This window comes from Talpa occidentalis, unplaced genomic scaffold, assembly GCF_014898055.3.
Source record: "Talpa occidentalis isolate TD23 unplaced genomic scaffold, MPIMG_talOcc4v2.1 talOcc4.10, whole genome shotgun sequence".
NCBI classification, from domain to species: Eukaryota; Metazoa; Chordata; class Mammalia; order Eulipotyphla; family Talpidae; genus Talpa; species Talpa occidentalis.
In genome coordinates this window covers 63095449-63167537 of record NW_023600993.1, presented here as the reverse complement: position 1 = coordinate 63167537, position 72089 = coordinate 63095449, and the positions used below count along the sequence as shown (strand labels likewise).

The 72089-nt window shown below is 37.0% G+C and overlaps 1 protein-coding gene across 4 annotated transcripts; it reads left to right on the top strand.

The window, feature by feature from the left end:
• Window positions 1–54421: 54421 nt before the first annotated feature.
• LOC119253243 (uncharacterized) lies at window positions 54422–57480 on the top strand. 4 transcript variants are annotated; one of them, XM_037520847.2, is made up of 2 exons: window positions 54422–54903; window positions 55506–57480. In XM_037520847.2, exons 1-2 carry the CDS (start codon window positions 54846–54848, stop codon window positions 56048–56050), a joined length of 603 nt encoding a protein of 200 aa, XP_037376744.1. In that variant the 5' UTR covers window positions 54422–54845; the 3' UTR covers window positions 56051–57480. The 4 variants fall into 4 exon arrangements, with proteins under 4 accessions (XP_037376744.1, XP_054551861.1, XP_054551864.1 ...); XM_054695886.1 differs by having other exon boundaries at window positions 55135–57480; XM_054695889.1 differs by having other exon boundaries at window positions 54422–54907.
• The last annotated feature ends 14609 nt before the right edge of the window (window positions 57481–72089 follow it).

The window sequence follows — 72089 nt, the reverse complement described above, 5'->3', positions numbered from 1 at the left end:
GGGGTACAGCCCAGAGGTGCGGGAGGGTGAGAGAATTCACCAGAGACAGAACAGGTAGCAGAATAGGCAGACCGACCAAAAACACAGCTGAGGAGATCAGCGGGTGAGACAAGAGGTCTGCTGTGCCATATGGTATCTCCCTGGCTGATTGGGAATTGAATCCGCACTGCAGAGGCTGTGGACAGCTTCACAGTGCTGCGCTCAACCTGCTGCTCCACTGGGGAGGCCTTCTATGTATTTTATTGTTTCATACCTTATTTTCAAGTGTTTAAATTTATTTTTGTATCTGGAGTTAGGGAGTGATCTATTTTTTTCTCTTACATGTGGCTATCCAACTTTGTCAATAGCATTTGTGAAAAGAATTTTTTTCGTTATATTATTGTGACTCCTTTGTCATAAATAAGTATCTGCATATATGTGCATTTGTTTCTGGACTTTTGATTTTATTCCAGTAACCCACGTACCTGTTTTTATTTCAATACCATGTTGTTTTAATTACTATTAGTTTATGATATAGTTTAAAATTAAAAAAATTTGAGTTTTAAAATATTGAAGTAACAAAATACCTCAATATTTTCTTAATATTGCTTTTGCTGTTTGGGATCTGTTCTATTCCCATTTAATTTGTACACTGTTGGTAGGGAGGTACAGTGGTGCAGCCATTTTGAAGAGTGGCATGGACCTTCCTCAAAAGAATTACCATTTCATTCAGCAGTCCCAATTCTGGACACTTACCTGAAGGATATGAAATAATCAAATCAAAAAGTTAGATGTACCACAATGTTTACTGCAGCATTATTCACCATAGCTAATTATGGAAATACCTAAGAGCACACTGGTAGAAATGGGATGGATTTTCTAGAAAAGTGCCCACTGATAGAAAAGTGGATGAATTTTCTATTGGTAGTATATATAGACAATGAACTACTATTCATCTACGAGGAAATAAAAAATGTTGGCATTTACAGCAAAATGGAAGGAACCTGTGGGGGTGATGTGAAGCAAAATTAGTCATAAAGATAAATTAAATTTAAAAAATATACCTATAAGTACTAATTAAGTAAACTATGCAGATGAACGGTCTAAACAAAGTAAGCATATATTAATGGACACTAAAAGCCTAAATAAGGTTACCAGAGTTGAAGAAGGTTGGAAATGGAAGAGTGAAGGGGGGTAAAATGGATTGTGGTGGGTGTTTTGTTTAGTTTTTAAGGTCACTGTAAATTTTCCTATAAAATTCAATTCAACCTTAAAATATTTTGTTAAAATGCATACATTAAAGGTAAAAGAAATCTTGGGGGCCTCCCCTGGTGGTGCAGGCGGTTGAACAAAGCACTGTGAATCTGTCTGCAGCCTCTGCAGTGCTGGTTCAATCCCTGCCAGTCGGAGAGAGTCCCACATGGCAAGGCACAACTCTCCTGTCTCGCCTGCTGCTCCCCTTAGCAGTGTATTTCATCAGTCTGCCTGTTCTGTTCCCCGCTCTGGCTCTGGTGAATTCTCTCACCCTCCTGCACTTCTGACTGTACCCAGTGCTTGTGTGAATAAATATATCTTTAAAAAAAAAATAAAAATGACTTTATGAAGAAAGTTTCATATGAAATCATGGAAGTTAAGATTTGCATATGCAGATTGAAGGAAGAATGAATTTCATTAGGATAGGTCATAAACAGAAAGAAATGGGAAAAGTAGAGGTGAGTGTGAAGGTAATGGGTTAGCAAAAACAATGAGGCACCAGTAGGCAAAAACAATGAGGCACCAGTAGGCAAATAAATTTATATAATAATATTACTATTATTACTTCTGTAATTAGTAACATCTTGAAGCTCATCAATGGAGACAGCAGGCATGGCAGAAGTCTGTTGCGCCATGTGGGACCCTCACTGGCGACCGGTGATTGAACTGGCACTGCAGAGGCTGCCGGCAGTCCCACAGCCCAGCGCCCAACCACTGCACCACCAGGGGAGGCCCATAAAGTCATTTTTATTTATTTTTTTATATTTAATATTATTTTATTTAATTTTTTTTGAAAATATTTTATTTTATATAATTCTTACATCTTTTTCATCTTTGCACAATGTATGCATTTTCATTTTGGTTATATTCCCCATACAATTGCACCCCCTTTATTTTGACTCTAGTCCTTCCTTTCCCTGCCCCTCCCTCCCCCGCCCCCCATAGTGTGTCTCTGGTTTATAGTTGCTTGTTGATTTTGATTTTTACTTTGTACTGATTAGTCTTTTTCCTGGTCTCTTATTTAGGTTTTCATAAAGTCATTTTTAAAAATTTTTTTCTATAATGAAGTAACCTCTATTTACAACATTATATAGGTTAAAAAAGGAGTCAAGTTTAAGGTGGTGGATGAAAACTAGACTTTTGGTGGTAAACAGATACATACAGATGATTTCTAAGGCTGAGGGGGTTCACTTTTGGATAATGAAATGCTTGTGTATCTTGTTTGTATTTATGGTTTCATGAACTGTATATCTTTGATAACACTCAACTTCAGTAAAATCTGTGAATTTTACCCTGTGTACATTTTATTTCAATAAAACTGACTGAAAATCTCTTGTTTGAAAGTTAAAAAGGCAGTCTTAATAATGAATTGAATAAAGAATTAATATTGCAAAATATTTATAATTGCGCATAAAAGTAACACATATGCCAACTTGTGGGATGATTCTAAAATACTGATTATCAGTATATTTATTTTTTAACACACAATATTGAAGAAAATTATGAGAAGGCATCAAATTAGAAGTCATAAATTTTGTTGGATATCAAGTTGCTGTTTCAAGATGAACAGATATACCAGCAATAACTAATTTTAAGAAGGAAGATAATCAAGGGAAAAGGACAGCTAATATGAATAAAAACTAAATAAGATGGCAGAATTTGCCTTTTCATGTTTCAAAAATTGTGAAGATTAAAATGCTGTTCATTGGGGCAGCATGAACTAATAAATCAGAGGAATGCACTAAGGAGTCCAGAAGTAGCCTCGCACCTATAAGACACTTGGTGTATGTGCAAGACTGATCACAAATCAGTATGAATTTAAGGATTATTCAACAAGAGTTATCAATTTTCAATATGATCTCCCCAAATAAATATAAACTATAAAATTAGTTTGGATATATTTAGTAAGATAAAATTTAGATAAATTAGAAATTAAAAAATGAAAAAGAGAATAATATGTCTTACAGAATTATAAAGAAAATGATAAAGTGACTCATACAAATGTAAATCATTATATAAAAATATATACAAATTAATTTTATATAAAGGGCACAACCTGTAAGAAAAATTTCATTAAATACACATCAAAGATGTAAAATAGATAACAAAATATGAAAATGAACCTTAAACAAAGGCTTAAAACCTAACATGTGGCTAAGTATGTGAAAAATTCATGGAAGAGGAAATTAAAATCTCCAGTATATGAAAATGTGTCAATGTAATAATAATCTCATAAATGCAAATGCAATTTTTAAATAACTTTTTCTGCTATTTCAATACATATGTTATCTAGTGTACATTTATATAGAATGTTTTGTCTTTTAGCAAAATTGGTCAGGATTTCTAGATTAATCACTCCTCTCACATTTATTAGCAAATATTTCAAATGTCTGATTATAATATATGTTGTTAGTCTGTTGGAAGAAAGTGAATGCATACTCAGATACTAGAAATGCATTCACTTTTTTCCAGCAGAAGGTGTCTCTGACAACTCTTCCTGGTAAACGGTGCTGACTAACACTACTGGTCAGTAACCAGCACTCTGTCTGACCACATCTGAGATTTTTCCACTGCATCTGGCTCTCTGGTAACTTTTCCCAGTGCTGTTGAGTAGTTGTTGTCTGGACCGACATCCAAAAATGTCCAGCCCAATCTTCAGACTGTGGTTATGGGTTGTGTCACTCTATGGGCTCTACCTATGAGTGCTTCCATCTGCCACCTTGAGTTAGACTCTAGAAAACTGCTGAGAAGTGTACCACCAATTCCAGGCCTTCATTGATGAGACAATACCCTCTGGCTTGAGTGGTGCTTGTTTGAAACTACTGGACTATGCAGACATTACATGGGGTAAGACAGCCAGCAACTTCTGGCCTTAGAAACTTTCCATTTCCCAATCTTTTGTTTGTTAAATAAACTCTGTTGTTGGACCCTGAGGCTAAATGGTGTTGATTTGAGTGTGCAGGTAAGAACCAGTGAATAGTGACCTGTCTGCCGCCTTGGCACTGTACTTTGTTTTAGCTTTCTACTGACTCATGAAGAAGCTACTGGCAAAATACATTAGGTTTAGGAGGCTAGGGATTATTGTATATTAAATAACTTTTAAAGAATAAGCTATACAGGGCCTCCCTGGTGGTGCAGGTGGTTGAGTGCCACACTGTGAAGCTATCTGCAGCCCCTGCAGTGCGGGTTCTATTCCAGCTGACCAGGGAGAAACCCACATGGCTCAGCAGGCCTCTTCTGTCTCACCCACTGATTCCCTCAGCAGTGTATTTTGTCAAACTGCCTGTTCTGTTCCCCGATCCATCTCTGGTGAATCCTCTCACCCTCTTGCACATCTGGCCTTTATCCAGATTCTTGTATAAATAAATAAATCTTAAAAAAAAAGAAAAAGGATAAGCTATACAAGTAAAATATTTTCTTTCTTTTTTTTAAAGATCTATTTATTTATGCATACAAGAATGGGGGTACAGGCCAGAGGTGCAGGGGGTGAGAGGATTCACCAGAGACAGAGTGGGGAGCAGAACAGACAGACTGATGAAATACACTGCTGAGGGGAGCAGCGGGCGGCAGGAGAGGTCTACACGCTATGTGGGACCCTCGCCGGCAGCCGGGGATCGAACTGGCCCTGCAGAGGCTGCGGGCAGCTTCACAGCCCAGCGCTCAAATGCTGTGCCACGGGGGAGGTACGACAATTCAATAAATTTTAAAGCAAGTAGTAAATGAACATCTTCTTAAAGCTGACAGCCAAATGTAAAGACAACAACAAGGCTTACTCCTCATCCTCCATAACATATAATCTCAGTTCACACCATTGTTTCACTTGTTCCCATTCATGTATGAATCATATCCATGGCAAAAGTAAATCACCAGGACCAGAGCAGACATCCATTTATATCTGTGGCAAAACAAATATTTGCCAGCAGCTACCATACTGAGTTTGCAAACTAAAGGGATTTTATTTGAAAGATTGATTTATTTATGCATACAAGAACTGTGGTAGAGGCCAGAGGTGGGGGTGGGGTGGGGCAGGAGTAGAGTATTCACCAGATACAGAGTGGGGAACATCACAGGTGGATTAACTGAAATGCACTGCTGAGGGGAGCATCAGGCAAGGCAGGAGAGGTCCGTGTGCCATGTGGGTTAGCTCCCTGGCCAGGGATTGAACTCATGCTGCAGTAGTTGGGGATAGCTTCATAGTGCTGAGACTTAATCCCTTGTGCTAGTAGGGTGTCCCACTGAAGGGATTTTTTTTTTTGCATGGAAGAACTGGGGTGCAGGCCAGAGGTGCAGGGGGTTGGTGAGAGGATTAAGAGTGACAGAGTGAGAGCAGAACAGGCAGAGTACTGACATACTCTGCTGAGGGGAGCTGCAGGGGAAACAGGAAAGGTCTGCTGTGCCATGTGGGTTAGCTCCCTGGCTGGGGAATCAAACTCAGGTCTTCACCATGAGCCTTCATGGTGTTAATGCTGAGACTTAACACTTTGGCTACTAGGAATGCCTAATTTTTTTTTTTTCTTTTAAAGGGGACTTTGTTTCTTTTAAAAAGTTATAAATGCAAACTAATAAATAAAAGCCCTTATTCAGTTTTTTTAAGGACAGTGTATAAACCATATAAAATAACAACTGCTGAGATAATGGAAGTTTTAATGACCCATTAGAAGAATAAAAAAAAAAAAATCACGTTCTACCACCAGATAATCAAATCTCTTTTTATCTTTCATTTTACAATAATTTCACAAAATTACTTTTCCATATCTTTCCCCATCATTCTCTAATGCTATTATACTTAATGGCTATGGTGCAATGACCAGAGTGAGGACACTTAACCTAACCTCCCCTGTTGAATTAATGTTTTAAAAGATACCCTTCATTTTTTTCTGTTTTTAGGGGACTCTGTCTGAAGATGCTTATTTAGAAAATAAACCTATTACTCCCTTCAGTTTAAATTATATTTTGATAAATATTTTTTGTAAATATTTGATATGAATATTGTGGTGCATCATTATTTTCTTAATTTAAGTAATTATGTTTAGAGATTTTTAAATAATATAGTATGTTGAATAATAAACTTCCACGAATTCCATACCCTAATCCCAGAAACCTATTAAGATGTTAATGACGGTTTACATAGTAACAGATAATTTGCAAATATGATTAAGTTAAAGATTTTGAGATGCAAAATAATTCAAAATTTTCTAGATTGTTTCAATACAATCACAAAGCTCTTGATGAAAGGAAAGAAGGGATACCAGAGGATTGAAGCAAAATTCAGAGAGAAGATGCTATTTTGTTGACCTTGAAGGAGAAAAGTGCAACAAGTCAAGAAGTTCAAGTGGCTTCTGGAATCTGGATAAGATGAGGAAACAGATAATTCAAGATAATTTAAAAGAGAAACTCAATCCTTCAGAACCATTTTAGATTTATAATTTTAATAAATGTGAAGTAACAAATTTGGTATTATTATTCTGAGTTTATATAATAATATATGTTTTAGCAACAATAGGAAGTGATACAAATAATACAGTTACCCTTTCCAGTGATCTCCATCATTTTGTGATTCAAACATATTACTGGCATATTGAAAGTATACTGCTAATGAATTATGTCAGCCATGTTTTATGCCTGAGTATTTCTCTGTGTCACCTTCACTTTTTTTTTTTTAAAGATTTATTTATTTATACAAGCACTGGGTACAATCAGACGCACAGGAGGGTGAGAGAATTCACCAGAGCCACAGCAGGGAACAGAACAGGCAGACTGAGGAAGTACACTGCTGAGGGGAGCAGTGGGCGCGGCAGAAAAGGCCTGCATGCCATGTGGGACCCTCGCCAGCAGCCAGGGATCGAGCTGGCGCTGCAGAGGCTGTGGGCAGCTTTGCAGCCCAGCGTTCAACCGCTGCATCACCAGGGTAGGCCCTGTGTCACCTTCACTTTTGAAGATATAATGGGTATGGAATTGTAGGTTGATGGTTTAGTTTTTCATCTCAATATCTTAATGACATTACTGTCTTTTTATATAATTTGTAATGAAAAAGTACCATTTTTGCTAATAATTTTAATATTTTACCTTTATCGATGTTTTCAAGCTGTTTGAATATGATGTGGTTGGTGTAAATTTCATCTCCCATAATTAGCATTCACTGAGCATCTGTGGTTTATAGTCTTTGATAAGTTTGGAAATTTTTAGTCCATTATGTTTTCAAATATATTTTGTATTTCCCTTCTTCAGAGACTATAGCCATATAATATTAGGATAACTGAAGTTTTTCCACAGCTCACTGATAGACATTTAATATTTTTCTTCTTTCTGATTTCATGTAAGTTCTATTTCCTATTTCCATAAATTTGAGCTTTCCAATCTTTTTACTTTGATGTCTAATCTGCCATTAGTTTCATCCAGTGGATTTTTCATTTCAGACATCATAATTCAATCTCTAGAAGTTCAAATCAGGTCTTTATTTAATACCTCCATGTCTCTACTTACAATTTTTAACATAAATATATTGTAATATTTTTAAGCCCTACTTTCTATTTCTATCATCAACATCAGTTTGGGTTAATTTTGATTGATCTTATTTTACTTGATTTAATCTTCTTGTTATGTGAAGCCTTTTCTATTCCCTACCTGCCTGCTAATAATGACCCAGAGGTTATGAATCTAATCAATCTGTTTGACAGAATCTAAGAGTTTCCTGAGCCCAGACGGTATTCCTATAATCCATTTCTGGTGATAATTTCTTTGGTCTCAGATAGCTTATTGACATGCATATGCTCATGCTGAGTCGCTTAGAATTTTTATTGTCTCCTGCACTGATTACAATAACATCCTTAAACTGTCGCTATCATCTTGGAATTAATATTGCACCAATTTATGTGGAACCTAACTTGAAATTATTGAGTTACATTTATTCAGAACTTTTGATTTTTTTTTTTAATTTGCTTGGTTCTTCTAGCATTTTCCATGTGTCATTCAGTTTTCTTCTGTTCTCTACTTTTTATTCTGTAATGTGAATACTTATTTATCACTAATCCTTTATTGTTTAATATGGGCTTCTAACAGTGGTACCTTGATGCATGTAAGTGTGGTTTTCTTTTCACCCATCACCCTTGGACATTGTTGAGTTATTTATGGTTGTAATTTGAGATTTTCAGCATAATTTTGAATTTTTTATCAATTACTATTTTTTTTTCTGATTAATGGTATCTCTTCTTTTCTACTAGGACTTTAATTGTTATTACATGCATTTTAGACCATTTGACCATCATACATACTCACACAAACCACTCTTTCTGTTTTCTCTTTTATTCTGTCTTTCAAATTAGTTTCCATCCATAATATGATAGCTAAGAAATTTATCATTCTAGTAATTTACATTTAAAATCTAATTTTCCTTTGGTTGTTTTATAGCATTTATATCTCTTCACTGATTTCCCAGTAATTTGTTCTTCATGGAATGCTTAAAAAATCTCAAGTATACTTTTAATGATAGTTTTTTAAAAATATTTATTTATTTGTTAATTTATTTAAAGATTGATTTATTTATTTATACAAGCACTGGGTAAAGTCAGAAGCGCGGGAGGGTGAGAAAATTCACTAGAGCCAGAGGGGAGAGCAGAGCAGGCAGACTGACAAAGTACACTTCTGAGGGGAGCAGCGGGCTGGCTTGAGAGGTCTGCGTGCCATATGGGACCCTTGCCCGGTGGCTGGGGATCGAACCAGTGCTTCAGAGGCTGCAGGCAGCTTCGCAACCCAGCGCCCAACTGCTGTGCCACTGGAGAGGCCCCTAAAAATATTTATTTTTTAATTGAGGTAATATTGGTAATGATAAATTTGTAAACAGCTTTTTCTGCTATTTCAATACATTTGTTATCTAGGGTTCATTTATATAGAATGTTTTGTCTTTTAACAAAATTGGCCAGGATTTCTAGATTAATCACTCTTCTATTGATGTGCATTATATATTGAACATTGTGAACCATGTTATATAATTATGTGGCATTTGATTTTCTATTGAAGAGTGCTGTGTTTTGTTCTAGTTCAAAGGTAAGCTTTTTCAACTGTAAATCAAAACTCTGTCTCTACTGTGTTGAACAAAAGTACAGTCATTTCAGTATTTCATTCTGCTTTTGATTTTATTTCATATTGTAGAGGTCAAAGGCTTAGAGTTTGGCCAAATACTTGGGTGAGGTTTATTTGCATATCTTGGACTTTGCCTTGTGATAGAATAATTTCTGGAATCTCAATATATATTTTTTCTGTCATTCTGAATAATTTAATCTCAAGTCAGAGGAGAGTGAGATTTTTTATGAAATTTCTAGTCCAACGTAGAGAATTAAGAGGCACCATCTGGTGAAGAACACATGAACACAATCCTCAGTGTCATAACTTTAATTTTTTAATTTCATACTGGGGATTTAACAGCTATCACTCCTGAGCATATGCAATAAAGTATTCAACTAGTGATGTATTTGAAATTATATTGTAGTTGTGTGCACCTACCTCAAACTCACATGGGTTTGAAACCTAGTAGTGCAGTAGAAGCTGTGAAAGATTTTTTACAAAGACCAATAGCATCTGAAAAGTGGTTCGCAGAGCTGTTTTCTGTTCTCAAATGTAGATTCAGCTGTTACCCACAAGATTCCAAGTGTTGTATAGTTTCTGTTTTGTGAAAGGAGGAACTAGTTGAGCATGGAAATTATATTAACAACGTTGTCATTAACATATACAATATCCAGTTGAGGGAGGGTGTGTGCTTCAAGTTCTGATCACATAAACCATTTTCAAAGTCACCTAAACTGGCTTAATTTGTCTATAGTTTATACAATGTCTGAGCTACAGTTCCTCCTTTAGTAAAGTAAAAGAAAGATCAGATTGTGAATATCTGTAAACCAACTATTCATTTATGTTTATGAATTTTATGTCAACCTTTATAAGAATGGTTAATCTGCCAGTTTATGAAATGAGGCTTAAAGCATTTAATTCACCCAAAACCTGAAAATGGATGTTCACTTCCTCCTACACAAAGAAATATAAAGAAACACTTGGTTATCTTTAATGTCCTTATTTTCTTCAGTTTTGCATAACCAATACACTTGGTGATAGTTTTTATTCTGAGAAAAACAGTTAATGGTGCACAGACACAGTAGGAAACAAGAATTAGTCAGGCAAACCCATCTTCTCAGAGGCTCTTAAAGGAATGAATTTTCAAGTATCTTGCTGGATATCACGAAGGTCAAAAATTTTTCTTGTGTCAACTCTTCTGCTATAACTTTCTTACAAAAGTGTTTTTGTTAAATTTGCATCCAGTTTTGAACATAATACAATATTAAATGTGCTTTATCATTGTGTTTATATTTTATCCAATATAATGCTTGAAATGCAGATTAAAAGCACTGCTTTAATATTTAAATGTAGGGCCTCCCCTGGTGGCACAGAGCACAGCACTGTGAAGCTCTCTGCAGCCTCTGCAGCATGAGTTCAAGCTCACCTAGCTGGCGAGATATGCACAGGGTGCCGCAGACCTCTCCTGTCTCACCCGCTGCTCCCCTGAGCGGTGTATTTCCGTCAGTCTGCCTGTTCTGTTCCCCATTCTGTCTCTGGTGAATTCTAAAAAAATCAATCAATTAATTAATTAATTAAATCTAGACTTAGTGAAAGATACAAAAATTATATATTCTAATGTAATTATTTCATAGGATAATTCTAAGTTCTTGTTTATATGCAAAAGTTTTTGTGCTTTGGTCACCTGTGAATTTACGACTTTAAACAAATAAACAAACGATACATGTTATTTTCCATTCTGATTTTCCTATATTTACAAACCAGACACCATCATACAGAATCAAACTCTTGAAATATTCTTTCATATTTTTATAATGTTACTCATATATAATATAATCAGATATCATGTGTGTAAATATGTCTGTATTTGTTTGCGTCCTTGTATAAATCTGTACTGTGAATTTTGAACATGTATAAATAGTAAAACAGTGCATTGCATTATTGTCATATAAATTAACAAAAAAATAATTTGAGGTTAAATTGTGAGTTTCATAATCTAGTGCAATCATTTTAGATGCTCTCTAGAAGCTGTGTTCAAACTTTGGGTAGTAGATACTACTGAAGAAATGTCCTGGATACTCAGTATCATTATTATGTGGTTAATTTAAGTCAAGACTTCATTTTGTCAATCATCTTCCTCCTACTTTACAAAAGAATTGTAACTGATACTTCATTGTTCTATTCAACAACATTGAAAGAGGAACTATTTAAGCTGTCAGTTATTAGTCATTAAAAGTAATGATTGATGATAAACCACTGTGTCACTTTGACATATGTCTCAGAAGACATCTGAAAAACGAATGAGAAAAACTCCTCACCTGTTCTTCTATTGATTTGTGTTAACAGTCTCTCTATCTAGACAAGTGGTACTGAACATTAACTCATTCAAACATCAAATAGTATTCATTCAAAGGTATAATATAAAATAAGTCATGGTACTGCTCATTTAAATATGCATGTCAAGTTAAATTTGAGTTTCCATTTTTATGTTTAAGAATTATTAAAATTTCTAATATACTTATATAGTTTGGTCAACTGTTAATACTAGTTATTGTGGTAAATTAGTCCAGACTTGGAAACATACAGTGATAGAGAATTTGCTTTGTCAATTTTCATGCATAATTTTGGGGTAGAGACATGATGGAGTAATTAATAAAATAATTCAAATATAAAATATAATAAATTAGGATAAAATTCCATGGAAGAAGCAGAGTGAAATCTTACTGAAAGGGTAAAGTGCAACATAAAATTTCGGACTTGTAAAGAAATGTTTGCACAGTAAAAAGGTAACAAATCATTACATTATTTTGATTTTCTAGGAATGATTTCAAAAATCAATGCAAAGTATTTATTTTTAAATGTTTAATGATCATGTTAGAAATTTCATGTTGGGATGCAATTTTTGATGAAATGTTATTTCTCAACTGAGAAGATCCATGATGCCAAATAGATATTTAAAAATTCTTTTACTTATATAAAACCTACAGAAAACAGTTTCATAGTATTTATTTAAAGGTTTATTTATTTATGCATACAAGAACTGGGGTGTAAGCCAGAAGTGCAGTGAGTGGGACATGAGAGGATTCACCAGAAAGAGTAGGGAGAAGAACAGGCAGATCTACTGAAATACACTGCTGAGGGGATCAGCAGGCAAGACAGGAGAGGTCAGCTGTGCCATGCGGGTTACTCCCTAGTCAATGGGGACTAGAACTCATGCTGCAGTGTCTGGTGATAGCTTGATAGCACTGTCTTTAATCCCTGCGCCACCAGGGAGGAACAGTTTCATAGTATTCTTGTTCATATTTTTAGTATATTCTGACAAGTATCCAAGTATTTTTTTTTTTAATTTTCTAGAGGCATGTCTTATTTATTTATCTATTTGTTTGTTTGTTTGTTTGGTTTATACATGCACTGGGTACAGTCAGAAGCCGGGAGGGTGAGAGAATTCACCAGAGCCAGAGCAGGGAGCAGAACAGGCAGAAGGACCGAAGTACACTGCTGAAGGGAGCAGCGGGCGGCAGGAGAGGTCTGCGCGCCATGTGGGACCCTCCTTCGGTGGCCGGGGAGCAGCAGGGGATCGAACCGGCGCCGCAGAGGCCGCGGGCAGCTTCGCAACCCAGCGCTTAACCGCTGCGCCACCTGGGAGGCCCTCCAAGTATTTTTTTTAAAGATTTATTTATTTATTTATACAAGCACTGGGTACAGTCAGAAGTGCGGGAGGGTGAGCGAATTCACCAGAGCCAGAGCAGGGAACAGAACAGGCAGACTGACGAAGTACACTGCTGAGGGGGGCAGCGCGTGGCAGGACTGGTCTGCTCACCAGGTGGGAACCTTGTAGGCGACTGGGGATCAAATTGGTGCTGTAGAGGCTGCGGACAGCTTTGCAGCCCAGCTCTCAACTGCTGCGCCACCAGGGAGGCCCATAGCCAAGTTATTTTTAACATTTCATTATTTCCCTGTTCCTGATAAAATTACCCTCTAGAATATTTCAATTTCCCATTCTGATGTTGGTTTCTTACTAAGGTCAACAGTTTTAATTGACCTCATTTTTATATTTCCATACCAAAAACATGATATTTTATTTTTACAGTCTCAATTTGTGCCAGGTCAAATTATATTTCTTTCTTCCTTTTAAACCACTTTGTACACTCTTTTCATTGCTGAAGTTATCCATATTAAGTTCTCTTAAAATTTTGATTGAATTTTGAATACATTTAAGAAAGACTAATTCTGATACATATCGTTATTCCTTCAGTGGATGTAATTTACCTTTTCTCTTTAATTAGTTGTTTTAGACATTTCATTAATTCCTGTAGTGTACTCTAGCCTCATTTATTGGATTCATTCATCAAAATTTAGTGTTTGGTTACTATTGTGATTAAGGGGTTGAAAATACTAGCTTTGCCTCATTGTCTGATCATCCTTACTACAAAGTTCTGTGTATTGTTCTCCATTCTCACCTGTGGTTATCTTGAATTGATTTTTTTTAATTTCTTTTTCTTTAAGATTTTATTTTTATTTATTTATGCATATAAGAACCGGGGGTAAGAGGATTAGCCAGAGAGAGAGTGGGGAGTAGAACTGGAGAACCTACTGAAATACACTGCTGAGGGGAGTAGCAGTCAAGACAGGAGAGGCCTGCTGCAAGATGTGGTGGGCCTGGGATCAAATTCATGTTGCAGTGGCTGGCAATAGCTTGATGGTGCTGAGACTTAACGCCTTGTGCCACCAGGGAAAAAAATGAGGGATCAGGGGAAAAATAACAACAATCTGAAAAAAACCACTTCAAAACTAAACACAAATGATCAGACAACTATAAAACAGAGACACTCTGCAGGAGTGGGGAGAGGGATCAAAATAAGGGTGTGAAGAGCACAAGCGATTAAGGTGATGATGCACAAGTGAATTGGTGGTGGTAATTTTATGGGGACTACACCTGATGTAAAATAGATACAAATAAAGAAATTAGTTTAAATATATATTTTTCTTTTGTAATGTTAAAATTGTCAGGTATTTTGGTGCTCCATTATTTGGTGCATATTCATTCAAAAATTTTATTTTTCTTGATTTTGTATACCATTAGTCAATGTAATGTCACTCTCTTTATCATTTTTTTTTTTTGAAGATTTATTTATTTATTTATACAAGCACTGGGTACAGTCAGAAGTGCAGGAGGGTGAGAGAATTAACCAGAGCCAGAGCAGGGAGCAGAGCAGGCAGAAGGACCGAAGTACACTGCTGAGGGGAGCAGCGGGCGCAGGAGAGGTCTGTGCGCCATGTGAGACCCTCCTCAGGTGGCCGGGGAGCAGCCGGGGATCCAACCGGCGCTGCAGAGGCTGAGGGCAGCGTCGCAACCCAGCGCTCAACCGCTGCGCTACCGGAGAGCCCCTCTTTATCATTTTAGATTGGAAATCTATTTTGTTTAATATTAAGTTAGCTTTCCTTCATTTTTTTATTACCGTTTGCTTATAGGCTTTTCTTGTAGTCTTTAATAATACTTATCTTTCTTAGTATGACAGGTTTCATAAAAACAACAGAAGTTTCAGCTTTGTTTTGAAATCCGGGCCTCCTCTGGTGGTGCAGGCAGTTGAGTGCGGAGCTGTGAAGCTGTCCACAGCCGGCCTATGAGGGTCCCTCGTGGCTCCGCGGACCTCTCCTGTCTCCCCTGGGCTCCACTCAGCAGTGTATTTAGTCAGTCTGCTGTTCTGTTCCCTGCTCTGTCTCTGGTAAATCTTCTCACCCTCCCACGCATCTGGCCTGAACCCCAGTGCTTGTATAAATAAATAAACAAAACTTAACAAAAACAACTTTGGGCCTTCCTAGTGGCACAGCGGTTGAGCGCTGGGTAGCGAAGCTGCCTGCAGCCTCTGCAGCGCCGGTTTGATCCCCGGTCGCAGGTGAGGGTCCCACATGGTGTGACAGACCTCTCCTGCTGCCTGCTGCTCCCCTCAGCAGTGTACTTTGGACCTTCTGCCTGTTCTGCACTCGTTTCTGGCTCTGGCGAATTCTCTCACCCTCCCGAGTTTCTGACTATACCCAGTGCTTGAATAAATAAATAAATAAATAAATAAATAAATAAATAACTTTGTTTTGAAATCCATTCAGTCATTAAATTGGTGAATCCAGACCATTTACACGTAAGGTGATTATTGAGACAAATTCTTACTGACATTTTGTTATTTTAAAATTTGTTAGTTATTTTTAATATCTTCCTTTTATGTTTTCCTTAGGTTTCACTTCCATTTTCTTATGTTATTTCTGTTGATTTTTTTTTTAAAGATTTATTTATTTATTTATACATACAAGCACTGGGTACAGTCAGAAGCGCGGGAGGGTGAGCGAATTCACCAGAGCCAGAGCGGGGAGCAGAGCAGGCAGAAGGACCGAAGTACACTGCTGAGGGGAGCAGCGGGCGGCAGGAGAGGTCTGCGCACCATGTGGGACCCTCCTCTGGTGGCCTGGGAGCAGCTGGGGATCGAACCGGCGCCGCAGAGGCCGCGGGCAGCTTCGCAACCCAGTGCTCAACCGCTGCGCCACCGGGGAAGCCCTATTTCTGTTGATTTTTGTTTGATTCTTCTGCTGACATTAGTATATGATGGATCATTTTGTGTCCTATTACCAGAGTCGTGTCTCAAACTCATTGTGATGAGAGAGAGTTTTGCTGTCCTCCTTCACCATGAAGAATTTAGATATCTGTTAGCTCTATTTGTTTTTGTTTGTTTATGACAGCCCCCTTAGTACTTCTTCCATGTCAAACTTGGTGTTAGTAAATTATTTATTTATTTTTTTATTTCAGTAACTCTCCTTACCATTCCTTCTGTCTTAAATGATAATCTTGAAGACCATGGATTTGGGCTAGAAATCTCTTTCTTTGAGTACTTTAAATATCCCTTTCTAATCACTTCTTACCTGTAAGTTTTCCATGGAGAAATTTGCAATTATTCTATATGGTATTCCCTTAGAGTTTAGACTTCTGTCTCTCAAATATTTTAAATTCTATCCTTGACGTTGTTTTTAGCAGTTTTATGATGGTCTGCCTTCAAATATGTTGTTCTGGTACTTTTTCTTTGGAACTCTTTGGTCTTCTTGTATCAGGATGCCTGGCTTATATCTGAGCATGAGCTGACTGAAATTTTTTTTAATATTTTTTTTTTTTAGATTTATTTATTTATTTATTTATTTATACAAGCACTGGGTACAGTCAGAAGCACAGGAGGGTGAGAGAATTCACCAGAGCCAGAGCAGGGAACAGAACAGCAGACTGACGAAGTACACTGCTGAGGGGAGCAGCGGGCGGCAGGAGAGGTCTGCGCACTATGTGGGACCCTCCTCCGGGGATTGAACCGGCGCTGCAGAGGCTGTGGGCAGCTTTGCAACCCAGCTCTCAACTGCTGCGCCACCGGGGAGGCCCAGAGCTGATTGAAATTGAGGTGATTCTTCAGGTGGAAAGTTGGGCTCCTAGGGCACGAAAAGTTTGTAGGGTGCAAAAAGGTTCCTGGGGCAGGTAGAGGGTTCTTTGTCTTAGAAGAGACTTGTAGGGGGAGGAGGGAGGCTCACTGCCTGAATCCTCCAGGCAGGTATCTGCATTCCTGCCCCCCAGGTGGGCTTCCTGGTTGGCTTCTGCATTCAGGCCTCCTGCATGGACCTTTCAAGTTGTGGGTTGTAAACTTTGGCTAGTAGGTACCTGTACATTTAGCTGTTGCCACCATTGTGGCCTTGGGTCAAGGCAATTGTATCCTATTTTGTGAGGAGATAGAGGTGGTTCAGTTGATATCTTTCCACTGGTTCAGGCTCCAAAATATTCTATCTTGGGAATCATAGGACCACGCTAGTAATCGTGTCTGCACACTTATCACTCTAGTTTTCCAGTAGTGAGTCCTCTGTCCTGAAAAACAATTCTGTGCACTCCATTCTGCAGCACAGTTCAACATTTCCATTTATTTATGTATATAAGAATTAGGGGGCCTCCCCGGTGGCGCAGCGGTTGAGCGCTGGGTTGGGAAGCTGCCCGCAGCCTCTGCAGCGCTGGTTCGATCCCCGGCTGCTCCGCGGCACCGGAGGAGGGTCCCGCATGGCGCACAGACCTCTCCTGCCGCCCGCTGCTCCCCTCAGCAGTGTACTTCAGTCCTTCTGCCTGCTCTGCTCCCCGCTCTGGCTCTGGTGAATTCTCTCACCCTCCCGCGCTTCTGACTGTACCCAGTGCTTGTATAAATAAATAAATAAACCTTAAAAAAAAAAAAAGGATTAGGGTACAGGACAGAGCTGTGGGGGTGAGATGATTCACCAGAGACAGAGTAGAGAACAGAACAGGCAGATCTACTGAAATACACAGCTGAGGTGAGCAGTGGGATAGTCAGGAGAGGTTTGCTGCCAGAGTCACCTCCCTGGCCGGGGATTGAACTTGTGGTGCAATGGCTGTGGATAGTTTCATAGTGTTGCGCCTTAACCCCCTGCACCATCAGGGAGGCCCCATATCTCCTTTAACTTAATTACATTTTTATAGATCCTTTCTTCAATGCAAACACATTCTGAGTTCTTGAAGTTTGGAATGGGGGCCACGTTTCACCTTAAAACATCTAAAAATAAAATTAAAAAAAAAATCCTAGATCTAATATGTGTGTACAAATAATTCACAAAACAAAAGAACAATACTCAGCAGCCAATAATATTACTATACAGTAACAATAAATATGTAGAAATAAAAATTAAAAACAAAATGCAATTTAAAATCATACCAAATAATAAAAATACTTAAATTTATACTTACTAAAGCATGAAATTATGTGTATGCAGAAAGTTACAAAAAGTGTATGAAAGAAATAAAAGGACTTAATAAGTGGAGAGGCATACTGTGATCATGGATTAGCAGCATAAACATAGGATAGCTATTAATTATTCCTAATTGATATTTTAATTAAATGTACCCTTTATTAAAGGGTTTCTTATAGATATGGGCAGAGGATTATGTAAGATTGTATATTGAAAGCAAAATAGATAAAATGTTTTTTTTTCAAAATGAAATGAAATGGGAGGTATAAATCTCTCCAGATTTATGACAAGTTATAATTAAAACAATCAGTACTGTTCAGAAAACACAGATACATATATGCAACTGATTTCTGGTAAAGGTGAAAAAGCAACTCTGTAGTGAAAGTAAAATATTTTCAACAAATAATGCTGCATGAATTAACCATATGGAGGAAAGGAACCTCTAACAGTAACTCATACCTTAAATAAAAATTAACTTGAAATATTTAATGGACTGTGGTGATAAAATTTTTTGTATCATCTTTTCTGGACTGTGATGTGTAGATATTAGGTCAAACATTATTGTGAGTGAGAATTTCGGGAATGTGATTTTTATTTAAATAAGTGAATATTGACTAAAGCAGATAGCTTTCCATACCATGAGTAGATCACATCCAATCAACTGGAAGCCTAAACAGAATAAAGAATGACATATTCTGAGAAAAAGCAAATTTTAAATTTACAATCTTTAAACTTGAACTGCTATGACAACTCTTTCCTAAGTATCCAGTTGGTGGTCCACCATATAGATATTGGGTTTTTCAAATTTACAAATTTGAATGACTTCTTTAAAATGAATATGTTTATAATTATTCTCTTAATTCTGTTTTTCTGGACAACCATTACTAATAAATGTAATTAAATGCAAAACATATATTTTTAGACAAAACAGGAGAAAATGTTGTGGGTCTGAGCTAGGAAGAGATTTCACAGACTTGCTACTAAATTTATTATCTAAAAAAGAAAGAAATTATAAGTCAGACATCATGAAGTTAAAAGATCTTTAATAGACAAGTGACAAACTGGAAGAAAATATTTTCAAATCACTTATCTGACACAGTAATTGTGTTAAGTCTGTATTAAGAACTCTCAGAAGAAGAAAAACAAATACCACATGCTATCACTTATACGCAAAATATAGAGGAACAAAACAAGGCTTATTTAAAGCTAAATCAAAGCAAGCCCTAGGAATTTGACTATAGAACAGAGGTTTCCAGAATGGAGGCTTAGAGTTGGATACTAAACTTGGGAATTTATCCAACTGTAGTAGTTGATTATGGGTATTTTGTTGGTGAATTTGGTATAGTATCATTTATAGTATCATTTATCATGAATTTGGTATAGAAAAAGTGTGAACTTATACCTATAAATTATATACAGTATTGTAAACCTCAATAAAAAATAAATAAAAATAATCTCAAACTTTACCATAAATACAAACACATATTAATAGAAATCTTAGAATAATACCAACACCAGAGGTTACTGAAGATGTGAAAGAAGTAGTCACTCTTAAATAGCTGTTGGAAACTAAAAATAACAATTTTATAAAGTGTATAAATGTGCTAAAAGTGAACATGGAATGAGCATATGACCACAAGATTACTAAATAATATTTATGTCTTAGAAATTAAAACTTAAGTACACACATTCATTTTCAATGGAGCTTCCATATGATCCAGCAATTCCACTCCTAGGTATTTACCTAAAGGACACAGAAACATTAATTCAAAAGGGCACCTGCACCCCTATGTTTATAGCACCACTATTTACAATAGTTAAGCTATGAAAACAACCCAAATGCCCAAAAATAGATGACTGGATCAAGAAGATGAGGAATATATATACACAGGAATATTACTCAGCAATCAAAAAAGATCAGCTCATGCAATTTGCAGCAACATGGATGGACCTGGAAGGGCTCATGCTCAGTGAAATAAGCCAGAAAGGAAAAGAAAAATTCTGGATAGTCTCACTAATAGCAGGAATTTAGAAAACCTAAATAAAAGACTAAGAAAAAGACTAATTCTAATAAAGTAAAAATCAAAATCAACAAGCAACTATAAACCACAGACACACTACAGGGAGAGATAGGGAGGAGGGATTAGGGTCAAAATAATGGGTGGGGGGTGGGAGATGTATGGGGAATATAACCAAGGTGAAAATGCATACATTGTGCAAAAATGAAAAATGATGCAAAAGATATATAAAATAAATAATAAAATAAAATCATGCTAAAAATATACTTTAAATTGGAAGAAAAGATTATCTCAAAAGGTGAATAAACTGCTGTGTTTCCATGTGATGGAGTACTATTCAACAACTACAATAAAGGGAATAGAAGGGAATAGGACATTGGCACAGGGGGTCAGGTGGAGGGTGAGTGAAGCGAGTGTAAGTATAGAGGAGAAATAATGTAACCTTAAATTTATACAGATATACAAATTATTGAGAAATTTAATGATAATAAAAAAGGACTTAAATAAGTTTCTAGAAAATTGTGCTGTGCAGTTTAAAAAAATATATCACGAAAGGTCACATAATGAATTATTTCATTGACATGATTATTGAAATGTCAAATATAATTATCACTAAGTGTCAGGGAAGGGGGAAAAATGGAGTAGATGGAGTTGTGAAACGGCAACATTGAAGTCATCACAGGTATAGAAATGCTCTGTGTCTTCACTGTTTGAATACAAATATACTGGTTTTAATATTGTAATATATTGTCTTGCAAGTTACTAGTTTGGAGGAAACTGGATAAATGAATGACAAATTAAATCTTCACTTTAAAAATTTAATGTGGATATTATACTTCATCAAAATTAAAATTTTAATGAAAACATATTGAAAAAGTGTAGTTTCCAAGATTTTACTCATCAACATATTGAAACTTCACTTCCAATTAAAATGCGGTAGAAGAACATTAGGGAAAAACATTGATTTTGGTAATGACACAAGTTTCTTTCACTGTATCATGGAAACACCTAGAGGAAAACATCCTTAGTAAAATAAGCCAGATAGAAAAAAGATAAATACCATATGGTTTCACTTATATGTGTCATATACAGAAAACAAACTGATAAACTAAATATAACAAAAAATATACTTTGGACTATTGAAATCAGTTACTAATTACCAGAAGGGTAGGTGGGTGGTATGGATAAACTGGGAAAATGTTGACAATGTTATGATGATAGATAGATTTGGACTAGTAGCAGTAACCTTAATATAGTATAAATGTTCATATTCATTCTCAGCAATGACCACCTGAAATTTGTATAAAGTTATAATGCAATGTTACTTCAGCAATAATTAAGCGAATACATAAATACTTGTGTTACTTTGATTGCAAAAAAAGTCTTTCTGGGAAAAATTAAGTGCATTTTAGATGAGTGAAAATCTTAGCTATAATAAACCACATAATAATGTTTGGGGAGATGATAGAACATAATAACATTTGGGAATGCAGAGTTGAAAATAATTTTTTAAAAATTATACAAAATTATAAATTGAGTGAGAAAAAATGATGTAAGTACATTAAATTTGTAACTTTCTGCTTATTAAAATACAATATTAAATTACCAAAGACAAGTGACAAAGGTAGTGAAGATCTTTATAATGCATATTGTAACAGGAATATCATAGCCATGATTTGTTAGGAACATGTGCACACTGATAAGAAAAAAAAATCATAGTAAAGTTGTGATTAGAAAACATATTTCTCAAGAGACATTCATATATCAAAAATGATTATGAAATAGGTGTTCAGAATCATAATCATAGGAAATCAAACATAAAATAAAATTGATACTTCTACACATTAAACTGAATGTCTACAAGGAAATGATTACAAATACCAAGTGTGAGTGGCTATTAACTTGATGCAATTATTCTAGAATGAATTTACTAGTATCTACAAAAGTGGGAGCAATACACTTTGCATGTCAATTTGTCTTTTCTTTGGCATATATTCAACATAAATGTGTATATATGTGCAACAAAATATATGTATAACATTTTATGGAAGCGTTATTTTAGAAATACACAAGCAGGAAATGACCGAAATATTCATCAAAGTATAGTGCATGAACAAATTATAGTATATATATTTGCACAACAGAATGCTACATAGCAATAAATATCACTGCTTGTAAAATATGGTGGAACTAAAGTCCTCATGTTGAGTGAAAGAGGCCAGATAAACCAGAATACCCCAAATATACATAACTATAAATTTTAAACAAATTTATAAATTATAATGTATAGGTCTGAATGGAAAACCTATTAATTTACTAAGAAATTAATAACTTCCAAATGTTAAAAATAGGTTATTTTAATGAAATTAGTGAGTTACGATTATGAAAGTATATATTGTATGTTTCTGGTGTGCTGATAAATTCTATTTATTCATCTGAAGAGTGATTATGTGAGCAATGTATAGTAGTTCTTTAAGATACATGGCTTAGTTTTATGTACTTTCCTTTATAAAGCACATATTTAAAATTTCCAAATTTTAAAAGAATTGGTAAATAAAAAGAGTAGTCTTTAAATAATTTACGAATCCTTCTTTCCCTCCTTCCTTCCTTCCCCCTCCCTCCCTCCCAAAGGAGAAAGATAAATACAAAGGATCAGATGAAGACAAAGTAAGACTTTGCAGCTGTTGTGAGTCATATTTTTTCCATTTCACTTCCTAAATGTATTTATTTATTTTTTAAAGATTTATTTATTTGTTTGTTTATTTATTTGTTTGTTTGTTTATACAAGCACTGGGTACAGTCAGTAGCATGGAAGGGTGAGAGAATTCACCAGAGCCAGAGCGTGGAGCAGAGTAGGCAGAGTGATGAAGTACACTGCTGAAGGGAGCAGGGGGCGGCAGGTGAGGTCTGTGCACCATGCTGGATCCTCGCCTGGCGGCTGGGGATCCAACCAGCACTGCAGAAGCTGTGGGCAGCTTCGCAACCCAGAGCTCAACTGCTGCGCCACCGGGGAGGCCCTCACTTCCTAAATTTAATACATTTTTAAAAGCAGTTTTTGCATTTTGTCTTCTATATAGTTTACTAACTTTACTCTCATTTTATATTTAGGAAATTTAATTTCTTAGAATTATGATAAATACTTTAATTTTTCTATTAATTAATTATAAATTATGTTACTTGTCTCATTTCTTCAAGTAGAAATTAAAAATGACAATGTCCTTCCTTGCTTTCTCTTTGATTTTTAAATGCATTTAATTCGATTATAAATTTGTTTGTTGGTATTTGTATCACTTCAACATACTAAGAAATTTCTTCCTCAGTTTCTTGGGCATGTTTTCAGTAACTTAAGATAGTCATCTATTCCCATTACACTAAGATTCCCCCCACCTTGCCCCAAAAACAATTTAAATGATGAAAGAAATGTCTTCCTCAAAGATAGATTTCATCTTAACATTTTGTGTGTGTGTGTGGTGTGAATTCATTCTCAACAACAACTGAAAAGAGAATATATGAACAATTGGGACTACATCACATTAAAAAAAAAAAAAAACACTTCTGAAAGAATTCTGTGATGGATACCATTTTAGTGTCCTCAGTTTCTCAGTTTGAATTTTTGACTTCATTATATATTTGTAGGTCCCCTTTTCTTGAATATAGTCAGAAGAATAATTAATTGTGAATATCTTTCACAATATCTTTTCCATATATGCATCTTCGATTGGCCAACATTGTCAAGCTTTTTCTCAACTGTCAATCCAAATGTTCCCCAAATAGTCTGACTTCTTTATGAAGATAGCCCTTTTTCCCACAAGCAATTACCGTGCAAAATGTTAAATAATATTTATTTACTGTTTTAAGTTTTGGTTTACTTGTTTGTTTCTTTGTTTTGTTTATTAGCCTTAAAGCCCTCTTATCTTTATAATAGTATGCACCTAGAGGGGAAGGGCCATGTATTGTGGTACTGAATATTTATCCCTCTAAAGTAGAAATGATATGGGTAGGAATAATTGTAAGTTTTTTTTTTTTTTTAAAGATTTATTTATTCATTTATACAAGCACTGGGTACAGTCAGAAGTGCGGGAGGGTGAGAGAATTCACCAGAGTCAGAGCAGGGAACAGAACAGGCAGACTGACAAAATGCACTGCTTAGGGGAGCAGCGGGTGGCAGGAGAGGTCTGTCGCGCCATGTGGGACCCTCGCCAGGGGCCAGGGATGGATGGAACCAGTGCTGCAGAGGCTGCGGGCAGCTTTGCAGCCCAGCGCTCAACCCATGCACCACCAGGGGAGGCCCAATAATTGTAAATTCTTGAACCAACTTCCAGGAATTGATAACAATATTAAATCTCTGATAAAGTGGATGAGTTGAGGCACCTCCCTACCTACCCTAGGCTGCATCAAAATTTTGAAGTCATTCTTAGATCCATTGTTTTCAAAAGATTGATTTATTTTTTCATGATTACAAGAACTGGGGTACAGGCCAGAGGTGTGGGAGATGAGAGGATTCACCAGAGACAGAGCGGGGAACAGAATAGGCACATATACCAAAGTATACTGCTAGGGGAGCAGCAGGCAAGTCAGGAGAGGTCTGCTGCGCCATGTGGGTAGCTCCTTGGCCCGAGATCAAACTCGCTCTGCAGAGGCTGCTAACAGCTTCACAGCGCTGCGTTCAACACCTTGCTGGCCAGGGAGGCCCTCTTAGAGCTATTTCTAATAAACATAGTTGCTTCTATGTTCCTCTAAATTCTTCCTAACTAAAAGTATTGCTTTGGAGAATTTTGAATTTTGCAAATATAGGGAACAGAAGAAGTATTTTATTTTTTCATTCTACACAAACAGGTACTAACTCATAATCTTCAAGTGTTACTGGTTTTTTAAATTTAATTTACTTTTATATTTATATCTATTTTCTTATACTGATATTAATTTTTGGAAAGTGTTAGTTTCATTCATTCAGGTGTAGTCCCTGTAGTTGTCCTATCACCATAGGAACCCTGATCCATCACCATAGTGCTGTGCTCTTCCCTCCCCTGTTTTGACCCCTCTATCCATGTTGCTGCAAATGAAGTTTATTTTTTTGATCACTGAGTAGTATTGAATTGTGTATATATACCACATTTTCTTGATTTGGTCAACTGTTTTGAGGCATTTAAGTTGTTTCCATATTGTGGGTATTGCAAATAGTGCTACATTAAGTATAGGAGTGCCAGTTTAGTTTTTGTGTGTGTGTTGGATAGATCCCTAGTAGTGGCATTGTTATAGGGCAGCTTGGTCTGGAGTGGGGGTGGGGTCCACTAAGCCTGTATGGGATTAGCTCAGAACATCCTTTCCCCCTAACAGAATCACTGGGTCATATGGTAGATACATTTTGAGTGTTTTGAGGAATCTCCACACAGCTTTCCAACGTGGCTGGACCAATTTACATTCACACCAGCAAAGAGGGATCCCTTTTCACCATATCCTCACCAGCATTTGATGTTTCTAGTTTTTTTCATTTTTTTTTAAAGACTTATTTATTTATTTATACAAGCACTGGGTACAGTCAGAAGCACGGGAGGGTGAGAGAATTCACCAGAGCCAGAGTGGGGAAGAGAACAGGCAGACTGAAAATACACTGCTGAGGGAAGCAGCGGTTGAGGCAGGAGAGGTCTGTCACGCCATGCAGGACCCTCGCCGGTGGCCGGGGATCTAACCAGAGCTGTAGAGGCTGCGGGCAGCTTCCCAACCCAGCACTCAACCGCTCTGCCACCAGGGGAAACCCTAGCTTTTTTCATTTTCTTTTGTTTTTTTAATATTGGCCATTCTCACAGGAGTAAGGTGGAACCTCATTGTGGTTTTGAATTGCATTTCTCTGATAAAAAGATATGTTGAACTTTTTTTTTACATATGCTTGTTGGCCATTTGCATTTCTTCTTTAGAGAAGTGTCTTTTAATCTCTCCAACCCATTTTTTGATTGGGTTTTTTGCATTTTGTTGTTTTTGCTCTTTAGTTGTGTAAGCTCTTTGTAAATCTCTAAGATTAGTCCCTTATACTTTGTATAATGTGCAAATATGTTCTCCCATTCTGTGGGATGTCTTTTCATATGGTCGCTGTCTTTTTGCTGTGTAGAAGCTTTTTAGTTTGATGTAGCCCTGGTCTTTATATTCTCCTTTGTTTTCCTTTTTTTTTTTTTTTTTGTATTCTCCTTTGGTTTTACTCTGGTGTTGAGTCCTCAAAGACGTCTGTGAAGGGCCTCCCTGGTGGTGCAGCAGGTTGAACACAGTGTTGTGAAGTTGTCTGCAGCCTCTGCAGCGTGGGATTGATTCCTGGCTGGCCAGGGAGATACCCACATGGCGGGGCGGACCTCTCCTGTCTTGCCTGCTGCTCCCCTCAGGAGTATTTTTGGTTGTCTGCCTGTTCTTCTCCCCACTCTGCCTCTGGTGAATTTTCATACCCTCCCACGCTTCTGGACTGTACCCCAGTTCTTTTTTTTTTTTAAGATTTATTTATTTATACAAGAACCAGGGTACAGGCCAGATGCACGGGAGGGTGAAACAGGCAGACTGACGAAATATACTGCTGAGGGGAGCAGCGGGCGGCAGGAGAGGTCTGTGCGCCATGTGGGACCCTTGCCCGATGGCCAGGGATCGAACCAGTGCTGCAGAGGCTGTGGGCAGCTTCACAACCCAGAGCTCAACCCTGCGCCACGGAGGAGGCCCTGTACCCCAGTTCTTGGATAAATAAATAAATCTTTTTTTGAAGATGTTTGTGAAGTTTATGTCATCAATAGTTTTGCCTATGTTTTCCTCTATATATTTTATGGTTTTGTTAGGGGGAACAGGATGTCCTAAAGCTAATTCCATACAGGCTTTGTGGACTCCACCCCCACCCCAGGCCAAAGCCAAAGACACTGGGAACTCCAAATCCCATCACCACCAAAGGGAAGGTGGCTGGGACCTGAGGGTGGGGTTAAGCAGCCAGGTTGATATAAAAGCAGACACGTGGGCTTTGGGGATCCCCCATTTTGGCTCTCTACCAACTCACAGCTTCTGGCCAACTCACAGTGTCCGGCCAGCTCTGAGAGTGACTTTGGGCTTCCAGGTCGGCTGATCGGGTAGGACGCATTAAAGACTTTATTTCCCTATTTTCTCCCTGAGTTGTACATTTTCCTTATTTCCTTTTCCCTTGTAAATAAACCTTTTATTAGCCTTTTGTGTGTGCCTGTAGTGGAGTATTAATAAGTCCCTTTTAAGCGTGCGGGTGAGGACCCACAGCCAGGAACCTGTTCAATATAGGGGCTGCTCTATAACAGCTTCAGATCTTATCCACCCTGAGTGATTTTTGTGTGTGGTGTGAGATAGTAGTCTAAACTCGTTTTTTTAGATGTGGCAGTCCAGTTTTCCTAGCGCTATTTATTGAAGAGGTTTTCCTTGTTCCAGTGTGTATTCTTTGTCATAAATTAGGTGACCATATATGTGTGGTGTTATTCCTGAGCTTTTAACTTGATTCAGTTGTCTGTGTATCTGTTTGTTCTAGATCCATAGAATGTTTAATATCAACATGGTAATTTTTATTATGGTTTTGTAATATAGTTTGAAGTCTGGGAGTATAATACTTTCATTCTCCCCCTTTAAGTCAGAACTTTGGCTTTTTTTTTTTGTGATTCCATATGAATTTCAGCAATATTTGTTCTATTTCCTTGAAGAATGCTATTGAGATTTTTACTGGAATTGCACTGAATCTGTAAAATGTTTTTGGTAGGATGATCATTTTAATAATGTTATTTTTTCCAATCTATTAGCAAGAAATGTCTTTTCATTCCTTTGTGTTTTCTTGTATTTCTTTTAACGGTGCTTTGTAATTTTCCTTGTGTAGGATTTTCACCCACCTCCTTTGTTAGATTCACTCCTAGGTATTTATTGTAATTTTGTTTTTGGTACAATTGTAAATGGGTTACTTTTATTAATCCCTTCCCCTTCAGACTGATTGTTTGCATATAGCAACGCTACTAATTTTAGGGTATTGATTTTGTCATCTGCTACTCTACTAAACTTGTTTGTTTAGTTAGTTTTTCTGTAGATTTTTTTAGGGTTCTCTACAAATAAGGATAGCTTTACCTTGTCCTTCCTATTTACCTTATTTTTATGTCTTTCTTTTGCCTATAGCTAGGACTTCCAGGATTATGTTGAAAAGCACTGGACACTGTGGATATTCTGGTCTTGTTCCAGATTTAGTGAAGATGCTTTAAGTTTTCACCACTGAGAATGATGTTTGCTGTGCATGTGTCATATATGACTTTTATAATGTTAGACTATGTTCCTTTTTTAAAAAGATTTATTTATTTATACAGGAACTGGGGTACAGGTCAGAGGTGCGGGAGGGTGAAAGAATACCAGAGACAGAGCAGGGAACAGAACAGACAGACTGACTGAAATACACTGTTGAGGGGAGCAGCAGGTGAGGCAGGAGAGGTCTGCTGCGCCATGGGGCTTTCTCCCTGGCTGGCCGGGAATCGAACCCATGCTACAGAGGCTGCGGACAGCTTCACAGCTCTGTGCTCAACCCCCTGGGAGACCCCAGACTAGGCTCTGTTCCTTTTATCCCAAGTTTTTTGAGGACCTTCAACATGTGTGGATATTGAGTTTATCAAATGTTTTCATAGAAGCTATTGATAATATGCTAATTGTCTTTCTTTTCGTTGATGTGGTGAGTTGCATTAATTGATTATCAAATATTGAATCATCCTTGTGTCCATGGAATAAGCCCAACTTGGTCATGTTGTATAATCCTTTTGATGGATTGTTGGATCAGTTTGTAAGATTTTATTGAGGATTTTTCATCTGTGTATTAGAGAAATTGTTCTGCAACTTCCTTGCTGTGTGTCATCTTTGTATTAGTGTGATACTGGCCTTGTAGAATGTATTTGGTAATATTATTTTTTCTCAATTTCTTGTGAGGCGTTTTAGCAGGGTAACCATTAGTTTATCTTTGAAACTCATTTGTGAAACCATCTGACCTGGGCTTTTTTTTTTTTTTAATTTATGTATTTATACATACAAGAACAGGGGTGTAGGCAGAGGTGTGGTGGTGAGAGGATTCACCAGAGACAGAGTGGGGAGCAGAACAGGCAGATCTACTAAAATACACTGCTGAGGGGAGTAGCGGGCAAGACATGAGAGGTCTGATGAGCCACATGGGTTAGCTCCCTAGCTGGGAATCAAACTCATGTTTCAGTGGCTGGCAATAGCTTGATAGCACTGTGTCTTTAACCCCTGTGCCAACAGGAAGGCCCTGGGCTCTTGGTTTTTATGGGAGTATTTTGATTATTTTCTAGTATCCTACCTTCTAATTGGTTTGTTCAAGTTTTCTATGTCTTCTTTGTTCAGCCTTGGGTGATTGTATAATTCTGAGAATTTGTTCATCTCATCTAGATTGTTGAACTTGTTTTCATATAAATGATCATAGTAATTTCTGGTTATCCTCTGAATTGCTGTGTCTGTTGTAATTTTCCTCTTATATTTATGATCCTACTTATTTGAGTTTTATTCCTCTGTTCCTTTGTGAGTCTGGCTAGAGGTTTTTCTATTTTGTTCATGTTTTATTTTTCAAAAAAACATCTTTTAGGATTCTATCTTTTGGATTTTTTTTTATATTTCATTTAATTGTGCTTTTTTTGTATTATTTCATTTCTTCTAATGTGTTTTGTTCTTGTTATTTTTTTTTCTAGTTCCTGGAGATGGGAGGTTATGTTGAATTTTGTGTTCTTTCTTGTTTCTTGATGTGGGCCTGTATTGCTATATACTTTCCCCTTAATAGTGATTTTGTTGTGTCCCATATGTTCTGGAAAGTTGTATCCTCATTATCATTTGTATCAAGGTATTATGCTTATTTCTTCCTTGATTTCCTCATTAAACCAGTGGTCTTTCAGTACTGTGCTGTTGAGTCTCCACATAGTCATGTTTCTCCTTGCTTACTTTTTGTAGTTACTTACTGGTTTGATACCGTTAAGATCAGAGAAGATATCTGGAGTGATTTCAGTCCTTATGCATTTGTTGATGTTTGTCTTTTGATCCAGTTTGTGGTTGATACTGGAGAATGACCCATGTGCTCTTGAGAAAAATTCATATTCAGTATTTTTGCGGGGGGGGGTGCAGCATCCTACAGACATCTCATGTGGTCAAGTCTTTTGTTTAATGATACTGGGTCTGTGTTTATTGTCTGTCTCATTGCTCTTGTTCAGTGGTGAGAGTGAGGTGTTGAAATCTCCTACCACACATGTATTTTCTCCAATGTTTCTTTTCAGAGAGGATAGTCATTTTCTAATGTATTTTTGTGCTCCCTCATTTGGTCAGTTTATATTCATGAGTTTTATGTCTTCCTGGTGTATTGCCTCTTTGACCATTATACAGCTTCCATTTATGTGTTTTGTCACCTTTTCTATCTGGAAGCCTACTTTATTTGATATATAAAATGTATCTTGCCTTCTTTTGGGTACCTTCTTTTGGATGCTATTTGCTTGTAGGACTTTTTTTCCAACCCTGTATTTTTCAATCTAGGTTAATCTCTGGAACTCAGTTTTAATTCCTGTAGCCAACAGAAGGTGAATACTGTTCTCTAACACAACATGCTACTCCATGGGTTTTTTTTTGTTTTGTTTGTTTGTTTGTTTTTATTGGTGATTTTAGTATATCGACATTTAAGGTGTGTATTTGTCTCCTTGCAGGGTGGCAGCATTGGTAGTGGCACAGGATGGAGGAAAAACAACTTGAAGTTGAAGGAGAGAGAGAGAGAGAGAGAGAGAGAGAGAGAGAGAGAGAGAGAGACTTAAAGGGGCTTATACCTCAGGGAATGCAGGGAGTGCAGCACCTTTTTTCCAGGGCAGTCTCACATTTATTTGGAATCAGGTTCAGGGGAGGTAGACAAGTATGTGCAGGAATGTGTGTGATAAGGACGTGAATTGGATATGCATAATAATCTATATGTGGTAGAGATATATATTGGCATAGCATAAATGTCTGGCACAAGCTAGAGGAGAGTGAATAAGCACTGTTGCCTAGGGAGCTCCATTTCTCCCACTGATCAAAACATCCTATCTCTAGTTCCTGTTTACATTTAACTTTCTAAAAAGGTGGTCTAGCTTGTTATGCTAATCTGGCCATTATTTCTGCCTGCTGTTTTCAGCAGATACCAGTTTCCCAGTGTGTTGCTCATACCAAGACTTTTGTGCTAGTGAGAGGCCCCTGCCTGTCTGCCTTTTAGCTTGACCAGCAAGAACTCTGGGCACAAAGACAATATCCCAAGAACAAAGGGGTTGGAGAATCCACAAATATTAATACATGGGAATCTATTATTTTCATTTTGTTGATCAATTTTTGGTTTTATTCAATTCCCTGATCAGTTCTTCGCATGAATTTCTCTTTGCTTTTGATCCTAAGGCTTTTTTTTTAATAGTACTTGGAATGAGGGCTTAGTTGTAGGGAATTTGTGAAGGTTTTGTTTGTCTGAGAAGGTCTTTACATTTTTCTCATATCAGAAGAAGAGATTTGTAGTATACAGTATTCTTTGTTGACATTTTTTTTTTGTCTTGGAATTTTTTGAATGCCATACCATTCTTGTCTTGTCCACATTGGTTCTTCAGAGAAGTCTGATGTGAGCCTGATCAGGTTTCTTTTACATATTAATTGGTTCTTCCCCATGTCATATCCATTGTATTTTCTTTGTCTTGGACTCTTGCAAGTTTTATGACTACAGATTTTGTTGTAGATCTCTGTTCATTAAAATAGTTCAATGTCCCTTTAGCTTTCTGTATGTCTATTATCATTAACTTCTTCAAGTTTGGGAAGTTTTCTTCAATTATGTTCTTGAATAACTTTTCAACTCCCTTCTCTCTTCTCCTTCTGGAATTTCTATGACTCATATTTTCTTTCCTTGATGTGTCAGATATTTCTTAAAGTGTTTCTTAATTTTTTTTTTCTCTCATTATCTTATTTTTTTCTTTTTCTTCCTGGTTCTTATCATGTCTGTGTCATGTGCCTGTACCTTGGAGATTACTGAGTTGTCCATCCATATCTTTTCTATTTCCATCGCTTTCTCCAGCATGTTTTAACTCCTCCCTTGATATTTTACATAAGTTATTTCATTTTATTGTTTGAAGTTGCAATTCTAATCTAATGGTTTTTTTTTTAATTGTATTATGTTTTTCAAAACATTCTTAGGAAAATATTTTAAGAGTAAGTGGATACTTTACCAAAAAAAAAAAAAAATCCAATAGGGAGACTCAAGCCACCACTGAAATTAGATGTGGAAATTGCTCAGGAAAGCAGAAGTTAAAAAAAAAAAAGTGAAAACATGCTTATTTTCAATTATATGTAATGCTGATTTTGTCAGCATCAGTTGTTGCCTGTGGCTTTATATTCATTTAAATATGTCATGCATTTATGACAAAATTGCTCCAAGTTTATCAATTGATTCTTATATTTTTTTTGTCTGTTTTGGCTTTTCACCTTCCACACCCTAAAGGACAACTTATGGGAAAGGATTAGGCATAGACTTAGACATTACCTTAACAGTTCATTTGTACTGACATTTTAGTCCAGACCAAGCAACTATATACATACAAAGAATCCTTTAAACATTTAAATTAATGTACATACATAGTTTTCATACAATAAAGGCAAGAAAACATTTTATATATTAATCTACTAATTTTAAAAGATACCACAACCATTAATAAAACTTCTAACATAATTAAAACCAACCATTATTTTTACTTTCTCAATGAATATAGCATCTTTGTCTTTCTTTTGAGAAAACAATTCAAGGTTCATTGCTCGGTTGACCATCTTTAAATAATATTGTTTGTAACTATGACTGAGAGGTACCTAGGAGCCCAAGATATTAAGGGGCACATACTGTAAAAAGGATTCTTCCATCCATTGCACAAACATAGAGGAAACAAATTATTAGTGATAAGGCATTAATAGAATTAGTGTGAATAGAGATAGGAGAAGAAAGACTAATTCTAATCAAATATTTCCAAAAATAAACCACCCAAACTTACAAATCCTCGCATTGACAAATGCCTAACCAAGGAGGATGGGCCTGAAAAGGTATTGCTAAGACATAAAATTTTGCCATATGTGCAAGGCACTGTTAGCAGAGAACTTGAAAGGGTTGTAAGGCAGGTCTCAGAAATCTAGGGATGACAGTGTAAAAACAAATCACAAATAAAAGAAATGGTATTGTCTCTGCCAAAGATTAGGAACAGCTTCTCCATGTCTTTTCCAAATATCTCTATATATCTTTCCTCTAGGTCTGTATGTATCCCTTTCTATGTCTCTCATTCCAAGTACCTGGGTACAAGTCAAAGTTAGAGAAGCAAAAGCCCAAGAGCCCACAGTGTTATATGACTTCATTGGACTGCTCAGTATTGCCCCTACTTCCCAGTAGTTTCCCCACTCCAGAAGTCAGAATCATGACCCATTGATACTTATAGCCCAAGTAATTGCATGTAAATGGGGGCAGGGATAATGGTGCCTCCTTTTCATGGAAGTCTATCTGTAGCACTATCATTATTATTGTTACCTTTTTTATTAATGTATGGCAAATTGTTTAATTTAAAGTGGGAATATGATTGTTGTCAGAAAAAATAGAATAGCTGGAAATCATAAGCTAAATGATGGTGGAGTGGCACAAGGGGTTAGGACCCAGCATATGAATCTGTCCTCAGCCACTGCAGTGCGAGTTTGATCCCTGTTCAGGGAGCTATCCACATGGCACAGCAGACTTCTCCTGTCTAGCTTGCTGCTCCCCTCAGCAGTGTATTTCAGTGGATCTGCCTGATCTGCTCCCCATTCTATCTCTGGTGAATCCTCTCACCCCCACACTTCTGGCCTGTACCCCAGTTCTTGAAAGCATAAATAAATAAATCTTTCAAAAATAATAATATCATGCTGCTTAAATTATGTTACAAAATAATTTAGCTCCATTCTATACAGCTATAAATGCCACACAAATTTGTTTAATTTTATGCAACCTTGATATCTAAACAGAAATGTTTGAAAATTCTTTATCAATAGAAATGTTTCCAAGACATAAAATGAGTTTCGGAATACAAACACATTTTATTAACTGTGAATTTACACAGATGAGCACTGGGGAATGCCAATAAAGTATTAATAATTTTCTGAAAGAGTACCCAAAACTATGAAGAGAAAAATGAAGGTCATGATAACTTTTAACAATTAAAATGTGTTTCATATAAAAGCAAGTATCTAAGTGAAAATATGCAATATTCTTAAACTTTTAATCCTGAGGAAATGTTAGATTTACATGCAATTGTAAGAAATAATACACATAGATCATATACTGCTTTCCAAGTTTCCCCCAAAGGTAACAAATTACAAAATTATATCATAATAGCACAATCAGAACACTTACATTGATACAGTGAATTTACTGAACATTTCCATCCCCACAGGAGACTTCATGTGACCTATATAGAGACGACCAAGTTCATTTCCCCATCCCATCTCTGACCCCTAGTAAACACTAGTATTCTTCATAGTTTTGACATTTCACGACTGCCATATATATGAAATCATATGTATGCAACATTCTTGTGCTTGACTTTTTTCACTCGTAATTATCTGGAGACACATTGAGGTTGTAATATATATATAAAATGTGTTACTTTCTATTCTATTACATTTCTTTTTTTTACGATTTATTTATTCATGCACACAAGACCTGGGGTTCAGGCCAGAGATGCAGGAGGTGAGAGGATTCACCAGAGACAGAGTGAGGAACAGGGCAGGCAGACTGACTGAAACACACTGCTGAGGGGAGCAGCAGGTGAGACAGGGGAGGTCTGCTGTGCCTTGCGTGTATCTCCCTGGATGGTCGGGGATCAAACTCACTCATGCTGCAGAGGCTGCGGATTGCTTCATAGTGCGGGCTCAACCCCTTACGCCACCAGGGAGGCCCCTTTCTATTACTTTTCATTCCATGTATTTCACTCACCATTTTATTGGCATCTGGACTATTTCCAGTTTTGAGTTATTACCACAGAATGGGTATACTTTTCTAATCCTTGCCTTCTTCTGTAGATGTTGGGCCTGAGAGCCATTCTTTGCTGTCAGGTGGTAAAAGTCCTGATTCCCCACTAGGTTTCAAGTGGAGATGAAATTCATTACTGTCAGTGGAAATGAAACTTCCAGCTCCCCATTTGGATCTGACCAATATCATTTCAGTAGAGCTTGGGTTTCCTTGTAATAGGATGAGGGTGGAATAAGTTTCCAACCTGGCTGTTGCTGGCATGGGGCAAATTGAGTCCTCCATACTCATTCTGTAGTGCTTAAGTGGAAGAGATTGGTAATTTCATACATTATCTGTCTTGCTGTGATGAACCTTTCCTGGTCGTTTGGCTAGAGAACATACTTTGGTTGGGTTTTTGTTTTTGTCTGTTCCTACTTCATTTTTAGTTTGCTGAATTTAGACTTTCCAAGTTTGGGTTAGTAAGTACATGAAAAAGCCTGGAGATCACTACCTAGTTGTTCTTTGGATTTTAAGTCATAGTTGATATTCAAGTCTGTCTTCTTGCCACCATTCAGAGTCATATTAGGTTTATTTGATACATACTATCTACTTTTAATAGTTTGTATTCTTTTGGCACTAAGGACAACTAGAAAATGTATGTTTACTTCATCATCTTTGAAGAGTAAATCCCAATGTGTGATGTCTTTTAACTTCAATGACTTTTTTAAAAATTGATTTTAATTGTGGCAAAACATATATAGCATTACATTTACCATTTTAACCATTTTAGGTGCATAGATCTATAACAATAATTATATTCACACAGTTGTATAACTAGTACTACTATTTCCAGAATGTTTTTATCATCCTTAATATAAACTCTGTACCCTTTGAACAATCCCTGGTGTCTCTTCCCCTCAACCACTGGGAACTCAACTTTATATATCTATGAATTTGAAGAAGCTAGACACTTCATAAAAATGGAATAATAATATATGTGACCCTTTGTGTCTGAATAATGTTTTCAAGTTTCAACCATATTGTAGCAAGTGTTTTATTTTATTCATTTTTATGGATGAATAATATTCCATTGCATGAATATACATACATACATATGTATATATGTGTGTGTGTGTGTGCCATTCTATTTACCTATCTATCTGTTTATGGAAAGGAGTTGTGTCTACATTTTGGGTATTGTGAATAATGCTGCTATGAATTTTGAGTTAGAAGTATTTTCTTCAGTCTCTCTATTCAATTGTTTTGGGTGTATATAAGAAATGAAATTGCAGGAACAGTATTTTATGTTTCAGTTTTTGATAAATAACCAAAATGGTTTCCATAGTGACTGTACTTTTATTATTACAGAAGTGTACAGTGTTCAAATTTCTCCATATCTTTTGAGTTTTTATTTATTTTATTTATACATAGAAGGACTGTGGTACTGAGAGGTGAGAGGATTCACTAGAGACAGAGTGGGGAGCAAAACAGGTGAATCCACTGAAATATACTGCGGAGGGGAGTAGCTGGTGAGACATGAGGTCTGCTGCTCCATGTGGGTCAGCTCCCTGACTGGGGATCAAACTCATGCTGCAGTGGCTGGCAATATATTCATAGTGCTGAGACTTAACCCCTTGTGCCACCAGGGAGGCCCAAGTTGTTTTTTTTTTATGTAATGTATTCTCATTGTGGATTTGGTGTGCATCTGTAACACTAGTTGAACACATATTTTTATGTGCTTATTGACCATTTATATATATTCCTTGGAGACAAGTTTTTATGGGTTGAATTATAACCTACCAAAAAAATATGCTGAAGGCCTGATATTCAATAAATCAGAATGTGAACTTATTTGGAAATAAGATATTCAGGAAGTAATTAAAATGATGTCAATAGTGTGACACTTAATTCACTTTGACTTGTATCTTCATCTAGAGGGTAAATTTGGTACAGAGAGGCAGATGCCCAGAGATTCAGAGAGACAGTTATGTGACTGGGATAATGTATATATAAGACAAAGAACGCCGAGGATTGGGCCTCCCTGGTGGTGCAGCGTGTTGAGTGGAGTGTCATGGGGCTATCCAGCCTCTGCAGCATGGGTTTGATGCCTGGCCGGCCAGGGAGATTCCCACATGGCACAACAGACCTCTCCCGTCTCTGTCTCTCATGCTGCTCCCCTCAGCAGCATATTTCGGTCCTTCTGCCTACTCTGCTCCCTGCTCTGTCTCTGGTGGATTCTCTCGCCCTCCCACACCTCTGGCCTATACCCCAGGGCTTGTAAAAAAAAAAAATAAATAACCAAGGATTGCCAGTAAACATCAGACACTGAAAATGGCAAAAGATTCTCTCAAAGCCCTCAGAAAAAAGCACATTACTGCTACATGTTGAAATTGAACTTCTAACATCTAGAAATCCTAGTAAATTTCTGTTACTTTAAGCTACCAATTTTTTTGTTAAGCGCCTATGTCAATCTTAGGAAACCAAGATTTTTCATACAAAGAATGGTTCTAGAGGAATAGATTATTAAGGATGACTTTTCTGAATTAATTAGTTTCTGGAATTGCTTCTCTAATTTGATTAGCTGTAAAGGCACCAATAGCTTTATTGTCAATTCTAAAGAAGCATCTGTGATAAGAAAATGGAGATGTGCAAATTACTATAATTAAATACTCATAATCATAAACACACATTTGACAAGATTATGAGTGACCATCTATTTAATAACTTGCCTCATTTTTTGTTGAACTAATGAGCATAAGAAGGAAAGGATAAGTTCCAGATCCAAATTTCTAGTTCAAGTGTAATGCAAATGACTTAAACATTCCTATTATGTTTGCCCTAAAATTAACCTTTCTCTCTTGAAGTCACAGTACTGAGGATGGTGAGAATCTCAAGTCCCATTCAGTGGTGGTAGAATTAAAACATACAGAATACCCAATCTTTCACAGTGTCTGCATTCAAATGAATGCATTGATGGGAAGGAATGGGGTCCTCAGAACTACAATGTGTACATATGGCTGGATTTTAATGAAGTTAGGGACATTGATCCTCTAAATCCTGCAGTACTTACCAGTAGAAGCAGCATTTTTACCTTCAGAAGGTCAGTATATTCCCCCACCCCCTTAGGAGACTGGAATGGTATCCTCTAAAATAGTTTCCTAGATGACATGACTGGTTCTCTTCAGGGTGCCCCAATCACCCATTTTTGATTTCAAACTTGGAACATTTGGGAGTGGCACAAGGAACACACTTTTTACCATGACTATGAGGAATAAATTTGGAAAGGTATCCTCAGCATCCTTTAAGACCTCTGTCATTATTTCTGTAGTCAGAAATTACAGAAACTGCTGTCATGGAACTGGAGACTTTAAATGCAATGGTAATGTTTGAATTCTGAGATGGCAGTGGCCAAAAGGCAAAACTTAATCACCAAAGACAAGGCAGAAGTCATTACAATGGAAGGAAGCAGAGTCAAAGCAGTTATCAGAATAGTATGATTTTCAGAAACCTATAATCTTATCTTGTTAATCACATGTGCTAGTAGTAAAATAATCATATACTCTAGTGAATTATTTATTTTTTTAAAGATTTATGTAAATATGCTTACAAGAGCTGGGGTAGAGGCCAGAGGTGTCAGGGGTGAGAGGATTCACCAGAGACAGAGTGGGAAACAAAACAGGCAGATTGACCAAAAACACTGCTGAGGGGAGCGGCAGGCAAGACAGGAGAGGTCTGCAGTGCCATGTGGGTATCTCCCTGGCCGGCTGGGAATGGAGCTGGTGCTACAGAGGTTGCAGACAGCTTCAGGGCGCTGTGCTCAACCTGCTGCACCACTGGGGAGGCCCTAAATTGTATTTTCTTTGTTTTTCTATAAACTCTATTGTTTTTCAATTTTTATTATTGTTATGTTTTAGCCTCCACCAAACCACTAATGCTCATACATAATCTGCTTTCATTTTTCATCTTTACTCTCAAGATTGTTTTGGTTATTTAGGGCCTTTTGTTGTTCTATATACATTTGATATTTGTTCTATTTCCTTTAAAAAATCATTGATATTATGATAGGTATTGCATTAAAAATGTAAATTGCTTTGGATACTATGACCATTTCAATGATGTTAATTATTCCTGTCCATGAATACAGGGTATATTTTCATTTCATTGTGTCTTATTTCCTTTATTAGAGTTTCATAGTTTTCATTGTTCAGGGTCTACACCTCATTTGGTAAGTTGATTCAGAGGTATTTCATTCTTTTTGGCATGATTATAAATCAAACTATATTCCTTATAGCCCTTTCTTCTCATACTTTGTTCACATACGAAAATGTCACTGATTTTTGTGTATTTATTTTATATCTTGCCACCTTACTGTATTCATTTACTATATCCTGAAGTATATTTTTTGTTGTTGTGGAATCTTTTGATTTCTCTAAGTATATTATCATGTCATCTACAACTAGTGACAGTTTGACTATTTCTACTATTTCTTTCCCAGTTTGGATTCCCTTTTATTTTAAGATTTATTTATTTATGCATTCAAGAACTGGCATACAGGCCAGGCAGGCGGGTGAAAAGATTCACTAGAGACAGAGTGGGGAACAGAACTAGGCAAAGCTACTGAAATACACTACAGAGGGGAGCAGCAGGCAAGACAGGAGAGGTCTGCTGTGCCTTGTGGGTCACCTCCCTGACCAGGGATGGAACTTGTGCGGCAGAGGCTGCAGATAGCTTCACAGGGTTTTGCTTAACCCCTTGCACCACCAGGGAGGCCCCTTGTTTGTTTTTTCTTTTTTTTTCTTTTTTATTTCTTTTATATATTTTTCGATATCATTTTCATTTTTGCACAATGTATGCATTTTCATCTTGGTTATAGTCCCGATACAATTCCCACCCCCCTTGATTTGATCCCCCCCCCATAGTATGTCTCTGGTTTATAGTTGCTTGTTGATTTTGATTTTTTCTTTATTATAATTAGTCATTTTCCTAGTCCCTTATTTAGGTTTTCTAAATTCCTGCTGTTAGTGAGACCATCTGGTATTTTCTTTTTCTTTCTGGCTAATTTGGCTGAGCATGATCCCTTCCAGCTCCATCCATGTTTGTTTGTTTTTACCAAACTGTTTCAGCTATGACTCCCAGGTATATGTTGAATAGAGTGCTGATAGTGGGCATCCATCTTTTTCCTTATCTTTGTGGAAATGCTTTCAGGTTTTCACCACGGAGGATGATATTTGTTGTGCGTTTGTCATTTTTGGCTTTTATAAGATATAGATAGGTTCCATTTAGTCCCATTTTTGGAGGGATTTTATCACAAATGGATGTTGGATCTTGTTCAAAGTTTTCTTTGACATTTACTGAGATGGTCATATGATTTGTGTTTCCTTTTCTTGATCTGATACGTGGCATTGATTGATTTACATATGTTAAACCAACCTTAACACTGGGTTGGAATCTACTTGATCATGGTGACAATTTTCTTGACACATTTCTGTATCTGGTTTGCTAAGATTCTGATGACAATTTTTAGACCTATGATCTCCAGAGATATTGGTTTATAATTTTCCAGTTTTTATATCATCTTTTGCTTGGTTTTGGGAACTGGGTAATGTAGGTCTCAAGGAATACATTGGGGAGATTTCCTCCTTCTTCACTTTTATTTTTTTTTAAGTGTGAGCAGGATAGGTATTAGACATTAAACAGATTGTTACAATTCACTGGTGAAGTCATTTGTTACTGAGTTTTTATTATTGGGGAGTCTTTTTATTACTCTTTGAATTTCAGCCCTAGTGATTAGACTGTTTAAGCTGTTTATTTCATCATGGTCCATTCAGTAGGTTATAGGAGTCTAAGAATTTTTTTTTTTCCATTTCTTCTAGGATGTTCAATTTGTTTATATAGAGACTTTTATAATAGGTTATCATGATCTTGTGTATTCCTGCAGTATCTGGTAGTTTTAATTACATTTCATTCATTTCTGATTCTATTAATTTGGGTTTTCTCTCTTCTTCATGGACATAGCTAATGGCTCGTCAATTTATTTTATTTTTTTCAAAGAACCAAATCTTGGTTTCACTGATCTTTTGGAATGTCTTTTTTTTCCCTCTATTTCATTCACTCTATTATACTTTTTATTATTTCTTGTCTTATACTGGTTTTTGGGTGCTTTTGTTGTTCTTTTTCTGATTTCTCCAACTGTAGAGTTAGATTGTTAAATTGAGATTTTTCTTGCTTTTTCAAATTTATTTTTATATGGGATTGTATTGCTATGAACATCCCACATGATACTGTTTTCACTACATCCCATAGAATCTGGTAGCTTGTCTCTCAATTTTCATTCATTCTATATTTTTTCTTTTATCAGTTCTTTGATTTCTCCATTGATCCAAGAGTTGTTCAAAAGCATTTTGTTTAGCCTTGGCATATTTTGGTTTGTTTTGGGATTCCTTTTATGTTTAATTTATAGCTTTATAGCATTTTGACCTCTGAAGGTGCTTATATAATTTCTGTATCTGAATATTTTTGAGGCTTGTGTTTGTCCTAGTATATGATCTATTCTTGAAATTGTTTAATGTCACTGAGGGATGTATTCATTGAATTTAGTATGGAAAACTATAGATATCTAGTAAAACCATCTGATCTAATACTTCATTTAATACCTTTATTTCTTTGTTAATTTTCTGTCTGGATTATCTATCTCTTTGTGTAAATGGCATGGTGAATTTACTGACAATGTTTGAATTTTTTGATAAGATTTATGTCTGTTAATAATTGACTGATAAAGCTAGGTGCTCCTGTATTTGGAGCATACATTTTAATAAAACTTCTTGGGGATCTGTTCACTTGATCATTATATAGTGGCCATCACAGTCACTGATTACATTTTTTAGTTGAAAGTGTAGCTTATTGGATATGAGACCAGTAGTTCCTGATTTACTCCTTGAAATATTAGCATGTATGATTTTTTCTAAACTATTATTTTTTAAAAAATTTATTTATTTATTTATTTATTTATGTATACGAGAACTGGGGTATAGACCAGAGGTGCAGGAGGTGAGAGGATTCACCAGAGAGAGCGGGGAGCAGAACAGGCAGATCTACTGAAATACACTGCTGAGGGGAGCAGCAGACAAGTCAGGAGAGGTCTGCTGCACCATGTGGGTTGTTTCCTGGCCAGCCAGGATCAAACTCAGCTGTAGTCATTTTTTTTTATTGTTTTATTTTTCTATTGTTTCATTTTCCCATTATTTACTCTTTTTAGATGACTTTCCTTTGTATTTCTATCTCTTTGTTTGATTGTTTGTCTATGGGTGTTTTTTGTTAGTGGTTACCATAAAGGCTTTTTTAAAAAGATTTATTTATTTATGCATACAAGAACTAGGGTACAGGCCAGAGGTGCCAGAGGGTGAGAGGATTCACCAGAGACAGAGCAGGGAGCATAACAGGCAGACTGAGTGACATACATTGCTGAGGCCAGCTGTAAGAGAGACAGGAAATGTCTGCTGCACCATGTAGGTTGCTCCCTGGCCAGCCTGGGGATCAAACTAGTGCTGCAAAGGCTGCTGATAACTTCACAGTGCTGTGCTTAACCCTTGTACCACCAGGGAGGGCCTAACATAAAAGTTTTACTTAAATTTCTCTCTCATGTACTTTATGATCTGGTGTCTACTCTGACACTTAGCTTTACTGCTTCTATCCATTTCTTCCTCCTCTTTAGTGTTTTTTTTTTTTTTTTTTTTTTTTGACTCATAGTATTCTTACTCTTGGCATCGGTGTTATATTGCTCTTTTCACTTTGGTAAGGAATTTGAGTATGGCTTTTTTTTTTCTTGTAGAAGAATTCCTTTTAATATGATGTGAAGAATATACCTGATGGTGGCAAACCTCATTAGCTTCTGTTTATCTGCGAGCAATATTTATTTCCCTTTTCTACTTAATTAATAACATTTCAGGATAGAATATTGTTGACTGGCAATTCTTGTCTTTTAATATTGAGAAAATTTCTTTCTACTCACTTCTGAGATGAAATCTGGGAAAATTCTAACATTTTTTCTCTTGTAAATATTTTTCTTCTTCTTTACTATTTAATAATTTGACAATGATATTTCTGCATGTAAATCTTTTTGCATTTAAGAATTTAGGTGTTGAGCTACCATATTTAATGCATGCTGTCTGTAGGGTAAGGTAAAAGTATCAGGCTTTTCTGCCCTCCCACCATTAGGATAGATGACAGAACCCTGAGGTCCTGAATGCATGCCTGATGGCGGGTACCTGGAGTAGGGTGTGGGCATGGCATGCGTAGGTGATTACACCTGGGCTGAGAGACTGGGCTTATAAGGGCGTCGTCACGGGGACACCAGCAGAAGCCGAGAGAGAAGGAGAAGCAGGAGAGCTGAGAGAATGCCAGAGAGCCCAGAAAGAGTGAAGACTTGCTGGGGGCTGGGAGGCCTGCACCCCTACCTGCCATGTACCTGGTAAATCCCAATAAAAGCCTGCAAAAGCCACCGAGGACTCTCTAGGACTCCTTCTTTACCCGGCCTGCTGGGATCATAGAAAACCTGCTCAGTGGCCTGTCCTGCCACTACACTGTCAGTTTGGGAGGTTTTTATTACTTTTTTTAATAGGGTTTCTACTATTATTTTTCTTCTTCTGGCTGTACAATTTCTTAGGTTTCCTCTTCTAATTGAGTCTAATAGTTCTTGTAGAGTTTCCTCATTTTTCCTTTATACTTTGAAATTTCAAAACAGTTTGACCACCCAATAAAGTCCCAGGGTTGAGCTAGTTTACAGATCAAATTCTCATGAACAAGGTAAAAACTGAGTCCCTTGATAAGTACCGGATGCAATGCAATATATATATATTTATTATTATTAAATTCTTTTTATCTGCTCCAATTCTTCACAATAAGACTTGCAAATTTTTAACACAGTGACTTTTTTATCATCCACAAAAAAAAAATAAATAATAAGACTTTTAGGGGATTAATGTGCATCAGCTCTGAACAGACACTAATTTCAAGAAACCCAAAACATCGTTGTGATTCCCCAATCGGAGAATCAGCTCATGTAAGCTGGGTAATCAATGGTGATTTAGCCATATCGTGGTTAGTCCCCCAAAGCTCAGGTTTGTGCAATTGGGATAGGCATGCTTGACAACTAGTGAATCCTCACATTAGTTTCTTCACCTGTGGAATATGGCTAATTATGATAAGAATGAATCAAATAGAACTCACTCAATTAGGAAAATGACAAGGCAAAATCGATTCTGCTTTTTTGGAGTAACAATGTTTTGTGTGTTATAACCCAGAAATCATTGTTAAATTCTGTACCAAGAAGATTTTCTTCCATGTTTTCCTCTAAGAGTTAGCAATTTTAGTGTTTAAGTTAAGGTCCCTGATCAACTTTGGGAATTTACTACTTTGATTTCAATATTTTGAAAAAAAAGTTCAAAATGTTTTAAAGTGATTGTTTTTAAAATATTTTAAAATGATACTTTGCAATGAACAAAGTACACCAAGATCAATTAATCATTTTGATTTTAAGAGAATTTTTATAAATTAGTAAAAAAAATGGAGGCAATTCATAAAGAAATTAATTTCTAATAAACTTGAGGTATTGAATGAAAAAAAAACATATGTCATTTCCTCATTATTTGGAGAGAAAACTCTGTCCTGCCTATACCTGAAATAGAGCTACCTGTCTAATTAAGACTCAGATAGTTAAATGGGAGCATTTGTGTATTCATTACCAGTTTGTAAAAAGTATAAGGAAGCCCCTGAGGAAAATCTACAGCTTGTATGTAAGAAAAAAAACTCTTGGATGCAGATAACCAGGGAGATGACTGGGGTGACAGGAAATGTGGTGGATGCAATTATTTCTGTAATTATCTAAGCTATTTCTGTAATTTTATGATGAACATTATGAAGGCAATGAAAATGACTATTTAAATAATTGAACATACATTTAAGATCATAATAATATCTAGTGTGTTATAGTTAACCATGATTAAATAATATAGAATGGGGGTTGATATTAATATCTAACAGCTAATGATTAAGGACTCCATAGCTTGATTTTTTTTTTCTGGATATCAAAAATTTATTGTTTCCCTGTATCAGATACTATTCTTTTTATTTTATTTTATTTTATATTTATATTTTTTACATCACTTTTCATTTTTGCACAATGTATGCATTTTCATCTTGGTTATAGTCCCCATACAATTCCCATCCCCCTTGTTTAGGATCAGATGCTATTCTTTTTTTCATGTCAAAGCTGTGACAATATGTATCTGGTTCTGTTCTCAAATTCTTTTAAGGTATTTACTCAAACTTCATTATTTTAAGGATTGATTAATTATGTTTTAAACAGTTCTTAATTTCCTTCCACATCCTCCAAAATTCTCATCACTGGTAATTTAAAATTAAACCTCCCCCCCCCATTTTCCCTTTGGGGTCTCTCTTTGATATTATTGTTGTGAATCATAGGTTATTAGAGGAGGAGGCAGGTCAGACGATTCTTCTGTTGCTGGAGTATACCAATTTCTGTGAGGAAAAAAAAAGTTTTTGTCTAATTTTATGACTTCCCTAACCTAGAAACTGGGGAAATTTTAATTAGAATTCTTCTTATAAAATAATTTGTTTTTCATTAAGCAAACATTAAGCACTTATTCTGTGCACAACCCTTCTCCCCTCCGCCACCCAGGGCTTTCAGCTGTTTATCTGCATCCAAGAGTTTTTTCCTACCTGGATCATAGAGATCCTGCTCTGTGCCTTGCTGGCACTAAAAGTGGCATTGTATTTCAGACAAAATTTTTGATCATGATGGAGTTCTATAATATATTTGAACAAAGAAATTGTGTTGTAACCTTGAATTTCTTAGAACTGTTTAATTTAAAAAGCAAAACATAAATCAATACACTGACCACTGACCTTCATGATTGTAACTTAAATCTTTTTTTCATTAGGAATTGCCTTAATCCAGAAAATGGACTTGTAACTGGTGGCTGATGTCAGAAAACTGTTACAGGTGGTGCCCCCTGTGATGAGGATAGACAGCCTGAGGGAAAATGCTAAAAAGTATCACATTTTGGGGTAGAGCTATAGATAAGAAATATAAGGGACTATTAAAGTGAAGGTAGATTCATTCAGTCTTTGGAATTCAGCGTTTTTGATCTTCAGCATTTGGGTTCAGCAGATTCTGGCCCTCACCACGATGATCTTCCAGAAGGCTGTTGTGGGCTCCTGAAGGTGGAGGCCTCCAGCAGCCAACCTCAGAGAGGAAAAATGTGGAGGCTTTGCAATTAGCCAAGCAACTGAAACTGTTACCAGTTTTGCTGCTGTCAGAGCCTGGCAGAGAAGGCAAAGACCCCAAGGCAGCCACCTCACTGAGCTGAGTGAGTGGGGCTGTTTGTCAGGTAGTTCAGCCACTGCATCTGCTATTTTGAGTGTTACTTGCCTGGTGCTGTGCTGGAGCATGCCGGCAGCTCCAGGAGCATCTCCCGTTGCATCTTCCGTTGTCTTCTTGTGCTGGAACCTGGCCTAGAGTCTGTCTGCTGAGTGCTCCAGGTCAACAGAGGCAGGAAGAAACATCTTGAACATGTGGCCTATTCAGGAGCAGACCTCTGTGTCATCAGTGGTGGGAAGATGCCATCTTAACTTCTTTTGTTTAGGAATAAAAAACATTGGGCACTGCTTTGGGTGACAGTAAATGACCATTCTTGGCCTCAGTAACTCTTTGTTTGTTAAATAAATCTCATTGTTGTTCCCTGAGCCTGAGTAGTCTTGCAATTGTGTTTGCAGGTAAAGAACTCAAGCAGTGACAAGTGATCTATCTGGGCAGTGTCCTTAACCAGTTTAATGTCCCTTACTGCCCTGTATCAGACTCTGCTATATGCAGTTCTCTTACCATCATCTCTCTTCTTTTCCATTCTCTTACTTTTGAACTTTCTATTTTGCAAATACATACAATTTATTTTATTCATAGGTACAATACCCCAACTGTGACATTATTGCTTACTTCTGTGAAACTTTGAGCCATAGATCTGATGACCCAGCTGTTTTCTTGCTAATATTCAAAACCTGTACAACCCAAAAGTGGAAATATGACCAGCATATATTTTACGTTTATACACCTCAAATTAAGAGTATTAAGAGAGGGCCTCCCCGGTGGCGCAGCGGTTGAGCTCTGGGTTGCAAAGCTGCCCACAGCTTCTGCAGCGCCAGTTCGATCCCCGGCCACCAGGTGAGGGCCCCACATGGCATGCAGACCTCTCCTGCCGCCCACTGCTCCCCTCAGCAGTGTATTTCGTCACTCTGCCTGCTGTGCTCTCCTCTCTGGCTCTGGTGAATTCTCTCACCCTCCCACACTTCTGACTGTACCCAGTGCTTGTATAAATAAATAAATAAATCTTTAAAATAATAAAAAAAAGAGTATTAAGAGAAAGTCACATGGTGTAAGAGATAAGTACTTTCATATATATCATATACAGACTTAGCTGAGGTCTTAATTATGATCAGGGATCTTGTTATGTAAGCTTATCTAGAAACTCCTTTTATAGCAACAGAAGGTACTTGAATCTTCTCATTATTTTCAAATCCAAATCCATTCTTACACCTTTTCATTTATCAAATCAATGGACATGGAAAATAATAAAGGAAGCTTAACCTACATTATATTCAAATGAATTATAAAAAAAAATACTAAGGAAATTAAAATACATACAGTATAGGGATAGACAGATGAGTTGAAGTTAATACTTAGACAGTCCTAAAGAAAAAAAACACATACATAAAAATCAAAGTGCAAAATAAAGAGGTCATTTTATAGTGATAGTGGCCTAAATGGATTATTCAATGCATGCTATGAGAACATTTAACAAGGTAAACATTTTCAGGTCACAGTCATATCTATACCCAAATAATTTTCCATAATTTATATCTCTGTGAATGTGTTTTTTTAAAAAAGATTTATTTATTTATACAAGATCCAGGGTATAGGCCAGATGCGTGGGAGGGTGAGAGGATTCACCAAAGACAGAGCAGGGAACAGAACAGGCAGACTGACAAAATATACTGCAGCGGGGAGCAGCAGGCAAGACAGGAGAGGTTTGCTACACCATGTGGGATTCTCGCTGGCTGGCCAGAATTGAACCAGCGCTGCAGAGGCTGTGGACAGCTTCACAGTACAGCGCTCAACCACCTGCGCCACCAGGGAGGCCCTCTGTGAATGTGGTTTTCAAGAAATCATTGCCTATGTCATGTTTCTAGGCCATTGTATATTACAATTCTTGTGCCTGGAATTCCTTCCTATGATTTTTCCAAAATTTAGCCTAACTTTTTACCTCTAAAGTTGTTCTCAACAACACACACTGATTTATTTTCCTTCTGGAGTTCCACTAGTATATTTCTATATTTTTCCATTTTTTTTTTATAATCTTGTTTATAATTTTCCATCAATGCATGAAATTCTCTCATCAAAACAATGGGCTGTGTCATTTTTATCTAAAAAATACCTTGTCCAGGCTATGATAAAAGCCAAACACTGTACTATAATCATAATTTAGAAATATTTCATTCTGCACTATTTATAAAATGTTTATTACAAATGTGAAGATAATGTGAATTATGAGAGACAGTGTGATGATATATAAAACACAAGGCCTCTCTGTAGTGGTTCAATTGCCCAGTAGTTTGTTCAATTTGCCCTGCAGGACACATTTATTATAAAAAAAGACTGGTTACACTTAGCCTATAAAACAGAACCATTAGCAATGATTTAATAACAGTGTGATCATATGAAGGTTAGAAAAGTAAATGCATTAAATAGTCATCTATCTTTCAGAAGAGCAAAAGGGACCATTAAATACTATATAAATCATATGTTTTTATAAATAGTCATTATAAATATGTAGTTAACTCAGGATATATCACCCTTATTTCTATTATTTCAAAATTTAAATGAATCTTATTTCTATTATTTCAAAATTTAATTGTCTTCTGATTAAGGATTATGTGGACTTTTTTCTTTTGCATAATATTTTGTGCATATTTTATAGTTTTAATATTATGAGTGATTGATAATAGGTTCAAGAGGACATTTATGTGGCATAATCTTGATATTTAATGATACCAACTTGAAAGAGGATGATAACACATTGTAAGACACTTGAATAAAATATTTATGGGATTATAAAATAGATCTCATACATTTATGAGTATTCAAATGTTCTTGTTCAACTATTATACTAAAAATAACTGAGAATGTCTTTTCTATTCCAGAGAGTTATATGCATACTATCTTTGATACAAAGTCACACTTCAACAAACTAGATAAATCCAGATCTTTATAAGTTGTGACATTTGCATATAAATTTAAACTCTGCCCCTGAGCTGTAAGAATAAATTAATAATCCAATTTAAATACTTAACAGATATGTCTCATAAGAAATATGGCACAAAATGTAGGACTATAGTATTAAAAAGGCATTCTTTCTAATAACATTTAATTTTACTAAACCAAAATTAAGGCATACGGAGTCCATATAATTTGTATTATAGATCTAAAGTACACTCTTTAATGAAGGAATCTGCCATAAGGCAGAATTAACAGTCTCATTGACAATTAAGGTTAATTCATAAACACAGAGGAGAATAATTTTGTTTTAAAGAAAAACATTAGGAAAAAGACAATAAAGGAAAATACTAGCAACAATTTCTTTTTATGTAGGAAATTTTTAAAAAGTGCATGGCTATAACACAATTTAATTTGGATAGAGAACATTCTGGGTCAAGAAGTTAAAACTAATGTTCATTTTTTTTTTAATTCACTCTCTAGATTACGGGAGGAGCCAATGTCTAAAATTATCTTCCTATCCTGAACTTGTTTTCTCAAAATAAATCTGATTGCATATATTAGTATGTTGTTTCATCATTTATATTTAAATGTAAATGCATGTGCTATTTAAATTCATATACTGTTTAAATAATTTCCATTTATTCCCATTTCATTGAATGTTTTTATCATAAATGGATGTCAAATATTGTTGAATTCTTTTTCTGCCTCTACTGAGATGGTCATGTAATCTGTATTTCTCTTTTGTTGATCTGGTCAATGACACTGATTGATTTGTATATGTTCACCCAGCCTTGCATCACTGGGATGAAGTTAACTTGATGAAGGTGGATGATTCTCAATATATTGCTATATCTGGTTTGTTGTGATTTTGTTGAGGGAGTTTTGCACCTATGCTCATATGACATCTCTCTCTATCTCTCTCTCTCTCTAACTCAAAAAAGTATTATATACTTATTTTTGGTATTGTTTTTAGCTTTTGTGATCAGGCTAATTTAGGCTTCATAGAATGTGCTGGGGATATTTCCTCTCTCTTTGATTTTTTTGAATAGCTTGTGTACAATGTTAGATTTTCTTTGAAGATTTGGTAGACTTAACTGGAGAAACCATTTTGGCTTGGGCTTTTGTCCTCAGGAATAATTTTTATTACTCTTTCAATATCAGTACTTGTGATTAGACTGTTTAAGTGATTCAATCTTGGGAGGTTGTATGAGTCTAAAAGTGAGTCAATTTTTTCTAGGTTTTCCAGTTATTCGCATACAGTTTCTTATGACCTTATATATATCTACAACTTGTGATATATTTTCACTTATTTTATTTCTAATTCTAATATTTTTTTCTTCTTTCCTTATAAGTCTAAGTAATGCTTTATTAGTTTTTTGGTAATTTTTTCAAGATTCTGTGCTGCAGGAGGCCTTGATGCCCCAGCCAGATAAGACACTGGCAAGCAGCGAAGCCCAAAGGGCCTCACACCGTGGGGCCGAAGCCAAAGGGCCTCACACCGTGGGGCTGAAGATTCCTTGTGCCTCACACCGTGAGGTTGAAGATGTAACATTCCTTCACTTTTTGTTCTTGGTCATAAATAAGAAAAAATTTCCCAAAAAAGTACATTAGGCACTATATTATATGCATCAGTATATTGCAAATAAACGGCATGGAAAATTAAAAACTAATTATTAAACAATTTGGCCTACTTGACAATGGAAGACAACTTATTGAATATGCCTGACAAGCATTACAATACAATAATCATAGCAGGTCCTTCTATTTTGTTTTCTCTTGAAGTTTCTTGGGAAAGTTTTTAATTTGAAGCTATTTGAGTTAAGGAATTTCTAGGTAGAAAAAGTTCTGATAGCTGAACTGCAGCTGGTCTCTGGCTGAAGGTCATGTGAATAGAATAGTCCTTTGATGCTTAGGCTTTAGCTGATAGGGATGCACTGGCGGTTATTCACTGTTTTAAATAATTGTCTGAATGAAAAAATAAGTAGCTTTAATGTTAGGTTTGGTTTATTATCTGTTAACCTTGAAAGCTGCCGTCTAGCTGAGACCTGTAGGGGCCAGTAGTCTATGGGAAACATAATATACTAATTGTTTATGCTTTACACATGATAATGTATTTTCTTATTATTATTACTAATAATGAATAAATAAAGACCTGCTGGGTCTCTCGGCAGAAGATACTAGCACCTCACCAAGTGTCAGTATCTCCTCATTCTACCTCATCCCCTTCCCCTCAGCCCTTAAGTTTTCAGTTCTTTCGTTTTCGCCTAGGCCGTCTCATCCTTTCAGGAACCCCTGACACGACGTTTTGCTGGAGGCTGGTCCCCGGGAAGTGGCGCCCGAACAGGGACTTGAAAGGTAAGATTTCTTTCCCGTGTGGGGATGGCTAGTATCTGCTCCGTAGGGTAGGGTGCATACCCGCCTGTAGAGAAAGCAGGTTTGAGGGGAGCAGTAAGTCAGAACCGTAATAAGGTGAGTGAGTGTCTTATTACGTGATAAGGCGAGTGAGTGTCTTATCGTTGAAAAGCATTGGGCCATATTGAGTCTAAGGAAAGAGGACTCTTTATTGATCTAAGTATACTTGTTAAGAGAGGCCTTAAGACCTCTCATGCGCAATTGGCTAGTTTCCTAAATTTTGTTGAGATGTGTTGTTCTTGATTTCTAAAATGACAGAAGAAAATTATGGCTGTCTGCATGCCTAAAGGACATCAAAGAGGACTCAACTGACAGCCCCGTATTAACAAAACAGTATTAGAGAAAGTGATCAGGATTCTTGGGATAGTGAAATTGTTTTTCAAAAGCCAAAACTTGATTCTAGAGCTAGTACTGACCTCTTTGCAAAGGCATCGGCTCCCAATTATGAGACCATTCCAAAATCCAGCCCAAATTTCCAGCCCCGACTTGGCTAAAATTGTTGAGATAAAAATAAAAACTCAAAAACAAGTAAGAGATAATGTGTCATAATCTTAAATGAAAGAAAAAATGCTCCAATCTTTTCCTGTTAATTATTTGGGGAGGAGGCTAGGTTCCCCTGGTGGAGTTTTGCCGTTGTTTCTTTTAAAATAAATAAATAAATAAGGCATTTCTAAATAATAGTATTCAAAGTTCATTCACAATTGGTAAAGTGATAGAAAATGGTTAAATATGACTATGTAAGATTATATGACTATAATATGACTAAAAGGTTTTTATTAAAATAATATAAACCCACTGCAATGGGCTGGTGGGGGCTGCCCTTGATCTCAACAAGCAGCTGCCTGGACTTTTTCTCCAGTGTTGGGATCACTGGCAGGTCTCTACTGTCTTCCTGCTGTGGGAGACTAAACTTTTCTATTGTCCACCTTAAAAAAACTATTTTGGTTCATTGTACAAAAATAGTTCTATTTCCCTGTGTTTCTCTGATTTTAAGTCTAAATTGTCTTAGGCAATAACTGTTGAGTTACTTTTGACTTGCTAACAAGCTACACAAAATACTTATTGGTTGAATAAAGCTTTTAAATTTACTTATTGGACTTGTGAAAAGTTAAGTTTCTTGTTAAAACTAATTAACCTGGTAAAATATAAAGTGGTAATACAGACATTTTTGAGCAAAATTCTAAACCTCAGTATCTTCACACATATTGGTAAAATAACTATGTCTTAAATATATACACATGGCCAAAATTTTAAATGTATATCAAGAAATCTCTGTGTCTGTTTGTGTCTGCTTTTGTGTTTTTGTTTTGTTTTGTTTTTTACCTCCAGAGGACTAATCATAAACGGCGCCTATATAAGTTCTCATAAAAACAAATTTTAAGATCATGAGCAAAAATTTTTGATATACAAGAACTAGTTCAAGTTTTATCATAAAATTCAAAGCATATATGCATTAAAGTTATGTTAAATATTAACAATTTACTGTTTAAATGTATCTTTAAAGTGTTTTTCTTTTCTTGACTAAAAAAGTGTGTGTGTGTGTATATATATATATATATACTTACATATGTAAATTTTTTGTCATATTAACATTATCAAGTGAAACTAAGCTATATTGTTTTTAAGTCAATTTTAAAAAACTGCAATGTTTAAAGTAGTATTTTGGGGTGACAAATACACAAAGCACCTCCTTGTGTTCTGGATTACTAAAAAGAAACCACTATCATGATTTGTTAAAAGTTTTAGTAATGTCTATTTTTAAAAAAAAAAAAGCAATTAAGGAATTGTTAGACACCATGCTGATGTTACTTGCATAGCAGGGCATAATTAGCCTAACACCTGGCCCACAAAAGCCACGCCCTTTACTTTGGTTGGACTGGGATCAGCACAAAATGTGGCAAAAAGTTCTCAAATTTTAAATAAAAATAATGGACAGGTGTCCGGGACTTCTCAACCTTATGTTATTCCTTCCCTTTCTATGACATTATGGGGAAGAGCTGTGTTATCGCAAATAGAAACATTAATTTTCAGCCCTAATAATATAGTTACATCACAAATGTTGCAAATGGGTTTTCACCCTGACAAAGGGTTAAAAAAAAATCTTTATGGGAGAACAACTCCAATTGAGCCAGTTCCCAGAAGTGCTAAGGCCGGTATGGGGTATGGTCAAAATTTAACCTAGGGGCCATTGCTCAAGTTGCAGCCAACCCAGTCACCTGGAAAGATAATAAACCAGTGTGGGTTGAGCAGTGGCCTCTTACAGAAGAAAAAAATACAGGTTGTAACAAACCTAATACAGGATCAATTAATACAGATCAATTAATTTTAGGACCATGAAATACCCCAATTTTTATTGTTAAAAAAAATCAGGAAAATGGAGACTATTACAGGATTTAAGAGCAATAAATGTTACTATGCAAGATATGGAATGCTTGCAACCAGGCTTGCCATCACCTGTGGCCATCCCTAAAGATGAACATGTTATTGTTATTGATTTGCAAGATTGCTTTTTTACCATCCCTTTACATCCCCAAGACTAAAAGATTTGCATTTAGTGTCCCATCAGTAAATTTAAAAAGGCTGTTTCAATAAGATAAATAGAAAGTTCTCCCTCAGGGCATGAAAAACAGTCCGACTTGATGTCAAAAATTTGTGGATATGGTTTTGTCATCCTTTAGGGATGAGTACCCTTCCATTTACTGTGTTCATTACAGTAAAGGGAATGTCAACAATTAATAGACATTGGGATCCTGACCAACTGGACTCTAAACCTCAAGCTATGTGGAAAAATCTCATTTCTGGAACATGGAAAGGCCCTAATGTGTTATTAACAAATGGGAGAGGCTATGCTTATATCTTTCCACAGAATTCAAATGGCCCAATTTGGATTCCTGACAGACTGATCCGACACCATGTTTCAAAAGCCTTCACCGACACATCGCCCCAAGATGCATAGGTGCAGCCCTCTGGGACCCTATCCACCTCCTCCAAGATGCCATTGCTCCAGATCCCCTGCTGGAAGATCATCATCTTCCCTGCACCACCTTCGGGTTTGTAAGACGTCTTATCATGACAATTGAAATCTGCTCAAAAACCTAACCTCTAATGCTCGACAGCTACTTGTACAGCAAAATGCACACATCATCCTGGATCCCCTCTTTCTCCATCCCACTCCTTGGGGATTTCCCTCGCCCAGTGTGTTCACTAATTATTCTGATTTACTAGGTGACGATTCAGACTCTTTTGTTTTGTTTATAAGCACTAATAACTTTTCTTTTCAGGGATGCATGAATTCTCCTCCTATGTGTTTTACATCTAATCTTGACTATATAAAGTCTCAACTACCTGGCTGCCTACCTATTAATGGCAAGTATTTTTAAACAGGATCTCCAAAAGCCTTCCTCCTCCGGACCTAACCGTAATTTATGGGTACTGCTTTTATCTCTCCTTGGTCCTCGCAGCACTAATGAAAACATAGCTCGAGTTTCAGTGTCCTCCACTCTCCCAGCCTGTTCAATTTACAACTCAGATGACTCCCGGAATACTATTGACAGAGATCATGGATTTCCCACTTGGCATACTTGTACGTTTCCCTCTGCAGGACTTCGCTACCAGCCTTACCAGACTAATCTTTCTGTTTATGATTTTTCAGTGCTTGGAGCAGGTACATCCGCCACTAATGTCCCCGAGGACTATAGGTTTCTCCTGCAGGACGCTCTCATCTACAACCGGTCAAATCACTTCATTCCACCTCTGGAACCTGTCACCCGGTGGTATTCAGCTGGATGGATTACTCCCGCCTACATTGTCAACACTTCAAATGGTTCCCGTGCATACCCGGACTTGTTTCACCTCCTTGCCGCCACTTCACCTGTGCGTTTTCGCCGACCTGAACATTCTGTTAATGCTTCCACCGTAGGGACTTGTGTGGGCCCCCCTTATACGCTCCTTGTTGAGGGCCCCAGACTATTAACCATTACTTATCATCACCATGTTTTTCATGTTAATTGTACTGACTGCATTCTCACCAACTGTATTACCTCTGTTGGCTCATTGTCTAAAGCTACTTTTGTTATCTTACATCAACCTCCTTATGTCATGCTCCCTGTAAGCTTACAACAGCCATGGTATGATAACATTGGACTGTATACTCTTCAGCTTGTGGACAGGGACTGCGTCGCTCCAAAAGGTTTGTAGCGGCACTTATACTGGGTATTACGGCACTTATTGCTATTATTAGTTCTGTTGCTGTTTCTACTACTACTCTCGTGCAACAAGTTCACACTGCCTCCCATGTTAATGATTTGTCTCATAACATCACACACGCTTTGATTATCCAAGACCACATTGATAATAAGTTTGAAGCTCGTTTAAATGTTCTTGAGGAATCACTTTTACATATTGGCAATCAACTTCAACACATAAAAACACATTTGACTACCAAATGTCATTCTGATTACAAATGAATTTGTGTCAATTCACATGTTTATAACTCTTCTTCTGTTTCTTAAAATAATGTCAAAAATCATTTACTGGGTGTTTAAAATAATACAAACGTTTCCCTGGACCTTACTGCTCTGCAGAAAAATATTAAGGCAATTAGTTTAGCTCATGCCCCCTCCTCCACACCTGCAGAAGTTGCTGCTTCCTTCCTGGCTTCCTTGCAACATTATACCACTAAGGCCGCCTGGTTCCCATCATTTATTACTTTAGGTGTTGTTTTGCTTGTCACCATAATTATATTGATACTCTTCCCATTGTTTATTAAATTGCTTTTCCGTGCTATCAATCAGACACGTGTTGAGTTGCAAACTATGCAAATGATGGCCAAAAACAAAAAGGGGGAGGTGCTGCAGGAGGCCTTGATGCCCCAGCCAGATAAGACACTGACAAGCAGCAAAGCCCAAAGGGCCTCACACCGTGGGGCCGAAGCCAAAGGGCCTCACATCGTGGGGCTGAAGATTCCTTGTGCCTCACACCGTGAGGTTAAAAATGTAACATTCCTTCACTTTTTGTTCTTGGTCATAAATAAAAAAAAAATTTCCCAAAAAAGTACATTAGGCACTATATTATATGCATCAGTATATTGCAAATAATCGACATGAAAAATTAAAAACTAATTATTAAACAATTTGGCCTACTTGACAATGAAAGACAACTTATTGAATATGCCTGACAAGCATTACAATACAATAATCATAGCAGGTCCTTCTATTTTGTTTTCTCTTGAAGTTTCTTGGGAAAGTTTTTAATATGAAGCTATTTGAGTTAAGAAATTTCTAAGTAGAAAAAGTTCTGATAGCTAAACTGCAGCTGGTCTCCGGCTGAAGGTCATGTGAATAGAATAGTCCTTTGATGCTTAGGCTTTAGCTGATAGGGATGCACTGGCGGTTATTCACTGTTTTAAATAATTGTCTAAATAAAAAAATAAGTAGCTTTAATGTTAGGTTTGGTTTATTATCTGTTAACCTTGAAAGCTGCCGTCTAGCTAAGACCTGTAGGGGCCAGTAGTCTATGGGAAACATAATATACTAATTGTTTATGCTTTACACATGATAATGTATTTTCTTATTATTATTACTAATAATAAATAAATAAAGACCTGCTGAGTCTCTCGGCAGAAGATACTAGCATCTCACCAAGTGTCAGTATCTCCTCATTCTACCTCATCCCCTTCCCCTCAGCCCTTAAGTTTTCAGTTCTTTCGTTTTCGCCTAGGCCGTCTCATCCTTTCAGGAACCCCTGACACGACGTTTTGCTGGAGGCTGGTCCCCGGCAATTCTGAGTTTTTCTGATCTTTTATACTTTTTGTTTTCTGTTAACTTCTGCTCGGACTATTATTTCATTCCTTCTACTGTTTTATGACCCTTTGTTCTTATCTTTCTAGTTCCTTCAAGAGCAGAATGACTATTTGAAATTTTTATTTTGTTATTTGTGTTTATATTGCTATGGCCTTCCCATATAGTACTCATTTATGAATTCACATCATTCATATCTTGTGTTATTATTGACACATTCTGTTCATTATCATTTGTTTTGTGTTTATTTTATTTTTCTGTGTTCTTTTTGCATTTGTTTCTATCTGCTTTTTGTGGATGACTTTCCTTAGCTATTCCATCAATTTTGGGCCTCCTGGTGGCTCAGTGGGTTGAGTGCCATGCTGTGAAGCTGTCCGCAGCCTCTGCAGTGCAGGTTCAATCCCTGCCAGCTGGCGAGAATCCCACATGGTGTGGCAGACCTCTTCTGTCACGCCCGGTGCTCCCTTCAGCAGTGTATTTCTGTTGTCTACCTGTTCTGCTCTCTGTTCTCTGGTGAATCCTCTCACCGCCCCCACTGTGGACTATACCCCAGCTCTTGTATAAAAATAAATAAATCTTAAAAAATAAAAGAAATTCTGGGCTTCTCCAGTGGCGCAGCAGTTGAGCGCTGGGCTGCGAAGCTGCCCACAGCCTCTGCAGTGCCGGTTCGATTCCCACTGCCTGTGAGGGTCCCACTTGGCGCACAGACCTCTCCTGCCATGCCCACTGCTCCCCTCAGCAGTGTATTTCGTCAGTCTGCCTGTTCTGTTCACTGCTCTGGCTCTGGTGAATTCTCTCACAATCCCGCGCTTCTGACTGTACCCAGTGCTTGTATAAATAAATAAATAAGAAATTCTATTAATTTATTTTTTTCTTTTTCTATGGTCATCTATTCTGGGTTTTTGGTTTGTGCTTAGCATGGGGGTTTTACGTAAAATCCTTTGTGAGCTGGTGTCTGTTCTCCAAACTTTAACTATAGGTTTTGTATATTTCTATCTCTCTTTTAGTGTTTTGTTATTAACTCATAATATTCTTGATCATTCTTCTGGTTTTGTATTTCTGCTGTCATTTTCTCAGGAATTTGCATTTCACCTTTTTTTCTTTTCTTGTAAAAGACTTACTTTAAGCATTTATTGGCGAGCAGATCTGGTGGTGATTAACTGTCAACTTCTGTTTGTCAGGAAATTTCTTAATTTTACATTCATACTTGAATGAGAATTTTATAGGATAAAATTTTCTTGGCTGGGAATTCTTGTCCATTAGAAATGTAGACATATCCATCCACTATGTTCTTTCCTGGAGAGTGTCTTGAAAAATCTAATTTGGGGATCTTTGTAAGTTATTTTTTTTTTTCATTCTTTTAATTTTTTTTCTTTTTCTTTGATTTCAGTTTTTGATAAATTACTAATGATGTGTCTGGATTTAAGTCTTCTGGATCAAAAAATTGGATACTCGCTCAGCTTCCCAAACAAGCATATTTAATTCATTCTTGAGGTTTGGTGTAGTCTCACTTATTTACTTGAATAGGTTTTCCTTCCCCTTCTCTCTCTATCATCATCCTTTGGGAACCAATTTTTCTTAAGTTTCCTCTTCTAATTAAGCATGATGTTTCTCATAGAATTTCTAATTTTTCCTTTGTCCTGTCTCTCATGTCTAAATGGGTGATATGTTCATTTGAGTCTTCTGTTTCTGCAATCCTTTTTTCTGCCAGTTCAATTATATTTAAAACACTTTCTAAATGTGTCTTTATCTCATTCTGATCTCTTTTGTGTGTGTGATCTTTTAACATATTCAATCTCTTTGGTGAGGAGCTCTCTTTGTTCCTGGATATCCTTTCTAAGATTTTGAAGCTGCCTCTATGCTTTTGACTTATTTTCCAATAATTCATTTAATATTTTCAACATTGTTGTTTTGAAGTCTTGTCTGATATTTTATATTTGCCACAGGACTTCCATACTTTTGTTCTTTTTGCTTTGTTTTTCCATCTTGTGTTCAGAGATCCCTTCCTTCCAAGGCATGTGTGTTATCTTATCTGTGTGTGTGTGTGCATGTGTGTGTGTGTGGTGCCAGGAGTTTAGTATTTCTTGTGCCTTTTCTCTTTTCTTTTTTTGTTTAAGATTTATTTATTCATTTTATTTATACAATAGCTAGGGACAGGCCAGAGGTGTGGAAGGGTGAGAGGATTCACCAGAGACAGAGTGGGGAGCAGAACAGGCAGATGGACCGAAAACTGCTGAGGGGAGCAATGGGTGTGGCAGGAGAGGTCTGCTGTGCCATGTGAGACTCTCCCTGGCTGGCTGGGAATCGAACCCGAGCTGCAGAGGCTGCAGACAGTTTCATGGCCCTGTGCTCAACCCGCTGTGCCACCGCCACTGGGGAGGCCTTCTTTTTTTTTTTTTTTTTAAATTCATTTATTTATGCATACAAAAGCTGGGGTAGAGGCCAGAGGTGTGTGGGTGTGTGTGGGGTGGGGGGAGAGGATTCACTAGAGACAGAGTGGGGAACAGAACAGGCAGACTGACTGAAATACACTGCTGAGGGGAGCAGTGAGCAAGGCAAGAGAGGTCTGCTGTGCCATGTAGCTTGCTCCCTGGCCAGCCAGGGTATCAAACTTGTGCTGCAGAGGCTATGGATTGCTTCATAGTGCTGTGTTTAACCACTTGTGCCCCCAGGAATACCATGCTTGTGACTTTTCTTAGTTTACATTGCTATAAGGTCAGGTAGGAGGGAAGTCCTTGGCTTTTATACTTGATCTCAGTTTGATTACTGAAGTTGGCCAACTCTATTTCCTCTTATTTTGCTCTTCAACATGCTGTATTTTGTATTGATGTTATCTCCTTGTTTTTCCTTTCTACTGTGGGTTGTAATCTATGAAGCTTGAGCGTCATGGTGGGGGTGTGGGGGGAGGAACTAACTCCAGACCATCAGGCTCATATCCCAGTGCTAAGTTCAGCTTGAAACACAAGAGAGATGACCAATTGTGGAGGGCGTGTACCATATTATTGCTACGGACACCAAGAGTGGCCTTTGCTGTCCTGCCCCGCTTCTGTTGTTGCTTCCATGGGGACTGAAAGTTCTGCATATCATTTGTATACTTTCCCAAGGGATTCATGAGTTATCTCACAAGTTCTCTGTGCGGTGAGCTTTTTATGGAATTCATACTGACTCAGCCTGGAATTTACTTGCTGTCTTCTGGGAGGAGGTTTGGTGCCAACAAATGCTGTGAATTGCCCAATTTTCTGTGTTAGAATTGTGCCAGAATTCTTATTGTTCCAGGCTGGTCCTCCACCTACACATGCATCTGAAGATTTCCTCCAGGAATTTCACAACACCCTAGGTTTTACCATCATGAATTGTATGGTTGACCTCCAATCTATTCTGCTGGCTGGTTTATCTATTCTCCCAGTCAAGCCCCACTTCACATCCTTGGTTCCTTCCCCTTAACATTTACAAACATAATTGGAGATCTTCACGGGAAAGTTCTCAGATTTTGTTGATGAAACAGAGCTTCCGGAACTTCCATTAAGCAAATATTATTTTAACATTGTTGCTTTTTAGGGAAGAGGATGACCCTATTCCTCTATGTTGTCTGTCAAGGAATTTGTTGATAGCTTAAATACCTTACAAAATGTACTTAACATTTAAATGTACTTAAATGCATCAATATGGGTAAATCAACCCTCTTATGAACAGATTTGCTCACATTGAAATAAAATTTATTCAGCTAGTGAGCCATTGAAGGAATCTCATATAATTACAATGTAAGAATTTATATAAAATACAGGATTGTTATTTTAAAGACTCCAACATTTTTGTATTCATAAATATTTATGAAGTCTTGCTTGACTAGAATAGTATACCTATGGATAGTAGATAGATCGATGGATAATCTCCTCATGCTGAACTTCACTTGCTTATTCAATATTATATAACAAAGCTTTTCATTTGTGTGTGAATGTGTGTGTGTTTATGCAAGGAAATTTGCCTATGTTATGCTAGCATTGATTATTTATCACTTTTGTGCTTTTTTCCTTGTGTTCTCTATAGGTAGGCAAAATAACAAGTGAGATAAAATGAATCAATAGGAGTTTATTAAAATAGAAGTATCTTAGATAGGAGGAAACCACCATTTAAAATTATTTCCCTGGTCCTCCCCGGTGGCGCAGTGGTTGAGCGCTCGGTTGCGAAGCTGCCCGCAGCCTCTGAACTGCTGGTTCCATCCCCTGCTGCGGGGCGAGGGTCCCACATGGCGCAAAGACCTCTCCTGCTGCCTGCTGCTCCCCTCAGCAGTGTATTTCATCATTCTGACTGTTCTGCTCCCCGCTCTGGCTCTGGTGAATTCTCTCACCCTCCCGCACTTCTGACTGTATCCAGTGCTTGTATAAATAAATAACTAAATCTTTTTAAAAAATAAATAAATAAAATCATTTCCCAAATGCCTGTTATTTAACACTTGGGTTAATAAGTTTCCTATGTAAATACAAAACAAAATAATATAATTAATTTTTTTACTGTAAGTTACAATACCAAATTAATCAAACTGAACACATAGCAGAGAACTTAGTGAGTATACCATGGAATGGTGCGGATTGTGACTAATAAAACTGAGATAAAAGGACAAATATTGATCAATGATACATTGTGCCTAATTCATACTGAATCTCACAAAGAAGCTACATTTTAGGCAAGTTAAGTACTTATTTTAAAATAGCCAATATTAAAAATTAATTAAAAGAAAAATAAAGTAGGGCCTCCCTGGTGGCTCAGAGGTTAAAGTCTCAGTGTTATCAAGCTTTCACCAGCCACTACAGCAGGAGTTTGATACCTGGCCAGGGAGCTAACACACATGGGGCAGCAGACATCTCCTGTCTCACCCACTGCTCCCCTCAGCTGCCTGGTCTGCTCCCCACTCTGTCTCTGGTGAATCCTCTTACCCCCTGCACCTCTGGCCTACACCCCAGGTCTTGTATGCATAAATCAATAAGCAAATCTTTTATAATACACAAATTATAATAATAATTACTTAAGAAACAGATAATATCCAAATACAGTTTTACTTTATCATATTGACAATGATGTAAAAGAACAATGAATCGTAGTATTGGCCTATGTCTGGGGAGTAATAGACAAATATACTGGTGAAATCTTTAATTTGACATTTTTATGAGTTAAAAATTAGTGTAAACTTTGATTCAAATATTCTGCAATAATAATTTAAACTTTGTTTTTTTTTTAAGATTTATTTATTCATGCATATAAGAACCAAGGTGCAGGCCAGATGCATGGGAGGGTGAGAAGATTCACTAGAGCGAGAGTGAGGAACAGAACAGGCAGACTGACTGAAACACACTGCTGAGGGGAGCAGAGGGCACAACAGGAGAGGTCTGCCGCTCCATGTGGGATTTTTGCGGGCTGGCCAGGATCAAGCCAGCTCTGCAGAGGCTGCGACTGCTTCACAGCGCTGCACTCAACTGCCTGCGCCACCAGGGGAGGCCCTAAACTTTGTTTTGTTTTGTCACAAAATATTTTTCATAATAATTATGTAGAAGAGCCTAAAACAGCAGAAACTAACCTAATAATAAATCAATAACTAAATATCCAATGAAGTATTTTGTATTATGGATAACAGAAACATTTTATTCTTATAGATTTTAAAGCCTATATTTTAAAACATACTAATAGAAAATAATATGTATATTATACTTACATACATAGCTATTTTTCTTTATTTTATTTTTTAAAGATTTATTTATTTATGCATGCAAGAACTGGGGTACAGGCCAGAGGTGTGGGGGGTGAGAGGATTCACCAGAGACAGAGTGGGGAACAGAACAGGCAGATTGACTGCTGAGGGGAGCAACGGGTGAGTCAGGAGAGGTCTGCTGTGCCATGTGAGTAGCTCCCTCGCCCAGAAGAGGCTGTGGATAGCTTCATAGATTACATCTTAACACCTTATGCCACTAGGGAGGCCTGCTATTTTTCTTTTAATTACAAAATATCTCAATGTAAATGGAGATTGAAAGTGAATTGGATTATTGTAATTCAAGGATTATTTACACATACATACATTTGTACTGTGGATATATATCAATCTCATCAACTTTTTACTATTTTTATTTTGGTAAATGTAGACAGATATAGGAAAATGTATATGAATGTTTATGCACGCTTGATTTAATTTTTTTTTTCCTTTAGATTCAACTACCAGTATATGCAGTCTAAGGACATCAATTATATAATCCCATTTGTCTAAGGTACTCCGACTTCATATAGGATAACTCAAGTCTTATATGAGCCCAGAGTATCATATAGTGTGTTGTGTGTTGGGTGCCCTATTACCAACAATGCCCAGAGAGTACTAAAATTCAGGGCAACTTAAAACCGTAACAGTCTATATGCAGATCCTGAGAAAAGGAACCTACAATAAGGAATATGAGATGTGAAAAAATTAGGAAATGAGTCAGAGAAAGGAAGCAGCCATCAAAAATATGTTCATGAGGTTTTTACACTGGAGGTAATTAAAATTTAATCTGTGTGTGTTTTGGGGGAGCCAATGTAGTCTCCCAGAGTAATACCAATTTAGATGTAAGGCATCAGGCCATTCAAAGAGCAACTAGTCATTCTTCCTGGCTGTTTCTGCCTGCCTTGCCATTTAGGTCAGCTCTCTTTGCTAGTTCTTGGAAGAGATGCTAATGCTAGAAATGGAAGTGTACCAGAGCATGCCGAATATGGCCCCAAGGATATAAACTGATACAGCCCAATTAGTTTACATATTCTATAAAAAAATATCTAATGTAACAATTCAATAATGTGGGTTGATTTATTTTCAGCAATTATATGTTGCTATTTCAACTTTTGCACTAGATGATCATTGAATTATGATTAGATACATAGTTGATATTTGATGATTGATAGGTAGATATACAACATATATATACACACAAATATATGTATACACATAAAATAATAGACAGATAACCTAAAATATGTTGGCCCTCTGTAACATTTGATATTTTAATAGGACACAAGTCATGCAACAAACATCTTTCATAGATGTAATATAGATTATTAGAACAGATTAACATTTGTACGTAATACAGATCTTTTTAGCAAAATAAATTTGTTCAATTAATAAATAAAATAAACAAAACTCAAGTTTCTTTTTTTAAATATTTATTTAATCATGTATACAAGAGCTGGGCTATAGGCCAGTGTGTGGTGGGTTGAGCAGATTCACCAGAGACAGAGTGGGGAACAGAACAGGCAGATCTACTGAAATACACCGCTGAGGGGAGCAGCAGGTGAGACAGGAGAGGTCTGCTGTGCCATGTGGGTTTGTTCCCTGGCCAGGGATCAAACTCATGCTGCAGTGGCTGTGGATTGCTTCATAGTGCTGAGACTTAACCTCTTGCACCACGAGGGAGGGCCCCAAATTCTCAAAGGTGCATTTCTGCAGTGTTAAGAATTCTGAATTCTGTGGTGGTTTCTCAGACTTTCCTTCTCTTTTATAGGTTTGACAGTTTTGAAGGAAACTGTTCCAGTCTATTTTAGGGTGTCTATTATTAGAGTTTTTATATATTTTTCATAAGACTAGAGTGATGGGTTGGTGGATGAAAGATTGTAAACTGTGAGTATTGATGTTTGCCTTCCTATCCTCACAGCAATATTGCTTGTCAGATTTTTGACTCTAAGATGACTCTTTCCTCTACTTCCATACCTATGTTGTTTTTTACCTTTCCTTGCTGAGAGAAAATTGTTGGCGTACGTTAATTGGAATTATCTAGAATGTAAGTGTTATCTCTTCTTCCCCATATACTATTTATTTGATAGATTTTTATATTGGCACAGATTCATGAATATGTGTTAGATCAATATGTCCTAGACTTGTCTTGTATATGTATAGTCCCCACCCTAAAATTAGTTATTTAGTCAATAGAGAATGGTAGGGAAACTGAGATCTAGGAGTAAGGAGCCTTTCCTGGAAGTAAAGTCATTTTTTATGACCTCTCAATACATGTATATACTAAGCTATATATATACATGTATATGTAACAATACTTATTTCTATATGTAACTGTCATTGGACGCTTCAGTTTTCTCCATAAAGTGGCTATTGTAAATACACCTGTAATGAACATAGGAGAGGATATATCTATTCAGATTTGTGGTTTTGCATTCTTCAAGTAGAAACATAGAAATGGAATTGCTGGATCATATGGTAGATTTTTTTTTTTTAATATTTTGAAAGAACTCCAAATTGTTTTCCCAATGGCCTAATCAGTCTATTTTCTCACCAGCAGTGTAGAAAGTTTCCTTTTACTCTACATCCTTCCAACACTTTTTTGTTTCTGGTCTTATGAGATGGTAATTTTCATAGGTTTGCTTTTGATTTGCATTTCCCTGAGGATAAGTGATGATGAGAAAATTTTAATGGACTTGTGGGACACTGTATATCTTTTTTGGAAAAGTGTATATTTAGCTATTTTGTCCATTTTAATTGGTTATCTGCTTTCCTTTTATTGAGTTATATCTATATTTTAGATCTTGGATATTAGCCCTGTTGGATATAGGAAACGCAAATATTATCATTTCAGAAGAACTAATATATTCAATACTGAATCTTCAAATTACAATCATAGATTATCTCTCATAGAGCATACATCATGATATTCATTTATTATTTAAGATTGAAATATAATCCAGGGTCTCCCATGATGGTGCAGCAGTTGAACGCTGGACTACGAAGCTGCCCGCAGCCTCTGCAGTGCCGATTCCATCCCCGGCTGTCGGCGAGGGTCCCACATGGTGCACAGACCTCTCCTGCCACTCCTGCTGCTTCCCTCAGCAGTGTATTTCATCAGTCTGCCTGTTCTGCTCCCTGCTCTGGCTCTGGTGAATTCTCTCACCCTCCCGCGCTTCTGACTGTACCCAGTGCTTGTATAAATAAATAAATAAATCTTTTTAAAAAATTATATATAATCCATTAATTTATATTGGAATTTTACTCAGGAACATTGCTAACTTTGTTATTATAATACTAATAGTTTATAAATTTTATATAATTTCTGTAATTGAAAATAAGGATAGTTTTATTTAATCCCTTCTTGTCATTGTTTTATTTATTTATTTGTTTATTTATTTATTTATACAAGCACTGGGTACAATCAGAAGCGCAGGAGGGTGAGAGAATTCACCAGAGCTAGCGAGGGGAGTTGAACAGGCAGACTGACAAAGTACACTGCTGAGGAGAGCAGCGGGTGAGGCAGGAGATGTCTGTCGCTCCATGTGGTACCCTTGCTGGCAACCGGGGATCAAACTGGCACTGCAGAGACTGTGGGCAGCTTCTCAGCCCAGCGCTCAACTGCTGTGCCACCAGGGGCGGCCCCTTGTCATTATGTTTTTTAATGCTTGTTCTTACCTTATACTAAAAGAGGACCTAGGTAAAATCATGTGTAGCTGTGGTGACAATGGTTTCCTGTGACGTTTCTGATATTGGTGGAAAGTGATCAATAGCTTACCGTTACACTTATCTTATGTTTTTAATATGCTCATTACTAGTTTATATTTTTTCAACTCATATTTCACTAAGATATTTTTGTACTACTCAGTGATCAAAAAAAAAATAATTCCATTCATGGAAACATGGACATAGCTGAAAAAGATTATGCTAAGCGAGGTAAGTCAAATAGAAAGAAAGATACCTGGTGTCACTTATAAGTGGAATAAGGTAAATCAAAGTGCCAGATAAAACCAAACTTAAAAGCCAAACCTTGAAAGCTAATGTGGGGGCAGGAAGGGCCACTAAGCAGGTTATCTATAATCCAGCAGATAGGTAAAGGAGAGCCCTTGGTGGATTTCTCAGGCTTTTATTGAGCTTTATATGCATTGCAGCAACCAGGTACATGGCAGGCAGGGGTGCCAGCCTACCAGCCTCCTGGACCCTGGCAAGTCTTCACTCTGGGTTTCTCTCTCTCTCTTCTAGCTTTCTTTCTCCTCTTCTCGCTCCTGCTATTCTTCTGCTTCTCTTGGTGACTATCTCGATACTCCTCCCATGGCCCACAGAAGTAAGTAAGACAGTTTACAACAATATAACAACCGCAGGTGCCCTCTCAGGCAGAGCAATCTTAATGGTGGGAGGGCAGAAAAGCTTGAAAAACCATTTGCCCTACAGCTAATTATAGGTCTAAAGAATCCAGAGAGGTAGAAGGGAAAGCACAGTGGCCAGGAGGTGCCATTGACTAGGGTGGTGGACTGAGTGTGTGTGTTGGGGGTTCACTATGTTCTTAAAACATGAAAGAGTGGCGGCCTCCCTGGTGGTGCAGGCAGCTGAGCACCACAGGCAGCTGAGCACTGCACTGTGAAGCTGTCCTCAGTCTCTGCAGAGCGGGTTTGATCCCGGCCGGCCGGTGAGGGTTCCACATGGCACAACAGATCTCTCTTGTCTCACCCGCTGCTCCCCTCAGCAGTGTACTTTGTCAGTCTGCCTGTTCTGTTCCCCTGCTCTGTCTCTGGTGAATCCTCTCACCCTCCCGCGAATCTGGCCTATACCCCAGTTCTTGCATAAATAAGTAAATATTAACCAAAAAACAAACAAACAAAAGAAAACATGAAAGAGCATAACTTCTACCCCCAAAATGCAAACTGCTATGAAAACCAGCACTACCTTAATTAAATCAATCAATAACTTAATTTCAAAATATATATATAAAGGTTTTATATTAATCTCATTGAGCTTATATATTTATATATATAATTTCCCTTTACAATTCCTCCAGTTCTTTTCTTGTTTTTTTTTTTTTATTTTTTGTTTGTTTTTTTTAATTATACCCAACATGTAAGCTAACAGGTTAGCCTGGCTTATATATTGTGATGGAGGCACTATAGTTTTAAATCAAAGACATTTTATTAATCTAGTGAAAACAATAGCTGAGAGTCAGTATGAGGCTCCAACTGCCAATTGTAAGTCAAAGACTCATTTTGGTCTTGCATTCTCCTTGAGCAGTGTCCCTGCGGATGCATATTAAGCTGGATGAATTGCAACTTTTATCATGAATGAAAATAAGCCTGTTTTTTTGGTGCCTAATCCTTAAGTTTTCTCATTGAAAACACCATCCTGAAAAGTGATCTAGACCAAAAGTCGTGAAATCTTATTTTTTTTTAAATTTTTTTTAAGGTTTATTTATTTATTTTATACAAGCACTGGGTACAGTCAGAAGCATGGGAGGGTGAGAGAATTCACCAGAGCCAGAGCGGAGAGCAGAGCAGGCAGAAGGACCGAAGTACACTGCTAAGGGGAGCAGCGGGCGGCAGGAGAGGTCTGCGCGCCATGTGGGACCCACCTCTGGTGGCCGGGGAGCAGCCAGGGATCGAACCAGCAGTTCAGAGGCTGCGGGCAGCTTCGCAACCCAGCGCTCAATCACTGCGCCACCAGGGGAGGTCCGTGAAATCTTATTTTGCTAAAACACTAATTAAGATTATGAATAGATGGTCAGGGCTCATAGCAATTTGTTCTCCCAGTAATGTTCATCATACCCATTGTTTGAGAAAGGGAAATTAGAGGGTGTATGTCTCTCTAAGTTACAGTTTTCTTTGCCCTATACTTCGAGGTAGTAGGTTGGGTATGTCAATGGAGGTCCCCCCAATATAAAGACAGATTAAATAGTTCGCCTATGATTAGAGAGCTACAAATAGTCAAATAAGAATTTTACCATATACTTGTCCTCAGAAAATAAAAATCTGGATTAAATAATAAGATAAATAGCAATAAAGAGACAGAAAAGGTCTTTTAGAGGGAATTTTTATTCCAAAATTATCTCCTACCAAATCCTTTCAAAACCTGATAACTTTCATTTTTTTAAAGATTTATTTTGTTTATTTATACAAGAGCTGGGGTGTAAGCCAGAGGTGGGGTGGCAGTGGGGGAGAGGGAGTTTGGCCGGATTCTCCACAGACAGAGCTGGGAGCAGAACAGGCAGACTGACTGAAATACACTGCTGAGGGGAGCAGCGGGAGAGACAGGAGGTCTGCTGCACTATGTGGGTTATCTCCCTGGCTGGGGATCGAACTCATGTTGCAGTGGCTGCCCACAGCTATACACTGCTGAGACTTAACCCCTTGCACCACCAGGGAGACCCCAAAACCTGATAACTTTTAACTTTGACTGCTTCCCCTCCCAACTGAGTATCTTCTATTTTGGTATCATAACGTTTTGACACCCAAAAGTCATTCAAAATCAGCTTAGTAATTGACATTAACTATTGATAAGTTGATTGACCAATCGTGGACTTGCCAACAGCACATCTAACATAGTGCTTTCAGGCATGTAATAATGATCTTACGACAGACATACTAAATATATTTGTTTCATTGTTGAGAAGTTCATAAACATAGTAAAAAAGTTTTATTCTTATATTTTATCCATTTTCAACTCCTGAAAGCAATGTTTCTTATTTTTTTTGGAAGAAGTCTTCAGGCAAGGAAGTAGTTATTCAATTTAATTATCAACATATTCAGCAGATGCTCCTGAATTACATTCAAATTGTCAAAATTATTATAACTTCCTAAGTAAGCATGAAAGATTGTAATATATTTAGAGGTGTTCTGATACTTAATATTAAACATAATTGATGTTGATAAGCTTTTTGGTAAAAATTAAATAAAATCACTGTGGATGTGAATACCTCTTTCATATTTAGCCTTCAGCTCCCTGTCTTATATAATGATTAATCTTCCTTTCAGTTCAGAAATTCTTGCTGTTTTATCCTTGTGGGTTTGACATCAATTTATTTTAGTTTTGAATTTCTGGTTCCTGCTTTTGAGGTTCTTAGTAGATATAATAACTCTTATAACAATTGCCTTTATTTTATGATTGTTCCATCCTCTATGAAAACTTTATAGATAGTTCAATCTGGATTTCTAACAACCGCAACTGAAAACATTCTGAGTCAGACAATGTTGATCCATGCATGGGATGCTGCGGCTAAAGGCCATAAAGTATAGAACAAGCTGATTTGAGTTCTGCTCCAGAGTATTCCCTTTAAAACTTAACTGGAAACATTTTCACAAACCTATGGAATGGTAGAGCCCTCCTTAAATCCTTGATTGAATAACATTTTACCACTTCAATTTAGAAATCCCTAGAATAAAGATTTTATTATTCTCTACCCTATCAAGAAAATATTGAAACTATACTCTTTTTTTAAAAAAGATTTATTTATTTATACAAGAACTGAGGTACAGGTTAGAGGCATGGGAGGGTGAGAGAATTCACCAGAGAGAGTGGGGAGCAGAGCTGACAGACGGACTGAAGACACTGCTGAGGGGAGCAGTAGGCAAGACAGGGGAGGTCTGCCTCGCCATGTGGGAATCTCCCTGGCCAGCCTGGAATCGAACCTGAGCTACAGAGGCTGCGGACAGCTTCACAGCTCAGTGCTCAACCCGCTGCACTACCAGGGAGGCCTGAAACTGTACTCTTAATGCTTCTATAAAATGAGAAGTAAATTGAGGTTATTCCTATATCCAGGATGATTTGACTGAGTTAATTATAGGGTTAGGTAGGTGACACTGGCCATACCTCTCACTTGTAAACATACTTCTTTCTCACTATTGTGGAAATTCAAAATTTTGAATTTGAATAATTTGAGTATGAATCATTAATAAAAAATGATTTATGTTTATTTTTTCTTAGTCTAGAAATACAAGTATGAATTTCCTGAACTTCACAGAAAATTATGGAAAAAAGGAAGAAATCTTATTGATCTTTGATTATGAAGGAAGAGCAGTTTCCAGGCCTCCCTGGTGGCACAGGGGGTTGAGTGAAGCGCTGTGCGGCTATCTGTGGCCTTTGTGGATCCAGTTCAATACCAGACCAGCCAGGAGCAACCCACATGGCATGGAATACCTCCCTGTCTCTTCTACTGCTCCCCTCAGCAGTGTGTTTTGTTACAACTGCCTGTTCTGCTCCCGCCTCTCTCTGGTGAATCCCCCCCACCCCGTAACTCTGCTCTGTACCCCACTTCTTAAAAGCACACACAAAAAGAGCAGTTTTCTATGTTTTCAAGGGAAACAAATAATAATTTAATTAAAAGAAACCACTTAGCAGAAAGAAGAGTACATTTGTGTGAAAAAGCATTGCATAAATATCTGTGTGATATTTTCCCCCATAAAATATTTCAACCAGTTGAAAATCATTAACATGAAGTCCACATAAATGGTTTTGATATGTATCCTAGAGATGTATTCAGCTCTTGAAAATGTTCTCCTTTTACCTAATTCCATAAAACCAGGAGTTTATTCCTATATCTAGGGTGACAACAAAATGTCACTGGAAATCTATTTTCACAATCACTCTTATTGTAGTCACAAGACAATTTTGTACTAAAATCAACATTTAATATTTTAACTAGGTAAACCAAGAGATTCCCACTGGATTTGTTTTA

Bases quoted from the DNA above. Each gene is read 5' to 3' on its own strand.
- LOC119253243 (XM_054695886.1), top strand. From the start codon at position 55,217: ATGGCAAGTATTTTTAAACAGGATCTCCAAAAGCCTTCCTCCTCCGGA.